Source organism: Mus musculus, chromosome Y, assembly GCF_000001635.26.
Source record: "Mus musculus strain C57BL/6J chromosome Y, GRCm38.p6 C57BL/6J".
Classification (NCBI taxonomy): domain Eukaryota; kingdom Metazoa; phylum Chordata; class Mammalia; order Rodentia; family Muridae; genus Mus; species Mus musculus.
The window spans coordinates 68,703,147-68,775,235 of NC_000087.7; the positions used below are offsets into that span (position 1 = coordinate 68,703,147).

The 72,089-nt window shown below is 39.0% G+C and overlaps 1 pseudogene; it reads left to right on the forward strand.

The window, feature by feature from the left end:
* Window positions 1-4,467: 4,467 nt before the first annotated feature.
* Window positions 4,468-28,246, forward strand: Gm29452 (annotated as a pseudogene).
* Window positions 28,247-72,089: the final 43,843 nt, after the last annotated feature.

The window sequence follows — 72,089 nt, forward strand, 5'->3', positions numbered from 1 at the left end:
TATCTTTTTGTGCCAGCTCTGTTTGAATTCACTATTCTCCGTTTGCAGTTGTAAATGCTCGTGAGAGCAACGAACTCCCTTTTTCAGATGGAAAAGGGTTACTGACAGACATGTCAGGAGAAACCGGCTGCCACCCTTTGGGACATCCCAGGAGTTCTGAGGGAGTTCCAGGGATACCTGGAGATCTCCTATCAGTGTGCCAAGTGAGAGTGTGCTCACTCGGCTGTCTGTTTCTGTTACTGGGTGCCAAGTGAGTGTGTGATCTCTCGGCCATCTTATTGGGGCCTGGTCTTGGTTATTGTAATCTTTTTTGTGTATATATTTTTTCCCTGTATGTGACTCTGATGATGGGACCGACTATTAACATGCCCCTTGGACTGACCCTTGATCACTCGACTGAAATTAAGACTAACACTCACATTCTCTCTGTGGATGTCTGAAATAGATTTTAGAGAACTTTCTGATCTACAGAATGGCCATCTTTGATGATAGTTGGCCACTAGAGGGCACTCTTTGTTTGGTTCTGTTTTCAGCTCTTAAAGTTGTTTTACAGAGGGGACCAGGGTCTCAGCCAGATTACGTGCCCTACATTCTCATCTAGAAAAATTTAGCACAGGATCCCCCCTCTCCCATCCTGTTTAAAGACTTGGGTTAAAAAGAATAATCCAGGCTCCCCAGTCCTGGCCCTCTGCCACCCAGAGGTGAAAAAAAAGTTAAAACTGGCACAGGTTGAACTGCAGCCCTCGGTTTCTCCCAAGATCTATCCAGAGTAAGAAGAACCTCAAAAATGGCATAGCACCCCACCCCCATATTCCCTACTGGTCCCCTCCAAGAACTCTCAACAGGGTGCCACTAGATATTTGGGGAGGGACCAGTTGCTAAAGCCCAAGGCCAGTGAGCTCGAAGCCCAGAGTGACCAGATTCAACCATTGCACTGCCTTTATGTACTTATGACCCTCTTCCAGCAGGCCCCAGACAACTGCTGACCCTTCAGTAATGGCCCTTTTTCTCCTCTGAACTCTATAACTGGAAGGCAAATCACACCTCCCTTCTTTGAAAACCCCTCTAGCCTCCTAATCTAATGGAATCTCTCATATTCTCTCTTCAGCCTACTTGGGATGACTGTCAGCAGCTACAGATTCTTTCACCACAGAAGAGAAGGAGAGGATTCTGAGAGGAAAGAAAGAGCATGCTGGGGGCCAATTGACTACCCATAAAACTTCTAAATGAAATGAATGCAGCCTTCCCTCTGACATGTCCTGACAGGACTGACCATATGGAGCAATTGACAATTTTCTGCTGGGCTCTGATAATAGGACTGAAAGGAGCTGGCAGGTGCCCCACCAATTTGGCCAAGGTAAGAGAGATCCTACAAGAGAAAAAGGAGCCCCCAGCAGTGTTTTTAGAATACCTCTGAAAGGTATAGAGGTGTTACACTACCTTTGACCCTACTTCGGCGTGCCAGCAGGTGACAGGTGTCATGGCTTCCATTGGGCAGTATCCTTCTGACATTAGGAAAGGGTTACAGCGTCTAGAGAGTCCGAAAATATTATCTTTACAACATCTGTTTAAGGAGTCAGAGAAAGTGTACCATAGAGAGAGAGTGACAAGCCAGCACCAGGGTATATTGTGCTCTGAGTCTGCAGACACGCTTAACGTCCCCAAAAGACCCTCAATAGGATCATAAGACCTCTGGTGAATGGAACACAACCTCTGCTCCAATCCAATCTCACAGGATCTGAGACTGCATTAATTAGGGAAGCAGAAAAACTGGCCTGACAATGGTCACAAGTCCCTCTGGTCTGTGCCAGCACCTGGGCAACTTGTTGGACGGAGTCTGAGGACAGCCCCAAGGTCCTCACAGAAACATCCACGAGATCTTAAGACCTTTGTGAATGGAAAACCACTTCTGCTCCAATCCTATCATGCAGGACCTGAGACTGCATTTATTAGGGAAGCAGATAAACCGGCCTGACCAGGGTCACAAGTCCCTTCCAATCCATTACAGCACCGGGCACCTTGGGGGCAGAGTCTGTGGACACCCCAAAGGTCCCCACAGGACTCTCCATGGGAACTTAGTACCTCTAGTGAGTGGATTACAACATCTGCCAGGAGAAAGGTTCGAACACCAGATATCTGGGACCCTTCTCTGCAAGAGGAGATCTTGCCTGCAGAGAGTACTCTGAACACTGAAACTCAGGAGAAAACTAGTCTCCGAGGTCTGCTGATAGAGGCTAACATAATCACCTGACCATTGTTATGGCAACTATTAGAAAACAAAGCATTTAATTGGAGGCTTTGTTACATTTTCAGAAGATTGGTCAATCATCACGTGAGGTACCCCATCACTGGAGCAATAGAGAACTATTGATCCTTAGGCAAAAAGAGAGATTCCGCCATTGTATTGGCTTCTTGAAAACTCAAACTCATCCTTGTTGACACACCTATCCTCCAATGAAGCCACACCTTCTCGTATTCCTTCTAATCTTTAAACTCACTGCCACTTCCTGGTAATGAAATATTCATATATATGTGTCTATAGGGGATTTATTATTCAAACCACCACTTTTCCCATGGCTCGATCAGCTATTTTTTTTAAATATAACCTAAAGGGCTCCCATTTATTAAGGACTACTTATGAGCTTAGCCACAGTGATGGGCCCTCCCACATCAATCATTAGACTAGAAAATAACCCATAGACTTACCTAATGACTAAGTGATTGGAGACACATGTTCAATTGTTCTCTCTTCTCAGGTAACTGTAGATTGTGAAGATTGGGAAAAAAATAATGTTCCATCACAGTAATGTTTAACTTACTCCATAACCTACACAATCATTACTCAACACCATCTATTGCATTCTGCCCCTGCATAGACACTTTCCATGTATGGCATAAGTGAAGGGTGACTACCTCCATCAGCAAGGATACTCAATAATATGTGCCATGAACTGAATATTTCCTATAGCCTCACAACCCCCACATTCTACTGTGTGTTACACTTATTGGGGGACTTGCTAATCTGTCCAATATCCTGCCACCAAAGCTATGACAAAAAAAAAATCCTCATCAGGAAATCCAATGAATTTTACCTGATTTCTTTCTCCTGAGGCAACTGAGAGTTATCCCTTAATGCTTATATTAGTGTCTGATTCATCTGTAATAAACCCACTACTATTAACAGCTACATCACAGGAGGTATGACAAATACCATCTCCCATGAGTTGGCCAAGCCTTTTCAGCAGCTTTTTTGAAGTATCCTTTCTATACTAAAATATCCATTGATTCCTTTATTTTTAAGTGTGTACTTTAATGATTTTAACACATTTTCACCTCCGTTCCATTTTCCCATCATTTTCTGCTACTTCATATGATATTGCAATCTGTTAAAATATAGTAGTGAATACAGTGAAAGGACCAGTGTGTGAAGCAGCAAATTTCTTTATTTCTCAGACAACAGATACACTGCCAGAATCTTCCAGGTACAACTGCTTTGTAACTTTGTGTCTAATGTTAGCATGATTCTTCCAGAAAAAAGCTTAAAGAATTAAACCATGGTTACTCTGGACCAGACAAGTCAGTATCACTAGTGAAAAACATTCATGTAAATCATTTTCATTACTGTTACAATGTGCCTTAGCAGCAAGGAAAACAGGTCCATGGTCACAAGAGTATGAAAGAGGCATCAAGGAGCACAGTTGTCCAACTTATTAGCAGCCAGTAAGCATCAACACAGGAAGCGACCAAAGACAATAAATACCTTCCAAGACATGTTCCCAATGACCATGTTCCTTTACAAGTGCCTCACCCCTTCCATGCACACCCATCAATCAATTAACTCATTGATTAAAGCCCTCAGGGTCCAATCACTTTTCAGATTGTGTATATTGTTCTACCTTTGAACATTGTACTTCGGAACAAAATCTTCATCAAAGACCCACGACTGACATTGCAAACCCATTTCACCACAGAATTCTTTATGTTACAAAATGTGATGGAATGTATCTGTCTCTTTAAGGGTATCTCTGTCTAGAAGTTACAAAAGCAGAACGTCCAGGCCAACAGAATCATCAACTCCATGAGCTTTTTTTTTTTTTTTTTTTTTAATATGAGTTCAAGAAGAAGGAAAATGCAATGCAAGTTAAGGGTCTTGATCCCCTATCCATCCAGCATAAAACCATAGGGTGGACCCAGAAGTTTAGGTCAAAAGTGTAAATTTCACCTATACTACAAACAACTGTGATGATTTCTAGCCATCTCCAGTTTCACTGTGTTATTTAGTCCCACCATCTACATCAAGGCATATTGCCTAATGTGAAATAATGCCAGCCGTTTATTGCAAAAACCACTATGTGTTGACTTGGATGTAAAAGGAGACATCTATAATATAGACACACTTGTACACACACACATACTCACAGAAAGAGGCAAGAAGTAGAGGAGCTGAGTCTTAGGATCATGTGAATCATGAAGGATTTGTTTTACATTACCTACAAGAAGGATCCAGCTCTCTATGCTTATCAGCTCCTGGATGACTACAAGGAAGGTAACCTCCACATGATTCCAGACACTCCTCCGGCTGAGGAGAGATCAGGAGATGACAGTGATGTGTTGATAGGTAACTGGATGCAGTACACCAGAAAAGATGGTTCCAAAAAGTTTGGAAAGGTTGTTTACCAATTTCTAGCCAATCCTTCCATGTACTTATCAAGTTTCATGGTGACATCCATATCTATGTCTATACTATGGTGCCAAAGATTCTTGAAGTTGAAAAATCATAAAGTACAGAAACGTAAACATATAGGACTGGAAGAAAAAAAAAGTTTTTTTTTTTACTGTGTTAGCTACATAAGGGTCTTTGACAATCCCAGTATCTTTGCCAATAAAATGTGTTTTGTTCTAAAAATGTAAATGTGTGACATGACATGCTGTAAGTGAACAATTTGCTGGAAGAGATGGCCTACAGTGGAAGGAACATCAAATGAAGATGAAAGTTTCATTTCAGGCGGTGAACAGTACATACATCTAAAATCATACATGCTAAAAGGAACAGCTTCTCTGGTCTGCATGCAGAATAAGGAATTGGAGATGGAACTTGGAGGAGCAGGGATGGCAGAAAAAGATGGATGTTTAGGAAGTAGGGGAGAAGGACAGGACATAGTTAGAACCTCTGATGTGAAGACTGAAGGAGAAACAAAAATTTGGGGAAAGTCGGAGATTTAAAAGAAATGTGGCCTTGTTGCACAAGGTGAAACCCAGAAAACTGATTGAAATAGACTCAGAAATAAGAGAAAATCAGGTTTTCTTTGAATAATGACACTTAAAGAAACCTGTCTCACATTTTAAGATTTATTATCTTTACTTATGTGGGTGGGGATATGGCATGTGCTTTTGAGTACAGGTGAACACAGAGACATGCGTGGTCAGGTCCTCTGGAGCTGCCATTAAAGGTGATTATTTGCCATTGGATACGAAATCAAGAAACCAAATCCATTTTTCTTGTGGTGCAAAAGTGCTTGTTACCATTGATTCATCTCTCTAATCCCACAAAGATATCTTTTTTAAGAAATCCAAAATTCACATGCATAAAACAGACCAGATTGAAGATAAGAAAGTTCTAATTGATGGTGACCATTAAAAGTAATAAGGGACACACAAGGAGTAGAGGACACTGAGAGACAAATGAATTCTAAGTTGGAGTTCTCAAAAAGTTAAGCTGGAGACACAGGAAGAAGAGAAATTTTAAGGAAATACTCAAACTTGGGCCATATCCACATTGGCTTCTTTGTTTTCTTAACAAATAGCCAGCCTGTCATTACAGATGGGTGTGTTTGTGTGTGTGTGTGTGTGTGTGGGTGTGTGTGTTTGTGAGTGTGCGTGTGTGTCCATTTTTACACAGGCAATCTAGACTAGTGAATGTTTATATTTATGAGACTCCCTAAATCATCACAGAAACCTTGATTTTGTGTAATCAGTTCCAAAAGTAAAGTAAAACAGAAAATGAATATGCTGTGAGATAATTTTGGGTTGGAATGGATCCTGAGTTCCTTCCGTGAGCACTCTTTCCCTGTGATGAATCCTGTGATCTTTTGCAGGTCTCCAATGAGATCCTCAGATAACCATAAAAAGCCCCACAGTGGCCTGTTCCACCTAGCTCTCCTCTAAACACATGACCCCCTACATACCTATGTATAACTTCAGCCTGTCTATAGCCTGAAAATTCTAGTCTTTTACTTATATGTGACCTCATTCTCAGAAAACACTGAAGGTGTAACCAATGCATATATGCTTACCTCTTTTCTACGCCAGTTGTCATGGGTTTCAAATGTTATGAGTTTGCCCACTTTGTGGGTCACTTCCTGAGGAGCCCATGTACTTCATGGATGTCTGCCTGGGTTCCATCTATACTCTGAGAGTTTTTTTTTTTTTTTTTTTTGAGGCAAGAATTCCATGGACTCAGTCATTACAATTTTCCTCTCTAGAATAAGTTTGTATGCTTCAACATTTGATAATAATCTCTATTGTTGATTAATTTTAATATCTGGGAGAGTTTCTGCAGTAACTGATTCTCTTAGGGATTAGTTGCTGTGAAAAGACACCATGTCAAAGGCCACTCATAAGAGACAACATTTCATTAGGGCTTTTCTATGTTTCATTACACGTTCAGAGATTTACTCCACAATCATCAAGGCAGAAAATATGGCTGTGTCTATGCAGACATGGTGGTGGAGAGGAAGTTTAGAATTATGCATCTTCATCCAAATGCTTCCAGGAAAAACTATGTATTCTGTATGCAGGGATGGTCTCTTCCACACTGGTAGAGCTTTAAAGCCCCAAAATGATATGCTTCCTCCAGCAAGGCCAGACCTATTCCTACAAGGCCACACCTCCTCATAGACATAATACATTTAGAATGCCACACTGGTTTCATAGCAATTGACAAGATCTAGCTTCTTCAAAGAGGAGGAGCCTCAGTTGAGAAGATGCCTACACAAGATCCAGCTGTTAGGAAATTTCATAATTGGTGGGAGAGCACCCACTCCATTGTGGGTGTTGACATCCTTGTATTAGTAGTCCTGGGTTCTTTAAGAAAGCAAGCTAAGCAAGACTAGAGGAGCAAGACAATAAGCATCACCACACCATAGCCTCTGAATAAGCTCCTGGCTCCAGGATCCTTTGTTGTTTCAGTTTCTGTCCCAACTTCTTTGATAATTAACAACAATGTGGAAGTATAAGCTGAATAAAACCTTTGCTATGGAATTTGCTCTTTGGACATGGTGGATCCTTACAACAATAAACATAGTAAGACTTTCATCGGAAAAATGTCTAACAGTGCCAATGCCACTTATCTTAAAACCACAAATAATAGTGTGTAGACATTTTATTTTTATTTAAAGGTAAGATATACTCGTGTACCTACCTGAGATGTAAATGTTCTAGTTTGCTACTTTCTCACTATGTAGAATACTACATTCAAAAATAACTTTGGAAATAGAAGGGTTATAGTCTATCACCGAGGAAGAATAAACAGGAAGTTGTATCAGTAACAGCAAAAAACTGCTTATTGGCTTGCCACTGTCTTAGTCACTCCTTTATTGATGTGAAGAGATACCATGGATAAGGCAACTATTAGAAAACAAAACATTTAACTAGAGGCTTGCTTACATATTCAGAAGTTTGGTCATTCACCAAGGGAGGGATCCCATCACTGGAGCAATAGAGAACTATTGATCCTTAAGCAAAGAGAGAGATTCTGCCATTGCTTTGGCTTCTTGAAAACTCAAACCCATCCTTGTTGACACACCCACATCCTCCAATGAAGCCCCACCTTCTCTTATTCCTTCTAATCTTTAAACTCACTGCCACTTCCCAGTGACTAAGTATTCATATATATGTGTCTATAGAGAACTTTCTTATTCAAACTACCAATTTTCTATGGCTTGATCAGCTTTTATTATTTTAGTACAGTCTAAAAGGCTCCCAATTAAAATGACTACTGTTGAGCTTAGCCACAGTGGTGGGCCCTCCCACATCAATCATTACCCAAGAAAATATCCTATAGACTTACCTAATAACCAAGTGAATAGAGACAGATCTTCAATTGCTCTCTCTTCTCAGGTATCCGTTGATTGTCAAGATTGGGAAAAAATAAAGTCCCATTACAGGAATATTTTACTGACTCCACAACCTACCCAAACATTACTGAACAGCATTTCCTCCTCTCTGCCCCTTCATAGACCCACTTCCATGCATGGCATAAGTGAAGGATAACTTCTTTCATCAGCATGGATACTCAATAATAGGTGAAATGATGTGAATATGTCCTATAGCCACACAACCCCTCACATTCTACTGTGTGTTACACTTACTGGGGTACAACCCAATCTGTCCAATTTCCTGCCAACTCAGCTATGAGAAAAAAAAATCTCCTCATCAATAGATCCAATGAATTTTACCTGATTTCTTTCTCCTGGGGCAACTCAGTGTTATCCCTTCATGCATATATTGGTGTCTTATTCATCTGTAATAAAACCACTACTGTTAATAAATACATCACAGGAGATATGACAAATACTAACTCCCATGAGCAGCTGCACAGTTGGCCAAGCCTTTTCAGTGCTTTTTTGAAGTTTCCTTTGTATACTAAAAAATCAATTGATTTCTTTAAGTGTATAATTTAATGATTCTAACACATTTTCACCTCCATTCCATTTTCCCCTCATTTTCTGCTTCTTCATATGATATTGCAATCTATTAAAATACAGTACTGAAGGCAGCGGGAGGATCAGTGTGGGAAGCTGCAAAGTTCTTTATTTCTAAAACAACAGATACACTGTCTAAATATTCCAGATACAACTTTTTGGTAACTTTGGGTCTACTCTTAGCATGAAATTTCTAGAAAAAAATAAAACTTAAAGAATTAAGCCATGGTTCCTCTGGACCAGAGAGTTCAGTATCACTAATGAGTCATATTCATGTCAATCATTTTCATCACTGTTACAAGATGCCTAGCAACAAGGAAAACAGGTCCATGGTCACAAGAGTATGAAAGGGGCATGAATGAGCACAATTGTCCAACTTATTGGCAGCCAGTAAACATCAACACAGGAAGCGACCAAATACAATAAACACCTTCCAAGACATGTTCCCAATGACCATGTTCCTTTACAAGTTTCTCACCCCTTCCATGCACACCCATCAATCAACGCATAGATTAAAGCCCTCAGTGTCCAATCACTTTTCAGATTGAGTATATTGTTCTACCTATGAACATTGTACTTCGGACCAAAACCTTCATCAAAGACCCAGGACAGACATTTCAAACCCATTTCACCACAGCATTCTTTATGCTACACAAAGTGATAGGATCTATCTGTCTCTTTAAGGGTATCTCTATCAAGCAGTTCCAAAAGGAAAATGTTCAGTTAAACAGCATCAGCACCTCCAGGAGCTTTTATAAATGTGAGTTCAAGAAGAGCGAAATTGCAATGCAATTTAAGGGTCTTTGTCCCCCATCTCTGCATCTTAAAACCATAGGGTGAACACAGAAATGTAGGTCAAAAGTGTAAATTGCACCTATACTACAACTAATTGGGATGATTTCTAGCCATCTCTAGGTTCTGTCTGTTATGGAGTCCACCAAGTCTGCCTCAAGGCATATTGCCTAGTGTGAAATAGTGCCAGCAGTTGATTGCAAACAACACTATGTGTTGACTTACATGTAAAATGAGACATGTATAATATAGACATATTTGTACATACACACATACTCACAGAAAGAGGCAAGCAGTAGAGGAGCTTTGTCTTAGGAACTCTCACGGAAGAGATGGTAGAAATCTTGTAAGGCAGAGAGGTCACTGAGACACTGTATGTCTCTACTGCACAAAATCAGGCCAGTCTGCCTTGCATCCCTAAGTGGTATGGTATCACCATCCATCATCCCCATCTGAGAATATATGGACTATTGATGAAGGATAGAGAATCAGTTTTCGTCAAAGGTAAGGCTTTTGTATGTGATAGGTTTGTCATGCTCTACTAGTAGCCCCATGTCCAAGAGTTTATGGGCAACACAATTGATTTGAATTGGGTTGTATCAAAGGGGAGAAAAGTAGACTTGAACTTGGGAGGAGGATTAAGGTGGGAATGGGTCTGGTTTTAGTCTGGGAGGAGTTATCAAGAGAATTGGAAAGTGAATTCCATCAAAAAATTGTATGAAGTTCTCAAGGAATTAATTAATGTAGTTCTTAATATACAATGTCTGTACTGAACATATACAGACCACTTATATTTCAATCTCCTAAATAGCAACTCATTTTATAGCACTTACATTACATTAAGTGCAAAAGTAATCCAGAGATTATTTAAAATAAAGAAGGATCAGGGGATATGGCCCAGAGACAATGCCAGGAGTGTGTTCAAACATTCACCTACAACACCAGTGCTTAAGATTTTGGGAGGGGCAGAGACAGGAAGATGATTGTGGCTTCCTGAAAGCCAGGCTCACTACCAGCTCAGCAAGAAACCCAGTCACAAGGGGATAAGTTATGGAGGAAAAGAGTAGATCACACTATACCCTTCCTTAGCCTCTGAACTTACCTGTACAGTTCTCTATGCAGACTCACATAAATACGATTAAAATATGCAAGAGGTTATTTTGCATAGCTTATGTTCAAAAGCAGTGTTGTTTTAGACTAGAATCCTGAGGACTTTATATCATTATAGTTCCTGGAGCAAACTCCCAAGATATAGATGATGGGTATATCTTCTTACTGTGCAAAGGAAACCTCAGTTAAGTGTGTGTGTCAGTGACTCCAAACAGCTTTCCTCCTCTATGTTCCTTTATATAGCATAGAATGATCTGTAAATAATGAAAATATGAAAACAAAGCTTTTTTTTTTGAGATTTTAGGCTTGTGTTAAAATCATATGTATAACATTGTATTAAATGGAAGTGAAATCTTCAGCTCTCAGGAACAATACAGTCAATGCTGTAGGCTTCTGTTTTGTCCCATTGTGAACAAAATTAATTGCACATCAACAGGTCCCACACTTTTAACTAAATCAGGGAGAAGGGCTATGTTTCCGTACAAATAAGTAATGTCAATGTGATTATTCAAGTAGAAATCTGGCAGGGTTAGGATGCGTTTGGCTTATGTGATAGTGATGACTGATTAGTCTCTTGTTATTCAAATAACCCTTACCTCTGAGAAAAGACAAGTAATGATATAAGATATACTAGGAAGTGACATGGACACTTACTAGATTTCATTTTCCTTTACAAACTTTAGTTGTTTGAAAAATTGTGGCCCACAGAAGCTCAAATATTCAAAGGTGTTAGTTTTCCAGGTGGTGAGATGTTAAGAAAGAATTAGGATTTGTATTTTTATTAAAGGAGATTTGTCACTATTCTTTGAAATATCAAAAATCCATCAGGCTCTCTCTCTCTCATTCTTACTCTCTCCTCATTCTCTCTCTGTCTCTGTCTCTTTGTCTCTGTCTCTGTCTCTATCTCTGTCTCTCTCTCTATCTCTCTCTTTCATTCTCTGTCTTTCTCTGTCTATGTTTGTTGTCTGTAGTATTGCTTGTGAGCTCTCAGCTACTGCTCTACACATGTGTGCCTGAGTGTTGCCATGGTGTTTACCATGATGTCCTGGAGTCGCCTTCTGAAACTTTAAGACCACAATTAAATATTTCATCTTATAATTTGGTGTGGTCATGATGTCTCACATCGTTAGAACAGTAACCAAGACATCCATATTCCAGTTAATTTTTTCAATCGTTCTGTATTTATTTCATTAAAGTTACCTTTTGTCCATTGAAAAGTTTTAAGAATACTATTAAAGATACTGAACAAATAGTGCCAATAGAAGTAGCACTGTTAGGAGGTGTGGCCTTGTTGAAGTATGTGTGACCCTGTTGGAGTAGATGTGGCCTTGTTGGAGGAAATGTAATACTGTGCTTGTGGACTTTGAGGTCGGGTATGCTTAAGCTGTCCCCAGTGTGACACACAGTCTCTATCTTCTACCTGTGTATCAAGATGTAAAACTCTCAGCTCCTTCTCTAGCATTGTGTCTGTCTGAATGCTTCCATATTTCCAGTCATGATAATAATGGATTAAACCTCTGAAAACAAGTTACAAAGTGTTCAAGAGTTACTGTGATCCTGTAGACTCTTCATGGCAAAAAAACCCAAAGTAACACAAACACAAACATTCAAAAACACATTTGATATTTTGACTATTCTTGGCCTAGGGAGTGGCACTACTGGGAGCTAATAACCTTGTTGCAGTAAGTTTGGCCTTGTTGAAAGAAATTTATCTTTGTGAACATGGACTTTAATGCCCTCTGCCTAGCTGCCTGAAAGCTAATCATTTCCTAGCACCCTTCAGATGAAGATGTAGAACTGTCAGCTCCAAATGCACATGCCTGCCAGGATCCTGCCATATTCCTACCTTGATGATAATGGACTGAATTTCTGAACCTGTAAGCCAGGGTAAATTGAAAAGTGTCTCTGCTGATAGTTGGTTGCTATTCCAGAAAGACCAAAAGTTATGACGTACCATCCAGAGTCTGAGAATACATTGGTTTAGCTTCTAGCATTTGACAGAAAACAGGATTAACAAGACAATGAGAATATAAAACTTCCTATTTCATATAGACACATGGGTTATAGATCTGCGGAACTCAAGGTTTCATGGGTGGTATGGTAGGGTGATTAGTGTCTGTATATGAGTGCAGTGTCTGTTCCCAAGTCTGATGTCACACATACACATATGTTCAGTAATGAGTAGAATATCTTCAACACTTGCTCTCTTAGAGTGAAACCCTCTCACCATTTTGACTAGTTTGACTGGCCAATACACTATTGGGATATCTACCTGTCTCCACCCCACAGTGTTGCAGATATGAATAGACATGCCTGGAATTTTACAGAGGTGCTGAGAATACATGAACTCCACTGAGCCATCTTCCCAGCCCCCAGCAGGGTATTGTTTATTGAAATCAATGATCATATCAGTAGAGAAATGAAAACCAACATGACCCTGATATTTTACCTTACCTCCACCTTACACCAACTAAATGAATTTTAAATATAAATTTAATTTATGTCCAAATGAATCCAGATTACATTCTAATGAAAGATAAATTTGGAGTGTATCCAGATGAAAGCTATGTTAGTATATTTTTGGCCTTTTATATTGAGAATAACCTATATTTTCGGTACACTAGGAGAGCAAATGCATGTAAATGAGTTCAACCAAAGAAAATCTTTGTTCCAGTGAATTTCTTTGTAAAATAAAGTTGAAAATCATGCATTTCAGTTATATATATTTAATTTTTTTGAGTATGTTATTATGGGTTCATGTGAGTTTTCTTGGATTCCGATTGCAGAATTAGAGTATAGGGGACCTGATTATGTGGCACTATTATTTTTTATTAATTAGTTCATTCATTGTCCACCTTCCTACTGTTCCACATCCCATATCTACTGCCCATCCCCTTTCTCCAAGGGAAAGTCCCCATCCTACCGGATCTCTAAACACCTTGATGTCTCTAGTTTGTTGAGAATTTGGTGCATCATTTCTGATTTAATAGAGATCAAGCAGATTTTTTTCTGTGTATGTTTTAGAGACCTTCTGATAGTTCATATATGCTGCCTGTTTGGTTGTCTAGCATTTGGGAGAATTCTAGGTCCATAGCATTTGAGACAACTGGTCCTGTCAGCCTCCTTCAGTCTTTCTCAAATTAAACCAATGGTTCTGCTGATTCTGTCCATTGGTTGTTTGCATACATCTGCATCTGACTGTTTCACCTGCTCATTATTTCTTCATAAGTACAGTCATCCTAGCATTCATATTACAAGTATCTGAATTCAGAAACATACAGAGGCTGTGTACTGCAAGCAGGTCTTCTGCAAAAGCAATATATAATATAAGTACTAAAATTGATATCAGTGCTCTACAATATTCTATTCTATGTGATGAAATCTCTCTCACTCTTTCTCTCTCTCTCTCTCTCTCAATATATATATTCCTCTAACACTTAGTATGAATAAAAATTCTCTTATATTCTCTCCTACAAAGGAGATGATATTGGCATGTCATCTGCAACATTCATTCACTTTCCTACACAGTTTGTGCTTTCTCTTAGCAATCAACTAATATCTAAATCACACATGCACTCAGATTACAAAGTAAGGTATCTGAGCTCATACAAACTGTTATTCTGAGTCAGAGTAGTTGGAGGACAATTCCAAACTGTAGTTACGTCCAAGAGCATGGACTTTAACAACTTGTGAATCAGTAGAAGAGACAATGTATAGATGCGTTTGTTTCTTTTGGTTTGGTTTGGTTTAGCTTATTGTGGTTACCCACAATCATTATAAGAAATACAGAGAAACACAAATTAATGCCTGTATCTTGAACTGAATGCAAACAGGGGCCTTAGAACCAACATTATATTTCTGTTACAATATACAATATACATTTTAGAGATTTTTTTTATTTATTAGCTATTATACCCACTGCAACAAGTTTAAGAAATATTCCTAGTGACCCAAATAGCAGCTTTATGATTCAGATGCAGATATTTTCACCCAATCAATGGATTGAAGCATCTGACCCCTGTTGTTGAATTAATGAGGTCAAAGATATTAAAGAAGAGGGCATCCCTGTGGTAGGATCCCTGTCTCAATTAAAGTGTTCCCCCAAGATGTCTGAAATTGTGGCCCAACAAAGAGACAGAATGCACCTGCTGATATGAGGCCTCCAACACATATACAGGAGAGGATTGCTGGGAGGAGAGCTCTACAATTCCACTCTCCCCACTGGAGGGCATTTCATCTAATGTTTTTTTTTTTTTTTTTTTTTTTTTTTTTAATTCCTTAGAGTCTCTCACATCCCAGGTCTCTGGTTTACTCTAGAGCGTTTTCTCATTTCCTCCTTCACAAAGTTGCCTGTTTCCATTCTTTTCGCTGGTCTTCATCAATTCAGTCCTGTTTCCCACAACCACAGTATCTGATAAAATTCCTCTATTCTCCTTCTTGTCCCATTTCCCACCCAGGTCTCTCCCTTCCCCTATCTGTATTGATTTTTTAACCTTCTTATCATTTCTAATTATGTTTATGACTAATAAAATAATTGAAGTTTATTTTTTTGATTCATTATCTTATTAGTTTCCAAAGGGATGATATACAAATACCAAAGGTACATTGGTTTAATTTTATTTCATTTCATTTGATTTTTGAGATAGGCAGTTAGTATGTTTTGTATTCTCCAGGAAGGTCTAGAGTGTTGAGGTTCAGCATTCCATGCTAGTACCATTACAGGTATGTAAAAACTTACCTGGCTTTAATTGCTTATAATAAAATAGTCCCAAAAAATCTATAAACACTATAAAATAAACACTTTCCAGTCTGAGAGATGAAAATATTTCCTGTTCATTTACAAACCTCATTGATAGAAAGTATATTTGTTTCTTGAAACAAACTAAACTGCTAACTGAGTGCCATGATTAGCCCCCTCTCTGGTTTCCAGGCTCTGCCGCTTCTCTCTGTTCCCATTATTATTGATGCTCTCGAACAGGGGAATGCCAGGCCTACGACAGGAGAGTGAGTGGGTAAGGGGAAGGGTTGGGGGAACATACAGGGGAATTTTGGGATAGCATTTGAAATCTAAATGAAGAAAACATCTAATTGAAAAAAAAAACTTAAGTGTATTCACATATGTACACAGGGACATGTGGCACATATGTACATAATTTAAAATTATCATTCCTTTTCAATACTCTGTTTTTCATTTATTTTATTATTATTAATATATATGGCAATTCTGAAACTTACTTTGTAGACTAGAATGTCCTCAAACTGAGATTTGCCTACCTCTGCCTTCCAAAAACTGAGATAAAAGGTGTGTGCCACCACCACCTGGCTTCCGAAATATTTTTTACTTAGTGGGAGATGTCCATTATTTTTTTCCTGTTAGGATATATCAAAATCATCAAGATGTCATATTTCCTTAATCAATTTATGAGATTAAATCAATCCCTGTAAAAATATGTCAGGTACTTTTGGAGACAGGTAAGTTTACAAGAAACATCATTTAAAAAATATTTTATTTCTGGAGCCAAAACCTTGAGTAGACCTTGCATGCAAACTCTGTAGCTAGCCTTATAACACCCGGAGGCAACTCCACTGCCAGGCATCTAACATTCATAGGATCCGATGATCAGACAAGAGGAAGACACAACATCTTTCCCCAACACCTTGAGTAGAGGGTAACAGAAAGACACAGGCATGCAGGAACTCCACCAGACCAGTGGTATGGATTGCATCCATTCTGTCTGGGACAGGGCCCTGAGCAGTCCTTGGATGCAAACTCAGCAGCCAGCCCCATAACACCCAGAGGAAGCTCCACTACCTGAAGATCTAACATGGCCAGGGTCAGAGGATCCCAGGAACCTAGGAGCTTAGTCACACCAGGATCTCAAGGTTCCAAGGGCAGCTTGACTCCCAGGATGTCAGACCCACCCAGCATCTCAAAATCACAGTATACCGTAATAACAGGATCACAGAGAAAGCTAGACTTTGAAGAGTTATGACACAACCAATATCACAGGAAGGACAGTCTGATGTAGCCAGGGCATGTAGCACTTGAGATATCCAGATGGTGAGAGGCAAGGATAAGTTAATAAGCAGGAGAAACCAAAGTTATTTGGAATAATCAGAACCCAACACTTGCACCATATCAAGTGGATAACCCAACACACCCTAAAAGTAAGACATGGATCTAAAGTCACTTCTCATAGTGATGATGAAGGACTTTAAGAAGGACATTAGTAACTCTCTTAACAAAATGCAGGAGAACACAGATAAACATGTAGAAGTCCTTAAAGAGGAAACACAAAAATCTGTTAAATAGATTCAGGAAAACACAATCAAACAGGTGAAGGAGCAGAACAAAACCATCCATGATCTAAAAATGGAAATAGAAACAATTGACAATTCTCACTTAGGCCATGAAGCTATGGAACATTCCCATTTACTGAGATCCAGAGGAGTAGCCATTTGGAAGATTGTGTCCCTAAATGTGAAGGTTGTGCTGAAACTCTTATGAAAATTGAGAACAATTTTAAATATGAAAGAAAAAAAACACACAGTAAAAATTCATGTAGGCAAAATTGACAGCCTTCTATGTGTCACAAAACACACAAGCAGAGATTACAATTACAATAATTATTTTTATATCAAGGGGTCAAAACTCCTGATACAATCAATGTCCAAGAAGAGATATTTAGAGCACACACTCACCGGGGACAAACTGTCATGACTGGGACAGCATGGCAGGAAACAAAATGTTGATCTGTTTCATTGAGGGCCAGCATGGGGCCTTCTTACACTTTTGTGGAATAAGCAGCCAAGAGTTAGGTCAGAAATAGCCAGCTCCCTCAATTATGCCAAAGTAACCTATTTCTGCTAGGGAACAGTCCCAAATGTTCCACAAACTTGCTAGACTGTTCCACTAGTTTGAGACACCTGAGACTGTGGGAAAATTTCACACCCAATCTTAATGAAACTGAACCAGGCATGTCTAAAATACTTTTTGAAAATAGTTTCATTTCAATTCAGGAAAAAGGACAGAGAGCCCTGCTTTGTAATGGATGGAGTTAGTCTTTAGCTTCCATTGTGCACTCTAAATGAAACATAGTGTAAAAGAAGCAGTTTTCTATGTAGCAAGTAAGGAGTGAAAACAACACACTAATGGAGATAAAATGCAAAGAACCGGGATATATAGTAACAATTCCAATTATAAGTGTGAAAAAACAAATATACATATATGTGAGTTGTGCTTGTTATTTCCCTAATGGTTTGATTGTACAGGATAAAAAACAATAGTCTGTCCCTATTGGCCACAGTTTCATTCATCATTGTGTTAGTGGATCCAATCTAGGAATTAATTATCAGGGTTTGACAGCAAAATCCATCGGCTCAATACACCAGACATTAGCTGGAAAGTGAGGTACAAGTAGGTAATGTCCTTTGGTTTCTTCTCTCTGAGTCTGTTATATGGGCGTCCTGTCATTGTTTGTTATTATTGTTGGTTGTTGTTTTAAAATTTGAAATATTGAATGCAAAAGCTAGTGGCAGGAGCCCAACAGGTCTTTGCATTCTTACTTTCTCCTTTCCATCACTCTCCAATTCTTCCAATCCCCAGCTTTCATTCAAGAAACAATCATCAGAAACAATTGAAAATAAGACTCCTTCATCATCTTTACTTTGTGCTTGCATGTTGGCTGTAATCATCTTGAAAACATTAAAAATCAGGCTAAGATTCTGCCTATGTTTGATAGGGTTTCATTGCTGTGAAGAGACACCATGACTCAGGCAACTCTTATAAAGGAAAATTTAATAGAGGTTGTCTTACAGTTTTAGAGGGTCAGGTCAGTACATTATTATCATGGTGGGAAGCATGGCAACATCCAGGTAGAAGGGGCGATGTAGAAGGAAAGAAGTTTTCTATATCTTAATCTGAAAGCAAACAGGAGGAAGCTTGTGGCCAAAGCAGCAAGGAAAAGCATCTCTCTTCATCACTGGGCAGAGTTTGAGCACTAGATAAAAGCCAGCCTACACAATGATCAAGGCCACATCTGCTAATAGTGCCACTTCCCATGGGCCAAGGATATTCTAATCATCAAACTGCTACATACCTGCAAACACTCCTGTATGCATGTATGCACACACACACAAAGACACACACACACACACACACACACACACACACACACACACACTTTCATGTCTATTGCACGTGAGATTGCATAAAAATATATTTGTCTATTTACACATATATTTATTTTTACTTACTTGCTTGCTTGCTTATTGCTTACTTATTTACTTATTTACTTACTTACTTAGTTTTAAATGTTTTGCTGAAGAACTTTGTACATAAACATAATGAGTTTGAGTAAATCCATCACCATCTTGTCCTCCTTGAATTGCTCTCCATTTCTCCTGTATCACTTTTAGCCTTAATTCCATGCACATTTTAATAAAGACCACTGAGTGAATTTAGTGCTGACTACATATGTGGGGTTAGGGAAACACATCCACTGGAACATGGGCAGCCTCTGAGGAGCCAAATCTATGTAGAAAACTGGCCCTCACACCTGCAGCCACTAATTGCCAATTTTTTGGGGTGAAATTTTCTCTGCTCCCCCATCTATTCTTCAAGAACTGTGAGACAGAAAATTTTAAAAAAAGGTGTTGAGATCTGCTTAGAAAGGACTTTAATCTCAGGATATGGGAATCAAAACCAGGTAGAGATGAATTCTCTGCCGATCTGCACAGGAAAGCACAGAAATCTAGGACTATACAGAAATATCCAGTTCCAGAGAAGAAAAACAAAAGAAACAGGGGAAATTGGGAAGTACAAATAAGAATTTGAATGTACAGATTGTAAATCCTGTCTCTGGGAATAATAATCAAGATACTTTGAAAGGAACAATCAAGCCATGTTTAAAAGACTGGACACACCATTTGGCATATGTTATATAAATCAGTAAAAATAATTAAAAATGTCTCATTAAAATTCACAACAGTCCCCTTAAGTTTTTTCTTCTGGTTTTCTTCTTTAAATATCTTATTGAATCTGAAGTGATGGCTCAGCATTTCTGAACACTGGCAGCTCATGCACAGCATACACTTGGACTTGCCACATTTCCATTGGCTGTTTACAACTTCTTCTATTTTAGTAACCACAGGGAATCCACACTCCCCCTTCCCATGAGACAATGTATCCATACCTATACAGAGAATTCAAAACAAACAAAATCTCTTCAATCTGTCTCACCAATCATACATTAGGTCCAATGCTTGGGTGCTTTCTGTTTCAGGCTCACAATGATCAATGGTATATACTTTCTAGGTTGTATAACTGCACTTCATTTCTCTACCAGGAACCTTTCCTCAGATTCTGTCCTCATCAAGAATCCCATCTAATACCATCAGACACTTCTATGCATCAGAGGGAACAAGGTCTAGCTGTGTGCCTTGCAGGTTGGGTAGAGCACTGTCAATATCCCTTCTCCTCCAGCAAACCCTCTCAAGGCTCACAACGGTTGTCTTCCAGGATAAAATCTGATTGCCTAAGAGAAGGAGCAAATCATCTCTGCTTGCTCTAATGTCTAAATGACATTGCAGATTAAGAAAAAACCTAGAGCTTCCCCAAGATTCTCAGTCCGGGAGCATTTGGACAATCCATTACTTTCATAGGGTCCAAAATTGTTTGAATTCTACAGACCAATGAATTGTCCCATTAGAAGCCACCTTTCCAGCAGGTAGCAGCAGCTCCAACTGCTGTCTCCAAAGGCAGTTAAACAAAAGCAACCTGAAGAGGCAGGTGAACTGCTCCTGGTCCCACCAAGGTGACTTTGGTTTCTGGTGGGAGGGGGCAATTACATGCTGTGAGAATTCTTTTCTGTTGATGTGCTCACCCACCAAAACACTCCTCTTGGAAAGACCAGGAATGAGTTCCTCTTCCAAAATCCCTCCTCTTGCATGTGGTGTTCATTCCATGGGTGTGGGGAGTAGGCTCTATTCCTTGGGTACTCTGTTTCTAAATGAGGTGACACACAGTGATCACTCTCTCCTACCTTTCACAGATGATTGAGACTCCTAATCTAGACATTATTTTTTTATTTATTTTTTCAATCTGCGAAGGCAGATATGGTTGTTTGTGAACATTACAGTTTGCATGGACACTTCTTATATGTAATACATCAGAGGACAGAAGAGGATACAGCAGCATATGCTGCTGGAATTACAGGGAGGATGAGAAAGAAAGGGGGGGCAGGGAGTGAGAGGGAAAGAGAGAAACACAGACTGAGACTGAGATACAGAGAGATAGCAATACAGAGAGTGGGGAAGTTAGAAGGAAAGAGAGAGAGGCAGAGAGACAGAGAGACAGAGAGACAGAGAGACAGATAGAGAGACAGAGAAACAGTCACAATGTAATTGCTGGAAATTGAAGCCACGACCTGTGTGATAGCAGCAAGTCTGTCAACACATACATTGTCTCTTGAGATTTTGGCTCCAATTTTGAATTGGCCAAGAAAGACCTGATGCTATGTATTCTGGAGTTGACCTTGTGTATACCATCGTATTCCTGGAAACAGTTTCACATCTAGGGAACATGACCTTTAATCAGTCTTGATGCATCTCACATATCCTATGCCCAGACACCAAAGGAGACATATGGAAGGTTTCCTGTTGTGGTCTGGTAAAAGGACGCCATTCCTGACAAGAATCTCCAGAAGAATAAAGCCAATACAGTCGAAACAACCTTAGCCCTGGTCAGAGTGAGATACCTGCCTTCTTAAGGCTTCTCAGTACAGCTTTATATAGTGTATTAGCTTACTCTTGGTTAGAATTCACCACAGATCACAAACATCCTATTCAGATTTCTCTCTCTTTATCTATTTTTTTCTTGTTGTAGTGGTGGTGATTTTTTAAGAAAGACTTATAAGAATTAATTTACTCTTAGATGAATTTGGACCTTTTGAGAAAGATTGTGTTCCTACACCATTTTTCGCTCATGAGAAAATGGGGAGGTGGTACATGGCTTAGAGTATAAGATCATTGGCCCCTGTGCACAGGTTACAGGATTCAATTACCAGGGCCCATCTTGTTTGTCACAGCCACAGGTAAGTGCTCTTTCAGGGGATCTGATACTATCTAACTTCTGATCTCTACACGGTCCAGTTTAGTGCACAGGCAGCAGACACACCCCTTCAGGTAAAATATTCATAAAATAGAAATAATGAAAATTCTACAGTTTACCAATTGCCATATAAAACTTGATTTCCAAATGATCACACATACTATTAGGAGAGGACCTCAAAATGTGGATGTAGGTAAAAAATTTTGATATATTTGATACTTATTTTTTCATTCTTTTCTGTGGACCACCTAGGACCCCACATCCCAATGACCTGGAGGAGAGTAAGCCAGAGTTCTTCCATAGTCTTTGCTTCAGTTCCTGTCTCCACTTACCAGCTCTGATTAAGGTGTTGTCCAGACTTCTATAGATAACACAGTTTAAAACCTGAAAGTTGAAAACAGATAGAATCCATTACATCATTTGGTAGTTTTGGGTCCCAATTTTTATCTCATTGAAATCAAGACAGGACTGTATGCTTGCAATAATGTTATCTGCCTGTGCTTAAACTTCTGACTAAAAAACTCTTTGTTCAAAACAGTGGAGTGACCGATGAGCATCAGACACTTACATAGCAATTGTTGCCCTATAAATTTGGATACATCTCTGATTATATTGAAGACTGAAAATCAATTAAATGGTTTTAGTAGTAGGTAGACAGGCATCTAGTGTTGATGTAAAACAAATTCCACAGTAGATCAGTTCTAAAACTACATTATTCTGCATGATATCTCAGCACTAATGAATAGGCAGCTGCACAAGCAAAAGAAGAGGAAAAGGAAGAAACACAGGCAGACACAGATGCAGAGGTTGAGAAACAGGCTGAGATAGAGAATGAAGAAGGAGAAAAGGAAGGACAGGCAGAGTCACAGGGACAGTCAAAGGGAGATTCAGAATCAGAGACAGAGTCAGAATGTGTGGTGTGCATGTACCTAGTGTGTGTCTTTCTAATTTTTAGACCTTTTAGGAAGTTACATTTACTCAAGTGTCCTCAGAGATGGGGTGATTGGTTGCAACAAATTTCTCAGATTACAACCAGTATACCAAGACATGGTTTCTGTCTAATTGACCACCCAGACCCAAGGAATACTTATAATAGGAGAGATCCCAGGCTAATGGTTTTCTTTCTTATAATAAGTCTGTCTCTCCCATTCACAGAATAAAAGGAAATTATGATTCATTGGAAAATAACACATAAATGGCTCCAGAAACTCAGCCAAGTCTATTAAGATATATAAATATATATATATAAATATATAATAATATATATATTATTATATATAGATATATATTATATATATATATATATATATAGATATATAAATATATATATATTATCACAAAGCTCTCACACAACTTTTTAAAAATCCTAATCCTGTACTGGATTCATCTTCTAAGTATACATTGTATGTTATATATAGTATATCATAAAATACTAAATAGGAATATCTAGCTATGTACACTGAATGTATACTGTGAGGAGCTGCCCTTTCAATCTCCATTACAAGATGGCGCTGACATCCTTTGTTCTAACTGGTAAAGAAATAGTCTGTGTATGTGCTGGGGTATTTTTCCATTCTTTGTGCCCTTCCTGTTCTGTGGCGTCATATGGGCTGATAGTGAGCAGCCCTTAGGGTGAAATATGTCTCTAACACTTCTTGTGGTCTATTTAAGGACTGAGTTTCCTGTGTTCTAAGCCTCCTCGCCCAAAAGCTAATCATCTTTCTCTTGAGATGGATTAAAGCTATGCTGCAGAAGGATCTGAGTGTGTCCTGTGTGTGTGTGTTCTCGCCGGTGAGACTCTTTATCATCACAGACACAGTATACTGCATGCACAGACCATTAGTACTGTAACTCCATGGATAAATCATGTTCATGAAGCAACACTAACAGAGATTTACACACAATATTTGCATTTCATTTGTGTTCCCGAGATGAAAATTATTTTCATCAACACACATGGCACTGCATAGAACAGGTATGACTAATATTAAAATAGTAAACAGCTGACTTCAAGAAGTATAGAAATCAGAGTTAGTAAGTCTTTGGTGGAATACTATATTTACATACTCACAACATCCATTAGTGAAGAACTCCTGCTGCATTAACTTTGCACAAGATTTATTGTCAAAACTTGTACTTTTAGTCTGGTGGTTGGTGGTTGGTTACACAAGTTGGTTGTGGTTTGTTAGTAGCCATAATTAAAGGAGAAGAACAAGGAAAGAAATTAAATTCAGAGATTTTCTAATTCCTCTCTCTAATATACCCTGATTTTTGTCCTATCTAGCGTTAGGGGTTATAAAAAGAAGATCCTAGAAAATATCAAACACCAACTATAAAAATGAATCCTTAATTACTGTCCACCAGAAACCACCAATTGTGAAGAAATACACTTTATCTTCTTTATCATAAGTTTTAAAGGACTCTCTTCAATAGCTTCCTGACTGGACTGTTCTTTTTTCTTCTGTGTTCTTTTTCCTTGTGTGTGTGTGTGTGTGTGCATGAGGGTGAGTGTGTGTGACTTCCTTTGCATAATACCTTCCTGTGTTGTTAACCATTCATATTTGCTGTGGATTTACTCACAACAAACAGATAAACTGAATTGTGAGTATCTTCTTTTTTTGGTGTCTGTTTTGTTTTTCTTTTCTGGTGGTGGGTTTAGCATGTATGCAAATCAAACACTACCATCGAGTCACATCTCTAGCTTAGACAGGGATTTGAATTCTTTAACACTAGTTATTTCTCTCCATATTACTGTAACATTATAATGTTTTTATTGTACTCCTGATCTGTTACTGAAATTTTATTTCCATTTATTCCAAATTTATGTAGGTGCTAAGCAACGTCAACCCATTGCTGATATTTTTTGTTAATAAGGCAACTTGATCAATAAATGACTTCTTTTTCTGACTAGTGCCATATTGTGTTTTCTTGAAGACTTGTATCTTAAGCCGGAGCAGAAACTTGTAATGTACACTTGAGGAGGGTTTTTTTTTGGGATTTGGTGGTTATTTCAATGTATTAAATGAATGTCAGGTGCCTGATGTTCTATCAGAGTAATGGTGCTCCTTAAGCTACATGTTCATCTTTATGTTCTCATACACTTTTCAGAACAATATTTTTCAGTACCACAGAGCAAATGTTACAGGTTTTTAGCTTTTAAACTCTCAGTAAACACCAAAGTCTCAATTTTGGACTTCAGTGCAGCCTCTTCTCTAAAAGCTAGTCAGAGGATGCTTAGTCCTGTGAGCCCAATCCTTTCTTTTTATTCCAAGCATGGAGGGAAAATGGCATGCCCTGTAAGGGTTTTGCAATTAGAGATTCTGAAGTCAGCAGATCATACTTGTCACCCTATTGAGTTTGCTCATCTGTAATAGCAAGTGAAAGAGTGGTAATCAGTACCATGATGGCTCAAAAGAAGTCTAGAAAACCACTGCATTCTGCCCCCTTGTGGGTGCCATCCCTGTCACAATTTGAAGAGAAACAGTGCTCCTTCCAGGAAGCTGCAGGGAATTGAACTGCACTCCTCTGCATGCTGTCAGACCCAGCCTCTAGGTCTGGACTGACTCTCCTTAAGGATAGTCACTTACCCTCCGGCCCCAGTCCCTAATTCTCTCTCAGTTCTCCACAAAACAGGAGACTCTCTTTATTTTTTGTGCCAAATGTTGTCAGCTTCATTTCAAATATCCTGATAAACTAAACTGGTTGGGTCTTAAAATAATTTCTTTCTCTCAACCACCTATTTACCAGGAAAACTGTCGGTGAGAATGGCTGAGACATCTAGTCTGGGCGAGTTTCCCATGATTAAGGGCAGGGAATATGAAGATAAGGCCAACTTATTAATATACTTCCAAAGTCTAGTTTTAATTGGCATCTCTAATGCTGTGCAGAAGAAATGTGAGATTGTGAGGTGACTTCACAGATTAATATAAGAGGTGAGTCTAGAAAATCAGGAGCTGTCTATTGAGAACAGCACTGGACCATGGCCCTCCTTTGAGGATTTACACTTTAAAGCTGAGATAAACTGTAAAAAAATTATGTCTTTCTGAAGTTTATGCCATGGAACGTCCACATAATATCTTAGTTCATTGGTGTGATGTTTTTATACATGGCTGTAAATGCTTTTATGTTAACCTGTGTGTGCTAGTAAGTGTTTGCCTTCTTGACATGAAGCTAAAGTCACCTGGGAAGAGGGAACCTCAAATTGGATCTGTCTACATTAGATGAGGCTATAGCCATGTTTATTTGTTTTCTTAGAAAATTTTCTTTAAATTTTCCATCTTATATGACCTGAAAGTATCCATCTCCCTGTTTATCCTCCTACCATCGAACTCAGAGACACAGTGAAACTAACAGAAGTTATGGGCCGAATGAATTTAACAGATACTTATAGAACATCACCCAAAAACAAGAACACACATAATATGCACTCATTCTTAAGTGTATATTAGGCAAAAAAAAAAACATGGAATACCCATGATACAATTCATTGATACTATCCATTATCTCTACCTCTGGTCAGGATTATTTTTCTGACTTTTCTTTGCATAGATTCCTGATTCTTGAAGGAGAGAGCTCGATAAAGGCATCCTCTTTAATCTTTAATTCTCTGAGTCTCTCACTCTCTGTGCATTGTCCAGTTGTGTCTTTCTGTGATTATTACCAGTTTTGTAGGAAACTCACCTCTGATGAAGGCTGAGGCATATATACTAACATATGGGTGGAGCCATTAGGATTCATGAGAAGTCATTTTACTGCTGTGGTTATTTAACAAAATTTATGATGGCAGATTTTCACTTAGTGTTTTATGACCTTTCTAGTCTCAGATGCTTGGCCTGATATTTCCCTCCACATTTAACCCTCCTATTTTAGTGTCTTCTTCATTCCTTTATACCACTATATTCTACTTCCCCTTCCTTGGAAGAACTCCTCCTTCTTTATGGTTCCTTACTAGATAGCTCATCTCTGTTACCCTAAATGAAAAACAAACATATATAAACCTTACAAGCTAACTCCATACATAGGTGAAAACATGCAATTTGTGTCGTTCTGGGTCTGATTTGACTGTTGGATATTTCCCCCCCCCTTTTTTTTTAGATACTTCAGTCCTTCTTTTTTAAAAAATATTTTTATTACGTGTTTTCCTCAATTACATTTCCAATGCTACACCAAAGGTTCCCCATACCCTCCTCCCCACTTCCCTACCCACCAATTCCCATTTATTTTTTGGCTCTAGCATTGCCCTGTACTGGGGCATATAAAGTTTGGTTGTCCAATGGGCCTCTCTTTCCAGTGATGGCTGACTAGGTCATCTTTTGATACAAATGTAGCTAGAGTCCAGAGCTCAGGGGTACTGATAAGTTAATAATGTGGTTCCATCTGTAGGGTTGCAGATTCCTTTAGCTTCTTGTGTACTTTCTCTATCTCCTCCATTGGGAACCCTGTGATCCATATAATAGCTGACTGTGAGTATCCACGTCTGTGTTTGCTAGGCCCTGGCATAGTCTCACATGAGACAGCTGATTAACAGTTGATGGGAGAGGATCCATTACTCAGTGAGTGGTGCTATCTCTGCAAAGATGGTGATAAAATATATAAGAAAGCAACCTGAGGGTAGTGTTTGAAAAATGAGTCAGTGTTTAAGAGAACTGGCTGCTCTCTTAGAAGGTTAGGATTTGAATCACAGAACTCAGGTGGCAGCTCACAGCCTCATGAAGCTCCAATATCAAGGGACCAAGCTCCCTCTTATGGACTCTGTGAACCCTGGACAAAAAAGGCCCACAGACATTCACGCAAACAAAACATTTTTATATATACATATATGTTATTAAAATAAAAGTTAAAAGGCATTTTTAAATTTTGTAAGTAGAAAAGCTGAGAAAACTGTGTTGAGAAACAAGCCAATAAGCAGCCTTGCTCCATGTACCCTGCCTATAATCCTACATGGGTTCCTGCCCTGATTTCACTCAGTGATGGAGTGTGATGTGGAAGAATAACACAAACTAATCTTTTTCAAAAGAGAAGGGAGGAGAGGGGGATTGGAATGGGGATTTGTTGATGGGAAACTGTGAAGGAAGTTATCATTTAAATTGTAAATAGATAACTAAATTAATGATGAAAAAAATAAGTCCTGTCAAGAAGTCCAATGTGACAGTGTGAAACTGCTAATCTACAACCTGCTAAACTCACATGTGCGGGGTGTGGGCATGCAAGTGTTCTGTCTGAGCCTGCAGGCCACTTAAATCCTCAAAAACCCTGTGGAGTTCAACCCTGACTTCCTGGCACAGATGATCCCCAAAGTGTATTGGGAAGTGCTTGTGCAGGTAGCAGACACCTCAATCTTGGCCCAGGTACACAAAATAGCCAACTAGCTGCTATGAACAGGACAAGATACTTTTGAGGAAGATGTACCCACGTGTGGCTTGAGATTGATGTACTGGATGGTACTCTGCAATGGTCAGAATCCAGTGTTCTTTTCCCCATCATCCACAGGATCACCAATATGCTGTAGAATGATGAGGAGACAGAGAGGTAACCTTGCTAGCCACCACAATGCGATGTGGGAATGGGTATCCAGATGGAGGAAGACCCTCATTAAAGCAGTGGGGAGGGGATGGGATAGAGGGTTTCTGGAAGGGTGGGAAACTGAAAACGGACATCATTTGAAATGTATATAAAGAAAATATACAATTAAAAAAAGACCAACCAAAGAGCACATAGGGCGGGGCCCATGGCTGCAGCTTCATATGTAGCAGAGAATGGCCTATTTGGACACCAGTGAGAGGTGAAGCTCCTGTTCAGGAGAAGGCTCTATACCCCAGTGTAAGGGAATGTCAGGACTAGGAAGTAGGAGTGGGTATTTTGTTGATTACTGAGAGGAGGGATGGCATAGTGGGTTTTCAGAGGGGAAACCAGGGAAGGGGATAACATTTGAAATGAAAATAAAGAAAATGCCTCATAAAATAAAATAAAATAAAACAAAATAGATTGAAAACAACCACCTAGACACAATAAGTTAATAGCAGAATGATAAATAAAAGAAGACAGTGTAGTGGTGCATACCTTTTATCCCTGCTCTTGGTAGGCAGAGGCAGGGGCAGGCAAATTTATGAGTTCAAGGCCAGCCTGAACTCCAGATTGAATTCCATGACAACCAGGGCTAAACAGAGAATCCCTGCCTCGAAAAAACAAAAAACAATAAACAAATAAAGAGAAAATGAATGACACACAGGCATACAGAAGAGGACTGGTCCCAAAGACAGCTCTGTCCTAAATATACTAGAGCACATTGCTTCACAAAATGAATTCTGAACATGCTCTCACATAGGGCATTTGAATATACTTTCTAGGTTAACCCCATATGATCACAAGAAACAAAAGGTAACAAGAAGATCAGAGTCAGAAGTATATCTCAGACTCATGTCAAAGACAGTCTGGGAGGCACACCATGCTTCAGTTTTCAAAGTTCCAGAGAGTGGTTCTCCACCTTTTTAATACTGCGGTTCCTTCATATATATACTTCCTTATGCTGTGTGGTGCCCCAACCGTAAAAATATTTTTTGCTGCTTCATAACTGAAATGTCCTACTGATATGAATTATAACATACATTTCTGACATACAGATAGTCTAGGACAACTCCTGTGAAATTTGTCACAAGGACTAGCAACCTACAGGTTGCCAACCACAGTGCCAGCAAATAGGAAAACTAGCCAGCCCCTTGATTTTTACAATGTTGCCTTCTGTAACTGTGGTAGAATAGATGTGCTCTATTTTAGTGGTCTAAGCATGTGAGGATCTGTAACACTACCTGGAAACACACATACCAAATTGGATGAGGGAGTCTATTTTTTCTGTCCTGGACCTTGCAGGTTTGAGTCAGCTCTAACCAAATAGAAGAGAAAGGATACTGGATGAATTCCTACTCAAAGTCTTTGGAGACAACAGGGATTTTATTGGGTTCTCATGGAGAATGGGAGAGTGTTTGTGCTCCATTAAAAAGGTACTCACATTCACTATTTTGATGCCTTTCTTTCTATTTGAGTGTGCTTTGTACTTTTGTCTGCTATGTGTTGTGTTCTATGTTCTTTGTTACTAACTCTAGGGTTCTTACCATACTTGGAAAATGAAAGTCAGTTTGAAAACCTTTCATATTTGTTCTCTGTATAGAAACTCTCTCTCTCTCTCTCTCTCTCTCTCTCTCTCTCTCTCTCTCTCTCTCCCTCCCTCCCTCCCTCCCTCCCTCCCTCCCTCCCTCCCTCCCTCCCTCCCTCCCTCTCTCTCTCTCTCTCTCTCTCTCTCTCTCTCTCTCTCTCTCTCTCTCTCTCTCTCTCTTTGTGTTTTCAAGACAGTGTTTCTCTGTGTAGCCATGGTTGTTCTGGAAATCACCCTGTAGACCAGGTTGGCCTCGAACTTAGAAATTCACCTGTCTCTGCTTTTTGAGTGCTGGGATTAAAGGTGTTTGCCACCACCACTTGGAAATATGATTCTTTTAAAAAATTAGATTATGAGTCCTTTGTACCAAAAATAAGATCAAAATTTCAAGGAAGGTACTTTTAATTGAAAATGCATCTTTCTGATAAAAAAAAAATGGGGTATTCCATGGAGATACAGAAGTTTGAAAATGACCCAAAAGGTATTGTTCTTCAACTAATTCCTTATCAGCTTGTATTTTCTGAGGATATTGGCCACTGAGGCTTGAAGTATCAAAAACCCATCAGGCTATCTCTCTCTCATTCTTTCTCTCTCTTTCTCATTCTTTCATCTCATTTTCCTCTCTCCTCATTCTCTCTCTTTCTCTCTCTCTCTTTCTCTCTCTTTCTCTCTCTATCACCCTCTCTCTCTCTCTCACTCTCTCTCTCTCTCTCACCCTCTCTCTCTCTCCCTCTCTGTCTCGCTCTCGTTTTAAGCCATTCATCCAGTGGTTGACATCTAATGTTAATCCATTTCTTGTCTATTTCACACAGTGAGGCAATCAATATTGATGATATGAGTGTGAAATGGTCCTTCTTACTTTTTTTTCTTTTTCTTTTTTGAGAGAGTCATGCCATAGACTCATTCATAACAGTTTTTCTCTCTAGAATAAGTTTGCATGCTTTAGCACTTGATAATAATCTCGATTGTTGATTTATTTTAATATCTGTGAGTTTCTGCAGTAACTGATTCTATTAGTTAGAGATTAGTTGCTGTGAAAAGACACCATGACCAAGGCCACTCATAAGAGACTCATTTCATTAGGGCTTTTCTACATTTCATTACACGTTCAGAGGTTCACTCCATGATCATCAAGGCAGAAAATATGGCACTGTCTAGGCAGACATGGTGGTGGAGAGGAAGTTTAGAATTATGCACCTTCATCCAAATGCTTCGAGGAAAAACTATGTATTTTGCATACAGGTAGGGTCTCTTCCACACTGGTAGAGCTTTAAAGCCCCAGAGTGATATGCTTCCTCCAGCAAGGCCAGACCTATTCCTACAAGGACATACCTCCTCATAGGCCAACTATATTTAGAATGCCACACTGGTTTCATAGCAACTTGACAAGATCTAGAGTCTTCAAAGAGAAGGAGCCTCAGTTGAGAAGATGCCTCCATAAGATCCAGCTGTTAGGAATTTTCTTAATTGATGGGAGAGCACCCACTCCATTGTGGGTGTTGACATCCTTGTGGTGGTAGTCCTGGGTTCTTTAAGAAAGCAAGCTAACCAAGATTAGAGGAGCAAGACAATAAGCATCACCACTCCATAGCCTATGAATGAGCCTCTGATTCCAGGATCCTGTGTTGTTTCAGTTTCTGTCCCAACTTCTTTGGTGATAAACAGCAATGTGGAAGTATAAGCTGAATAAAACCTTTGCTATGGAATTTGCTCTTTGACATGGTGAATCCTTACAACAATAAAAAACAGTAAGGTATTCTTAGGGAAAAAATGTCTAACAGTGCCAATGTCAATGTGTAGACATTTTATTTTTACTTAGAGATAAGCTATACTCATGTACGTACCTGAGATGTAATTGTTCTAGTTTTCTTCTTTCTCACCATGTAGAATACTACAATAAAAAATAACTTGGAAATAAAAAGAATACAGATTGTCACTGAGGAAGACAAAACAGAAAGTTGAGTCAGTAACAGCAAACACTGCTTATTGGCTTGCCACTGTCTTAGCCACTGTTCTATTGCTATGAAGAGACACATATGGTGACGGCAACTATTAGAAAACAAGGCATTCTTTGTGTAGAGAAAGGCCATTGACTTGTTTGAGTTAATTTTATATCCAGCTACTTCACCAAAGCTGTTTATCAGGTTTTGGTGTTCTCTGGAGGAATTTTTAGGGTCACTTATATATACTATCATATCATCTGCAAAAAGTGATATTTTTACTTCCTCTTTTCCAATTTATATCCACTTGATCTCCTTTTGTTGTCGAATTGCTCTGGCTCATTCTTCAAGTACTATGTAATAAACAGGATGAGAAAGAAATTAGGGAAACAACACCCTTCTCAATAGTCACAAATATTAATAAATATCTCGGCGTGACTCTAACTAAAGAAGTGAAAGATCTGTGCGATAAAAACTTCAAGTCTCCGTAGAAAGAAATTAAAGAAGATCTCAGAAGATGGAAAGATCTGCCATGCTCATGGATTGGCATGATCAACATTGTAAAAATGGCTATCTTGCCAAAATCAATCTACAGATTCAATGCAATCCCCATCAAAATTCCAACTCAATTCTTCAACGAATTAGAAGGAGCAATTTGGAAATTCTTCTGGAATAACAAAAAACCTAGGATAACAAAAACTCTTCTCAAGGATAAAAGAACCTCTGGTAGAATCACCATGCCTGATCTAAAGCTACAGAGCATTTGTGATAAAAACTGCATGATACTGGTATAGAGACAGACAAGTAGACCAATGGAACAGAATTGAAGACCCAGAAATGAACCCACACACCTATGGTCACTTGATCTTCGACAAGAGAGCTAAAACCATCCAGTGGAAGAAAGACAGCATTTTCAACAATTGGTGCTGGCACAACTGGTTGTTATCATGTAGAAGAATGTGAATCGATCCATACATATCTCCTTGTAGTAAGGTCAAATCTAAGTGGATCAAGGAACTTCACATAAAACCAGAGACACTGAAACTTATAGAGGAAAAAGTGGGGAAAAGCCTTGAAGATATGGGCACAGGGGATAAATTCCTGAACGGAACAGCAATGGCTTGTGCTGTAAGATCGAAAATTGACAAACGGGACCTAGTGAAACTCCAAAGTTTCTGCAAGGTAAAAGGCACCGTCAATAAGACAAAAAGACCACCAACAGATTGGGAAAGGATCTTTACCTATCCTAAATCAGATAGGGGACTAATATCCTACATATATAAAGAACTCAAGAAGGTGGACTTCAGAAAATCAAATAACCCCATTAAAAAATGGGGCTCAGAACTGAACAAAGAATTCTCACCTGAGGAATACCGAATGGCAGAGAAGCACCTGAAAAAATGTTCAACATCCTTAATCAGCAGGGAAATGCAAATCAAAACAACCCTGAGATTCCACCTCACACCAGTCAGAATGGCTAAGATCAAAAATTCAGGTGACAGCAGATGCTGGCATGGATGTGGAGAAAGAGGAACACTCCTCCATTGTTGGTGGGATTGCAGGCTTGTACAACCACTCTGGAAATCAGTCTGGTGGTTCCTCAGAAAATTGGTCATAGTACTACCGGAGGATCCAGCAATACCTCTCCTGGGCATATATCCAGAAGATGTCCCAACTGCTAAGAAGGACTCATGCTCCACTATGTTCATCGCCGCCTTATTTATAATAGTCAGAAGCTGGAAAGAATTCAGATACCCCTCAACAGAGGAATGGATACAGAAAATGTGGTACATCTACACAATGGAGTATTACTCAGCTATTAAAAAGAACGAATTTATGAAATTCCTAGCCAAATGGATGGACCTAGAGGGCATCATCCTGAGTGAGGTAACACATTCACAAAGGAACTCACACAATATGTACTCACTGATAAGTGGATATTAGCCCAAAACCTAGGATACCCAAGATATAAGATACAATTTCCTAAACACATGAAACTCAAGAAAAATGAAGACTGAAGTGTGGACACTATGCCTCTCCTTAGAAGTGGGAACAAAACACCCATGGAAGGAGTTGCAGAGACAAAGTTTGGAGCTGAGATGAAAGGATGGACCATGTAGAGACTGCCATATTCAGGGATCTACCCCATAATCAGCATCCAAAAGCTGACACCATTGCATACACTAGCAAGATTTTATCGAAAGGACCCAGATGTAGCTGTCTCTTGTGAGACTATGTGGAGCCTAGCAAACACAGAAGTGGATGCTCACAGTCAGCTAATGGATGGATCACAGTGCTCCCAATGGAGGAGCTAGATAAAGTACCCAGGGAGCTAAAGGGATCTGAAACCCTATAGGTGAAACAACATTATGAACTAACCAGTACACCAGAGCTCTTGATTCTAGCTGCATATGTATCAAAAGATGGCCTAGTCGGCCATCACTGGAAAGAGAGGCCCATTGGACAAGCAAACTTTATATGCCCCAGTACAGGGGAATGCCAGGGCCAAAAATGGGGAGTGGGCGGGTAGGGGAGTGGGGGTGGGTGGGTATGGGAGACTTTTGGTATAGCATTGGAAATGTAAATGAGCTAAATACCTAATAAAAAATGGGAAAAAAAAGAAAAAGAAGAAAACAGGGCATTTAACTGGAGGCTTGCTTACATTTTCAGATGATTGGACAATCATCACGAGAGGGACCCCATCACTGGAGCAATAGAGAACTATTGATCCTTAGGCAAAGAGATAGATTCTGCCATTGCATTGGCTTCTTGAAAACTCATACCCATCCTTGTTGATACGCCCACTTTCTCCAATGAAGCCACACCTTCTCTTATTCCTTCTAAATTTAAACTCACTGCCACTTTCTGGTGACTAAATATTCATATATATGTGTCTATAGGTGACTTTATTATTCAAACCACCACTTTTCCCATGGCTCGTTCAGCTATTTTTTTAAAATACAGCCTAAAAGGCTCCCATTTATTAAGGACTACTGATGAGCTTAGCCACAGTGATGGGCCTTCCCACATCAATCATTACCCAAGAGAATATCCCATAGACTTACCTAATGAACAAGTAAGTGAATAGAGACTGATCTTCAATTGTTCTCTCTTCTCAGGTAACTGTGGATTGTCAAAATTGAAAAAAAAAAATAATATCCCATCACAGTAATGTTTAACTTACACCATAACCTACAAAAACTTTACTCAACACCATCTATTGCATTCTGCCCCTGCATAGACACACTTCCATGTATGGCATAAGTGAAGGGTGACTACCTCCATCAGCAAGGATACTCAATAATAGGTGACATGAGCTGAATATTTCCTATAGCCTCACAACCCCGAAATTCTACTGTGTGTTACACTTACTGGGAGACTTGCCAATCTGTCCAATTTTATGCCACCAAAGCTATGACAAAAAAACTCCCCATAAAGAAATCTAATGAATTTTACTTGATTTCTTTCTCCTGAGGCAACTGAGTATTATCCCTTCATGCTTATATTGGTGTCTGATTCATCTGTAATAAACCCACTACTATTTACAGCTACATCACAGGAGGTATGACAAATACCATCTCCCATAAGTTGGTCAAACCTTTTCAGCAGCTTTTTTTGTAGTATCCTTTCTATAATAAAAAATACATTGATTTCTTTATTTTTAAGTGTGTAATTTAATGATTCTAACACATTTTTATCTCCCTTCCATTTTCCCCTCATTTTCTGCTACTTCATATGATATTGCAATCTATTAAAATACAGTAGTGAATACAGCGGAAAAAACAGTGTGGGAAGAATCAAAGTTCTTTATTACTAAGACAACAGATACACTGGCAGAATCTTCCAGGTACAACTACTTAGTAACTTTCGGTGTAATGTTAGCATGATTCTTCTAGAAAAAAAGCTTAAAGAATTAAGGCATGGTTACAATGGACCAGAAAAGTCAGTATCACTAGTGAGACACATTCATGTAAATAAGTTTCATCACTGTTCCGATATGCCTAGCAACAAGGAAAACAGGTCCATAGTCACAAGAGTATGAAAGGGGCATGAAGGAGAACAGTTGTCCAACTTATTATTACCCAGTAAGCATCAACACAGGAAGCGACCAAAGACAATAAATAACTTCCAAGACATGTCCCAAATGACCAAGTTCCTTTACAAGTTTCTCACCCCTTCAATGCACACCCATCAATCAATTAACTCATTGATTAAACCCCTCAGGGTCCAATCACTTTTCAGATTGTGTATAGTGTTCTATCTTTGAACATTGTACTTGGGGCCAAAACCTTCATCAAAACCCACGACTGACATTGCAAACCCATTTCACCACACAATTCTTTATGTTACAAAAAGTGATAGGATCTATCTGTCTCTTTAAGGATATCTCTGTATAGCAGTTACAAAAGCAAAACGTCCAGGCCAACAGAATCATCACCTCCATGAGGTATTTTAAAATATGAGTTCAAGAAGAAGGAAAATGCAATGCAAGTTAATGTTCTTGATCCCACATCCCTCCATCTTAAAGCCATAGGGTGGACCCAGAAGTTTAGGACAAAAGTGTAAATTTCACCTATACTACAACCAACTGTGATGATTTCTAGCCATCTCCAGTTTCAGTGTGGTATTTAGTCCCACCATCTGCATCACAGCATATTGCCTAGTGTGAAATAGTGCCAGCAGTTGATTGCAAACCCCACTATGCGTTGACTTGGATGTAAAATGAGACATCTATAATATAGACACACTTGTACACACACACATACTCACAGAAAGAGGCAAGAAGTAGAGGAGCTGAGTCTTAGGATCCCTCAATGAAGAGATAGTGGAAATCTTGTAAGGCAGAGAGGTCATTGAGAAACTGTATGTCTCTATCTGCACAAAATCAGGCCAGTCTGCCTTCCATCAATGAGTGGTAGGTTCTCACTATCCATCATCCCCATCTGAGAAGGTATGGACAGTTAATGAAAGATGGAGAGTCAGTTTACATCAAAGGTATGCCCTTTGAAGGTTATAGGTTGGCCAGGCACTACTGGTAGCTCCATGTCCAAGAGTTTATGGGCAACACAATTGATTTGAATGGGTTGTATCAAAGGGGAGAAAAGGAGACATGAAGTTGGGAGGAGGATTAAGGTGGGAATGGATCTGGTTTTGGTCCGGGAGTAGTTATTAAGAGAACTGAAAAATAAATTCCATCAAAATACATTGTATGAATTTCTCAAGGAATTAATGAATGTAGTTCTTAATATATAATGTCTGTACTGAACATATACAGACGACTTATATTTCCATTTCCTAAATAACAAACCCTTGTGTAGCAGTTTCATTACATTAAGGGCAAAAGTAATCCAGAGATTATTTAAAATAAAGAAGGATCAGAGGTGATGGCAAAGGGGCAAATTCATGCCTGTGTTTATTTACTTACAACACCAGTGCTTAGGATTTTGGGAGGGGAAGAGACAGGAAGATGACTGTGGCTTCCTGAAAGCCAGCCTCAATATTAGCTCAGCAAGAAACCCTGTAGAAAGGGGATAAATTAGGGAGTGAAGGAGCAAATCACACTATACCCTTCGCTACCTTTGAACTTACCTGTACAGATCTGTGTGCAGACACACATGAATATAAATAAAATATACAAGAGCTTATCTTGCATAGCTTATAAGCAGTGTTCTGTTATCTTAGCCTAGAGTCCTGAGGACTTTATATCATTAGAGTTCCTGAAGCAAACTCCCCAGATATAGCGGATGGGTATATCTTGTTACTATGCAAAGAGACCTCAGTTAAGTGTGTGTGTCAGTGATTCCAAAACAGCTTTCCTTCTCTACCTTCCTTTATATGGCAGAGAACGACCTGTAAATAATTAAAATATGAAAAAAAAGCTTTTTCACGAATTTAGGCTTGTGTTAAAATAATATTTATAACATTTTACTAAATGGAAGGGAAATCTTCAGCTCCCAGGAACAATCCTGTAGGCTTCTGTTTTGTCCCATTATGAACAAAATTAATTGCACATCAACAGTTCCCACGCTTTTAACTAAATCAGGATGAAGGGATATGTTTCCATACAAATAAGTAATGCCAATGTGATTAATCAAGTAGAAATGTGGCAGGGTTAGGATGCCTTTGGCTGATGTGACAATGATGACTGATTAGTCTCTTGTTATGCAAATAACCCTAACCTCTAAGAAAAGAAAAGTAATGATATAAAATATTCCAAGAAGTGGCATGGACAATTATTACTTGATTTCAATTTCTTTTACATACTTTATTAGTTTGAATAATTGTGGCTCACAGAAGATCAAATATTCAAAGGAGTTATTTTTCCAGGTGGTGGGATGTTTAGAAAGAATTAGGATTTGTGTTTTCATTAAAAGTGATTTGGCACTGGGCTTGAAATATCAAACACCCTATGACATATCAAAAACTCTCTCTCATTCTTTCTTTCTTTCTTTCTCTCTCTCTCTCTCTCTCTCTCTCTCTCTCTCTCTCTCTCTCTCTCTCTCTCTCTCTCTCTCTCTCTCTCTCTCCTCTTTCTCTCTCTCTGTCACTCTCTCTCTCTCTCTCATGTTTTAAGCCATCCATCCAGTGGTTGACATCTAGTATTAATCTATCGCATGTTTATTGCACACAGTAAGGCAATCAACGTTTATGATATGGATGTGAAATGGTCCTTCTTGCATTTTTTTTTTTTTTAGTTAACTCAACCTGGGAATATAGAACCGCAGATAAAGAACTGCCTCCATCACATTGGTCAGTTGCCACACCAGTAAGGAATGATCTTTTTTGGATGGCTGATGTTGAAGGGTCTAGCCCACTATGGGTAGTGTCAACATCTATGAAAAAAATATACAAAGTGTGATGGTTACCGTGTAAGGGCCTGAAATTAATTTTTCTGGAAGAACTTACGATCTATATGGCATGAAAAATTAAAGTGCCTGATAATTTGTAAGTAAATTCCATACTTACCAGCATTCAATATTTTGTTTACCCATATTTCAAAAGTAAAATTATCAAATCTATTTCACCCTGTTTTACTGCATTTAATCTACTAAATTACTTGTAACCAGAAATACTAATAAATTTTAAAGGCCTTTAAAACATGACTGGTTGATATTGGGTTTAACTTCATCACAACTTTGTAAGCAGGAACAAGAGCTAGATTGCCTTCTCATTTTGCAAAGAATCAATGATTCACGGTTGCAAATAACTTCAATACAAGGTACTTAACCCTGTAAAATTCCTGCTTTGTTTGAATAAAATATTTATTGCTCTAACTTTGGGTTTTCATAAACAGAATTTTGATGTGCTATCCAATGTGCTGCCTCAAAGAGTCTGGCACAATTTCTGACACTAAGAACAGTTTAAAGATAACCAGGGAAAGGTTGGAACAGGGAAAATAACCACCAAGGATGTTGGTGAGTCAGAAACTGAAGGCTTTCACAGGAGGAAAATAAAAACAAAAACAAAACAAACAATCAACAAATGAATAAACAGAAACCCAACCACCAAAATGATAAAAACAATATAGGTGTGAATTACTTGGGCAGAATGTGACTCAAGTCATCAGGACATTTCAGTAGGGATTATATTTTGTATTTCGAGAATGCCATATGAAAACGTAAAGCCTAGATGGTTAATGTCTCTGGTGTAATTAGGGAAGGAACCAGCATGAGTGGGGTTCTATGATGCAAGCTGAAATAGGTGATGTCACAGAGCACTGGCCATAGATTGCACATCTATTCCACTTGGAGGCACTAGAATCCCTAGAAGGTGTGTCCACTATTTTCCCAGTGGTGTATGAAAGGCAGGCCAGCTCCTGAAGCCCAACGTTGTTCCTCAAGTTTTTTTTTGCCTGGTCTGTATCAAAAGACAGAATCTTGATGACTAAGACATTTTCTTTGGGTAAGTACATTTATGAAGTGAATGGGACCCTCATAGCTATAGAAAGCTGAAAGTTTTCCCTCCCACACTGAGTAACTGTACATTCTAAATTCTCCCATGTTTGGGGCCAGGGGCATGGTTGATACAGTTTAGTTGATCTCCTGAATTTATTATCCTTGCTAACAATATCTCCTTCACAATTCCATTAAAATGTCAAAGCACTTCTTTGTCCGTATGTATTTTAGAAAATGTTAGTTCTAAATGGCTGATATTGCCTGGATTTGTTGAGGCCAGAGTTGCAGTGGCAAATAATCACCAAATAATCCTGAGGCTGGGTCAGGTGACATATTACAGAAGGCCAGTGGTGTGCTGTGTCCCTGGGATATTTGTGAATATTGCCACCTAATTCAGAGCTTGCAGGTACAAGAGAGGGTAGGTAACAACTCTGGCTCATTTTCTTTATTCTGTTCTCTCCTTGATCATTTGGGTAAAAGGCATACCAACTTCCACATTGACATAGACATGCAAGGAGATGTTCCTCAGAAAAGGAAAATTAGCTCAGGGCTGAAGACATATCCATCTGAGTATGTTATTCTGAGCTGTGGAGAATTACTTGTTAATTTCCCTTCGATAATTTCCTTGTTTCCCTTATTTATTTGTTTTGTTGTTGTTGTTGTTGTTGTTTTGTTTGTTCGTTTTTTCTTTGGATGGGTGTTTAATTTTACTTTGAGTGTGTTTGTGTGTAGCGTTGGCTGTTAGGAGAATCACTCTGTAGAATAGACTAGCCTTTATCTCACTAAGGTTTGCCTCCCTCTGCCTCTTGAGTACTAGGATTTAAGACTTGGGTCACTAACACCTCCTATTAACTTCTGATTTGATTGTTTGTTTTGTTTTTTGTTTGTTTTTCATTTTTGTTTTTTTGTTTTGTTTGTTTGTTTGTTTTGTTTTGTTTTTGTTGTTTTTTTTTTGTTTTAGTTGTTAATATTGTTGCTGATTTGGAGACATGGTTCCTTTGTCTACCACTGGCTGCCCTGGAACTCACTTTGTAGACCAGGCTGGTCTCTAAGTCAGAAATCTGCCTTATCCTGCCTTCTGAATGCTGAGTTTAAATGCTTGCGCCACCATAGCTGGATTATGAACTTCTTATTTGGATCAAATTAAGTTTAGAAGCCCAAACATGTTTAGCATAGCCTTCTTGACCTACTCAAAAATTCCATTAGAGAAGAGCATTTCTCCCGCATTCTGTCCCATCCTACACTCATTGCCTTTCAGTAACTCATATATATGACAGTAGCAACAGCATTGTGTCTGGTGTAAACAGGCAATATCTTCAATCCAAGGCAATGGGCAAGTATGATATTTGAACACAGAATGTTACCCACAAGACATCTGCCCAGGGTTGGTGTGGTCTACCACACCAGGGCTACAGCCATGTAGAAGACAATACCTCTGAAGAGTCTTAGCATGACATCCCTCATGAAGAAGAGGAGGAGGATGTCTTCTTCCAACGTCTTGAGGAATATTGTTGGCTGCAGAATTTCTCAAGGTTGGAAGGAAGGTAATGAGCCTGTCACTCAATGGAAGACCATAGTTCTAGGTCAACTGCCAACAAACCCTTCTCTTTATTTGGTGAAGTATGATGGAAATGACAGCGTCTATGGACAGGAGCTCTACAATAATGACAGGATTTTAAACCTTAAGGTTTTGCCTCCCAAAGTAAGATTTCCTCAGGTAAGGGATTCCCACCTCGCCAGAGACCTGGTTGGCAGAGCAGTACAACACAAATTTAAGGGTAAAGATGGCTCTGAGGACAACTGAAGGGGGGTTGTGCTAGCCCAGGTTCCAATCATGAAGGATTTGTTTTACATTACCTACAAGAAGGATCCAGCTCTCTACTTCTATCAGCTCCTGGATGACTACAAGAAAGGGAACCTCCACATCATTCCAGACACTCCTCTGGCTGAGGAGAGATCAGGAGATGACAGTGATGTGTTGATAGGTAACTGGGTGCAGTACACCAAAAAAGGTGGTTCCAAATAGTTCAGAAAGGTTGTTTACCAAATTCTAGCCAATCCTTCTGTGTACTTTATCAAGTTTCATGGTGACATCCATATCTATGTCTATACTCTGGTGCCAACGATTCTTGAAGTTGTAAAATCATAAAGTACAGAAACGTAAATGTATAGGACTGGAAGAAAAAACAGTTTTTTGTTTTTTTTTTCCTGTGTTGGCTACATAAGGGTCTTTGACAATCCCAGTATCTTTGCCAATAAAATGTGTTTTGCTCTAAAAATTTAAAAGTGTGACATGATATTCTGTGAGTTAACAATTTGCTGGAAGAGATGGCCTACAGTGGAAGGAATATCAAATGAAGATGAAAGTTTCATTTCAGGTGGTGAACACTACGTACACCTAAAATCATACATGCTAAAAGGAACAGCTTCTCTGGTCTGCATGTAGAATAAGGAATTGGAGATGGAACTTGGAGGAGCAGAGATAGCAGCAAAAGATGGATGTTTAGGAAGTAGGGGAGAAGGACAGAGCATAGGTAGAAACTCTGATGTGAACACTGAAGGAGAAACAAAAAGTTGGGGAAAGAGGGACATTTAAAAGAAATGTGGCCTTGTTACACAAGGTGAAACGCAGAAAACTGATTGAAATAGACTCAGAAATCAGAGAAAATCAGGTTTCATTTGAATAATGAAACTTAGTGAAATCTGTCTCACATTTTAAGATTTATTATCTTTACTTATGTGGGTGGGGATATGGCATGTCCTTTTGAGTACAGGTGAGCACAGAGACATGAGTTGTCAGGTCCTCTGGAGCTGCCATTAAAGGTGATTACTGGCCAGTGGATATGAAATCAAGAAACCAGATCTATTCTTGTGGTGCAAAAGTGCTTGTTACCATTGATTCATCTCTCTAATCCCATAAAGATATCTTTTTAAAGAAATCCAAAATTCACATGCAGAAAACAGACCAGGATGAAGATAAGAAAGTTCTAATTGATGGTGACCATTAAAAGCAATAAGGAACACAAAGAGTAGAGTGCACTGAGAGACAAATGAATTCTAAGTTGGAGTTCTCGAAAAGTTAGGCAGGAGTCACAGGAAGAAGAGAAAGTTTCTGGGAATATTCAAACTTTGGCCCTATCCACATTGGCCTCTTTGTTTTCTTAACAAATATCCAGTCAATCATTACAGATTCGTGTGTTTGTGTTTGTCTCTCTCTCTCTCTCACTCTCTCTGTGTGTGTGTGTGTGTGTGTGTGTGTGTGTGTGTGTGTGTGTGTTTGTATGTGTGTGTGTGGTACTTAGAGTCCATTTTTATCCAGACAATCCAGAAGTGAATGTTTAAATATATGTGACTCCCTAAATCATCACAGAAATCTTGATTTTGTGTAATCAGTTTCAAAAGTAAAGTAAAAGACAAAATGAATATGCTGTGAGATAATGTCGGGTTGGAATGGATCCTGAGTTCCTTCTGTGAGCACTCTTTGCTTCTGATGAATCCTGCGATCTTTTGGAGGTCTCTAATGAGAGGCCCAGATGACCATAAAAAGCTCCCACACTGGCCTGTTCCACCTAACTCTCCTCTAAACATGTGACTCCCTACATACCTTCAGCCTGTCTATAGCCTGGATATTCTAATCTTTTCCTTATGTGTGACCTCATTCTTAGAAAACACTGAAGGTGTAACCAATGCATATATGCTGACCTTTTTTCTATGCCAGTTGTCATGGGTTTCAAATGTTATGAGGTTGCCCACAGTGTTGGTCACTTCCTGAGGAGCCCGTGTACTTCATGGAGGTCTGCCTGGGTTCCATCTATACGCAGAGACTTTTTTTTTTGAGGCTGAAATGCCATGGATTCATTCATTACAATTTTTCTCTCTAGAATAAGTTTGTATGCTGCAGCACTTGAAAATACTTTCTATTGTTGATTAATTTTAATATCTGGGAGAGTTTCTGCAGTAACTGATTCTCTTAGTTAGGGATTTGTTTCTGTGAAAAGACACCATGACCAAGGCCACTCATAAGAGACAACATTTCATTAGGGCTTTTCTACATTTAATTACACGTTCAGAGGTTCACTTCATGATCATCAAGGCAGAAAATATGGCAGAGTCTAGGCAGACATAATGGTGGAGAGGAAGTTTAGAATTATGCAACTCCATCCAAATGCTTCCAAGAAAAAATATGTATTTTGCATGCAGGTATGGTCTGATTCACACTGGGCAGAGCTTTAAAGACCCAGAATGATATGTTTCCTCCAGCAAGGCCAGACCTATTCCTACAAGGCCACACCTCCTCATAGGCCAACTATATTTAGAATGCCACACTGGTTTAATAGCAACTCAACAAGATCTAGAGTCTTCAAAGAGGAGGAGCTTCAGTTGAGAAGATGCCTCCATAAGATCCAGCTGTTCAGAATTTTTTTAATTGGTGAGAGAGCACCAACTCCATTGTGGGTGTTGAAATTCTTGTGGTGGTACTCCTGGGTTTTTTTAGAATACAAGCTAAGCAAGACTAGAGGAGCAAGACAATAAGCATCACTACAACATAGCCTATGAATGAGCCTCTAATTCCAAGATCCTGTGTTGTTTCAGTTTCTGTCCCAACTTTTTTGATGATTAACAACAATGTGGAAGTATAAGCTGAAAAAAACCTTTGCTATGGAATTTGCTCTTTGGACATGGTGGAACCTTTCAACAATAAAAATAGTAAGACATTCTTAAGGAAAAATGTCTAATAAAGCCAATGTCACTTATCTTAAAACCACAAATAATAATGTGCAGACATTTTATTTTTATTTAAACATAAGATATACTCATGTACCTACCTGAGATGTAATTTTTCTAGTTTGCTTCTTTCTCACAATGTAGAATATTACAATCAAAAATAACTTGGAAATAGAAGGGTTACAGACTATCACCAAGGAAGACAAAACAGGAAGTTGAATCAGTAACAGCAAACACTGCTTATTGGCTTGCCACTGACTTAGTCACTGTTCTATTGCTGTGAAGAGACACCATGGTTAAGGCTACTATTAGAAAACAAAGCATTTAACTGGAGGCTTGCTTACATTTTTAGAAGTTTGGACAATCATCAAGTGAGGGACCCCATTATTGGAGCAATAGAGAACTATTGATCCTTAGGCAAAGAGAGAGATTCTGCCATTGCAATGCCTTCTTTAAAACTCAAACCCATCCTTTTTGACACACCCACTTCCTCCAATGAAGCCACACCTTATCTTATTCCATCTAATCTTTAAACTCACTGTCACTTCCCAGTGACTAAATATTCATATATATGAGTCAATAGAGAACGTTCTTATTCTACCACCAATTTTCTATGGCTTGATCAGCCATTTTTTTAAATACAATCTAGAATGCTCCCATCTATAAATGACTATTGATGAGCTTAGCCACAGGGATGGGCCCTCCCACATCACTAATTAGCCAAGAAAATATACTATAGATTTACCAAATAACCAAGTGAATAGAGACAGATCTTCAATTGTTCTCTCTTCTTAGGTAACTGTAGATTGTCAAGATTGAGAAAAAATAAAGTCCCATCACAGGAATGTTTCACAGACTCAACAACCTACCCAAACATTACTCAACAGCATTTCCTCCCCTTTGCCCCTGCATAGACCCAATTCCATGCATTGCATAAGTGAAGGATAACTATGTTTATCAGCAATGATACTCAATAAGAGGTGACATGAACAAATATTTCCTATAGCCACACAACCCCCACATTCTAATATGTGTTACACTTACTGTCAGACTTGCCAATCTGTCCAATTTTCTGCCAACTCATTTAGACAAAAAAAAGAAAAAAAAATTCCTCATAACGGAATCCAATGAATTTTACCTGATTTGTTTCTCCTGAGGCAACTCGGTGTTATCTCTTCATGCTCATATTCGTGTCTGATTCATCTGTAATAAACCCACTACTATTATCAGCTACATCACATGAGGTATGATGAATACCAACTCCCATGAACAGCATCACAGTAGGCTAAGCCTTTTCTGCAATTTTGAAGTTTCCTTTGTATACAAAAAATCAATTGATTTCATTAAGTGTGTAATTTAATGATTCTAACACATTTTCACCTCCCTTCCATTTTTCCCTCATTTTCTGATACTTCATATGATATTGCAATCTATTAAAATACAGTAGTGAATGCAGAGGAAGGACCAGTGTGGGAAGCAGCAAAGTTCTTTATTTCTAAGACAACAGATACACTGCCAGAATCTTCCAGGTACAACTGTTTGGTAACTTTGGGTTTAATGTTAGCATGAAATTTCTAGAAAAACGCTTAAAGAATTAAACCATGGTTAACCTGGACCAGACAAGTCAGTATCTCTAGTGAGAAACATTCATGTAAATCATTTTCATCACTGTTACAAGATGCCTAGCAACAAGGAAAACAGGTCCATGGTCACAAGAATATGAAAGGGGCATGAAGGAACACAGTTGTCCAACTTATTAGCAGCCAGTAAGCATCAACACAGGAAGAGACCAAAGATAATAAATAACTTCCAAGACATGTCCCAAATGACCAAGTTCCTTTACAAGTTTCTCACCCCTTCCATGCACACCCATCAATCAATTAACTCATAGATTAAAGCCCTCAGGGTCCAATCACATTTCAGATTGTGTATATTGTTCTACCTTTGAGCATTGTACTTCAGACCAAAACCTTCATCAAAGTCCCAGGACAGACATTTCAAACCCATTTCACCACAGCATTCTTTGTGTTACACAAAGTGATAGGAACTATCTGTCTCTTTAATGGTATCTCTGTCTAGCAGTTCCAAAAGGAAAATGTCCAGGTTAACAGCCTCAGCACTTCCAGGAGCTTTTATAAATGTGAGTTCAAGAAGAAGGAAATTGCAATGCAAGTTAAGGGTCTTGATCCCCCATCCCTGCATCTTAAAACCATAGGGTGGACCCAGAAATGTAGGTCAAAAGTGTAAATTTCACCTATACTACAACCAAATGTGATGATTTCTAGCTATCCCCAGTTTCTGTCTGTTACGTAGTCCCAACAAGTCTGCATCAAGGAATATTGCCTAGTGTGAAATAGTGCCAGCAGTTGATTGCAAACCCCACTATGTGTTGACTTGGATGTAAAATGAAACATCTATAATATAGACACACTTGTACATATACGCATACTAACAGAAAGAGGCAAGCAGTAGAGGTGCTTTGTCTTAGGAACCCTCAAGGAAGAGAAAGTGGAAATCTCATAAGGCAGAGAGGTCATTGAGACACTGTATGTCTCTACTGCATAAAATCAGACCAGTCTGCCTTCCATCCCTGAGTGGTACGGTATCACTATCCATCATCCCCATCTAAAAATGTATGGACTGTTGATGAAGGATGGAGAGACAGTATTCATCAAAGGTAAGGCCTTTGAAGGTGATATAGGCTTGCCATGCTCTACTGGTAGCCCCATGTCCAAGAGTTTATGGGCAACAAAATTGATTTGAATGGGTTGTATCAAAGGGGAGAAAAGGAGACTTGAACTTGGGAGGAGGATTAAGGTGGGAATGGGTCTGGTTTTGGTCTGGAGGTATCAAGAGAATTAGAAAGTGAATTCCATCAAAATATATTGCATGAAGTTCTCAAGGAATTAATTAATGTAGTTCTTAATACTGTACTGAACATATACAGACCACTTATATTTCAATTTCCTAAATAACATCTCCTTTTATAGCACTTACATTACATTAAGGGCAAAAGTAATCCAGAGATTATTTAAAATAAAGAAGGATCAGGGGATATGGCCCAGAGGCAATGCCATGTGTGTTTTCAAACATTCACCTACAACACCAGTGCTTAGGATTTTGGGAGGGGCAGAGACAGGAAGATGACTGTGGCTTCCTGAAAGCCAGCCTCACTACCAGCTCAGCAACAAACCCTGTCACAAGGGGATAAATTAGGGAGTAAAGTAGCAGAACACACTACACCCTTCCCTAGCCTCTGAACTTACCTGTACAGTTCTCTATGCAGACACACATAAATATGATTAGAATATACAAGAGGTTACTTTGAATAGCTTATATGCAAATGCAATGTTGTTTTAGACTTGAAACCTGAGACTTTATATCATTAGGGTTCCAGAAGCAAACACCCCAAATATAGACAATAGATAAATCTTCTTACTCTGCAAAGGAGACCTCAGTTAAGTGTGTGTGTCAGTGACACCAAAAGGTTTCCTCCTCTATGTTCATTTATATAGCATAGAATGATCTGTAAATAATGAAAATATGAAAACAAAGCTTTTTCACAATTTTAGGCTTGTGTTAAAATCATATTTATAACATTTTATTAAATGGAAGTGAAATCTTCAGCTCTCTGGAACAGTACAGTCAATCCTCCAGGCTTCTGTTTTGTCCCATTATCAACAAAATTAATTGCACATCAACTGGTCCCACACTTTTAACTAAGTCAGGGAGAAGGGCTATGTTTCAGTACAAATAAATAATGCCAATGTGATTATTCATGCAGAAATCTGGCAGGGTTAGGATGCCTTTGGGTTATGTGATAGTGATGACTGATTAGTCTCTTTTTGTGCAAATAACCCTAACCTCTGAGAAAAGAAAAGTAATGATATAAAATATACTACGAAGTGACATGGACACTTATTACTAGATTTCATTTTCTTTTACATGCTTTCGTTCTTTTAAAAATTGTGGCCCACTGAAGCTCAAACATTCAAAGTTGTTAGTTTTCCAGGTGGTGAGATGTTAAGAAAGATTTAGGATTTGTATTTTTATTAAAGGATATTTGTCACTATTTTTTGAACTATCAAAAAAAAAACAAAAAAAACAAAAAACAAACAAACAAAAAAAAACAACAGGCTCTCTCTCTTTCAATCTTTCACTCTCCTCATTCTCTCTCTCTCTCTGTCTCTGCCTCTGTCTGTCTCTGTCACTCTGTCTCTTTCTCTGTCTCTGTCTCTGTCTCTGTCTCTCTCTCTCTCTCTCTCTCATTCTCTGTCTCTCTCTATTTGTGTTTGTTGTCTGGAGTATTGTTTGTGAGCTCTCAGCTACTGCTCTATACATGTGTGCATGCCTGTCGCCATGGTGTTTACCATGATGTCCTGGAGTCGCCATCTGAAACTGTAAGACCACAATTAAATATTTCATCTTATAATTTGGTGTGGTCATGATGTCTCACATCAATAGAAGAGTAATCAAGACATCCATATTCCAGTTTATTTTTTCAATCGTTCTGTACTTATTTCATTAAAGTTACCTTTTGTCCATTGAACAGTTTTAAGAATACTTTTAAAGGTCCTGAACAAATAGTGCCAGTAGGAGTGGCACTGTTAGGAGGTGTGGCCTTGTTGAAGTATGTGTGACCCTGTTGGAGTAGATGTGGCCTTGTTGGAGGAAATGTAATACTGTGCTTGTGGACTTTGAGATCGGCTATGCTTAAGCTGTCCCCAGTGTGACACACAGTCTCCATCATCTACCTGTGTATCAAGATGTAAAACTCTCAGCTCCTTCTCTAGCATTGTGTCTGTCTGAATGCTTCCATATTTCCAGTCATGATAATAATGGATTAAACCTCTGAAAATAAGTTACAAAGTGTTCAAGAGTTACTGTGATCCTGGAGACTCTTCACTCTGTCTCTGTCTCTGTCTCTGTCTCTGTCTCTGTCTCAGTCTCTGTTTCTGTCTCTGTCACTGTCTCTGTCTCTGTCTCTGTTTATGTCTCTGTCTCTGTATCTCTCTCTCTCACTTATTCTCTGTCTCTCTTTGTTTGTGTTTGTTGTCTGGTGTGGTCATGATGGCAATAAAACCCAAAGTAACACAAACACAAACATTCAAAAACACATTTGATATTTTGACTATTCTTGGCCCAGGGAGTGGCACTACTTGGAGCTAATAACCTTGTTGCAGTAAGTTTGGCCTTGTTGAAAGAAATTTATCATTGTGAACATGGACTTTAATGCCCTCTGCCCAGCTGCCTGAAAGCTACACATTTCCTAGCACCCTTCAGATGAAGATGTAGAACTCTCAGCTGCAAATGCACATGCCTACCAGGATCCTGCCATATTCCCACCTTGATGAAAATGGACTGAATTTCTGAACCTGTACGCCAGGTTAAATTGAAAAGTGTCTCTGCTGATAGTTGGTTGCTATTCCAGAAAGTCCAAAAGTTATGACGTATCATCCTGAGTCTGAGAATACACTGGTTTAGCTTCTAGCATTTGACAGAAAACAGGATTATCAAGACAATGAGAGTATAAATCTTCCTATTTCATAGAGACACATAGGTTATAGATCTGTGGAACTCAAGGTTTCATGGGTGGTATGGTAGGGTGATTAGTGTCTGTATATGAGTGCAGTTTCTGTTCCCAAGTCTGATGTCACACATACACATATGTTAAGTAATGTGTAGAATGTCTTCAACACTTGCTCTCTTAGAGTGAAACCCTCTCACCATTTTGACTAGTTTGACTGGCCAATACACTATTGGGATATCTACCTGTCTCCACCCCACAATGTTGCAGATATGAATAGACATGCCTGGAATTTTACGGAGTTGCCGAGAATACATGAACTCCACTGAGCCATCTTTCTAGCCCCCAGCAGGGTATTGTTTATTGAAATCAATGATCATATCAGTAGAGAAATGAAAACCAACATGACCCTGATATTCTACCTTACCTCCACCTAACACCAATAAGTGAATGTTAAATATAAATTTAATTCGTGTCCAAATAAATCCAGATTACAATCTAATGAATGATAAAATTGGAGTGGATCCAGATGAAAGCTACGTTAGTAGATTTTTGGCCTTTTATATGAAGAATAACCAATATTTTGGGTACACTAGGAGAGCAAATGTGTGTAAATGATTCGAATGAAAGAAAATCTGTGTTCCAGTGAATTTTATTTTAAAATAAATTTCAAAATCATGAAATTTCATATATATATATATATATATATATATATATATATTTGTGTATGTTATTATGGGTTCATGTGAGTTTTCTTGGATTCCGATTGCAGAATTAGAGTATAGGGGACCTGGTTACGTGGCACTATTATTTTTTATTAATTAATTCATTCATTGTCCACCTTCCTACTGTTCCACATCCCATATCTACTGCCCATTCCCTGTCTCCAAGGGCAAGTCTCCACCCTACCGGATCTCTAAACACCTTGGTGTCTCTAGTTTGTTGAGAATTTGGTGCATCATTTCTGATTGAATAGAGATCAAGCAGATTTTTTTCTGTGTATGTTTTAGAGACCTTCTGATAGTTCGCATATGCTGCCTGTTTGGTTGTCTAGCATTTGGGAGAACTCTGGGTCCATAGTAGTTGAGACAGCTGGTCTTCCTCAGCCTCCTTCAGTCTTTCTCAAATTAAACCAATGGTTCAGCAGATTCTGTCCATTTTTTGTTTCCATACATTTGCATCTGATTGTTTCACCTGCTCATTATTTCTTCATAAGTACAGTCATCCTAGCATTCATACTACAAGTATCTGAATTCAGAAACCTACAGAGGCTATTTATTGCATGCAGGTCTTCTGCAAAAGCAATATACAATATAAGTACTAAAATTTCTATCAGTGCTCAACAATATTCTATTCTTTGTGATGAAATCCCTCTCTCTCTCTCTCTCTCTCAATATACATATACTTCTCTAACACTTAGTATGAATAAAGATTCTCTTAAATTCTCTCCTACAAAGGGGATGATATTGGAATGTCATCTGCAACATTCATTCACTTTCCTACACAGTTTGTGCTTTTTCTTAGCAATCAACTAATATCTAAATCACACATGCACTCAGATTACAAAATAAGGTATCTGAGCTAATGCAATCTGTTATTATGAGTCAGAGTAGGGGCAGGACAATTCCAAACTGTAGTTACATCCAAGAGCATGGACTTTAACAACTTGTGAATCAGTAGAAGACAAGACAATGTATAGACGCGGTTGTTTCTTTTGGTTTGGTTTGGTTTAGCTTTGCTTATTTCAGTTACCCACAATCATTATAAGAAACACAGAGAAACACTGATTAATGCCTGTATCTTGAACTGAATGCAAATCGGGGCCCTAGAACCAACATTATATTTCTGTTACAATATACAGTATATATTTTTTAGAGATTTTCTTTTCATTAGCTATCATACACACACACATACAACAAGTTTAAGAAATGTTCCTAAATAAATGACCCAAATAGCAGCTTAATGATTCAGATGCAGATATTTTCACCCAATCAATAGACTGAAGCATCTGACCCCTGTTGTTGAATTAATGAGGTTGAAAGATATTAAAGAAAAAGGCATTCCTGTAGTAGGATCCCTGTCTCAATTAAACTGTTCCCCCAAGATGTCTGAAACTCTGGCCCAACAAAGAGACAGAATGCACCTGCTGATATGAGGCCTCCAACACACATACCCATCCTTATAAAAGGTGAAAAGCTTGAATCTTTCTTATACATTTGATATACTTCAAAGTCATAAGAGAATGCTTGAGGATTCAACAGAGCATATCTAATTTCACTTTTAGTATAAAGAAAATTGTCACCTTCCTTTGGTCAAATACAGTAGTTAATGTTCTCCCTTGTAGATATCACCAAGATCTAAGGCCATATTTGGGGAAAGGAAAAGACTGAAGCTCACTGAGCCTCACACAGGATAATTTTCTTGGCCACTTCAAAAAGCAAGGAGTGCGAGAGGCATCTTGGGAATAGAAGACTTCTGAGAACCTCTTCTCAGAATGAGACATTCTAAGACCACAGTCAACAGAGGGGAAATCGTGAAAATGTTGGATCCTAAAGTAGAGGTCCCAAGTCTTATTTTCCAGGTTAGAAATGTCCAGTTCAGCTATGGTCATCATGGGAATTTCCTAGGCTCCACTGAGAACTGTAAGACGATTCAGACTCTTCCTCACTAGCTTCCAAGAATTTTCCCCATATACATACCCTGTGTAACAACTTTGAGTGTCCAGGCAATGGTCACAACAATCTCCCAACATGATAAATAGTTATGCATGAATTGATGTTTCCGCAAGGCTGTTTTCAGCTGCACACATCTGTGAATAAAAGATATGAATGGGGCATTTTGATGACCAATTTTGAGGCACAGGATATGGGAGACAATTTCAGTTTTCTATTTTCTGCCCTATCATCTAAAAGGGGAGAAATGTGAGGTGACATTGTTCACATATGTGTTGTGTGGATATCTTGGACAAATGGGATATGTTTAAAGAAAACTTAGTTGATCGGGGTATTTGTGAGGCAAATGCAGTAGAGAATCTATGCTGGTTCTTTAATTGCAGAGGTGGATCTGAAGTGTCCTAGTACAGAGGGTGGAGGTCTGAAACTCCCCTTCTACACAGAAGCTACTTCTGAGAGTCCTTTCAATAGATTTTGATTTCCAAAGGCCCCTTTTGCTGAAACTGAATGTTTAAAATCCACTTGGTAAATGGAAGTAGACAATAGACCCATACTCCTACTGGGAAGACAGGGATTGTTAGATGCCCTTTTATGTAGAATAAGTGGTATAAGTCTCCCATGGTCTAAAAGCCTTTTAAGGAAATAAAGGCTCAAAACTACATGGTTGGAATAGGAATATTCAATGTAAGGTATAATAATACATGTTTTGGGCCACACTTTGCTAATAGGTTCTAGGGCCTTGTTAGTCCTAGGAGAGTTGTGACATTATATTCAGTTTAGTGAGAAAAAGTAAGTTATCATTGGAAAATATGAGCCCCATGTAGGAAAGGAAATCTCTGAATCCCTACTGCAAGAGGAGGACAGAAACTTCTTGGGGCAGACTGTGAAGTTGCCATATAAACTTCTGTCCAAGGTAAAGGTCTCTGGTACCTTATACAGTGGAGTATGTTTCCAGCAATGATTATCAATTTTCAATTCTTATTCAGAGTTTTTTTATTTTTTTTTTATTTTCATAGTTTGTGTTCATTGAGGAGATACACGGAAGCAACATATTCCTTCTTCCAAAGGCTTTTGAGGACTGTTGCTGGCTAGGATACTTCTTTGACTTTATTCATTATCCAGGTCTAAGCAGAATTAATGAAGTTATTTCATTTCTATTGACTTGTGTGGAAACAGATGGCACAGGTACTTTGATCCAGTTTGAAATATCACTATGGGACTTCACACCAGAGTGAACTAGGGTACCTGTTTACAGAAGGAGTCACTTTTGGAAATTTTCCTGATAAGTTAGGGATAAAACTACTTTGACCATATATAGGAATATCATTTTTGAGAAAGAGAATATGTTGGGAGGATAAATAAGATAAGAAAGATCACAGAATCCCTCAGGCAAATGTTTATCTTTGGAATTTGAAGAAGATGTCGAAAACAGCTTATCAAGTGCAAATGAACTCACAATTCAGAATACACATGTGTTCTGAGAAATTAAGGTGTGTTTGCCAACAATCAGAGCATTTTTCTTACGAATTGTTTGGTAACCTCTTGCTCTATGTTCTCTGTAAAGCAGCATGCCAGGCATAGCCAACAAAGAGGGCACTGCTCTATTTCAAGTGACAGGCTTAAAAATAGAAGTTAGGTTAGGGCTTATATATTTACTGTCATGTCTCAGGACATCATTTCAGAGTTGCTTGACATCCCTTCTTTATTTGAGCATGCCTGGCCACCCAGGAAACATTGGAAATTTTAGGAACTCCTAGACTAATAGTCCTGAGGATTCTATTAAGACAAGTAAATTTTCTGAGATATGCATGGTCAAGAGATGTTGATTTAAATTTTCCACAAGCGAAAATAAACATCAACTTTAGTTTTCATGTTAGTGGCTTTTCAGTAGGCTCCCTAAGCAACAAAATTTGTATTAAGACCTTTTCAAACTGAAGGGTGTGTCTATATTTCCCCAATTCAAAGATAAAATGTAAATTTGTTCCTTGTCAGAGTATTTACGTCAAAGATTCTTCATTGAAAAGTTTTTGAACCTAGACTTTACCTTGAACTGAAGGGAAAATCTGGGAAACATTAGTATATATATTTAAGGTTCAGTTCATAATATCAGTAAGTTGTGTGGGATTCCTCGACCTAAAAGTATGTCCAAAACTCCTTTGGACAAACTGGTATAATCAGAGACTCGCTTTGCTTCAGGGTAAGATCTGATGACTCCTTAATCTAAGACAGATGGAGTAAGTATTACTTGGGGAGAAAGGAGGTGGTGTTGTCCTTGTAACAAGAGAGATGATCAGAGTATGAAAATCTCCATAATAGTTTGTACAAAAAATTGCTTACCTTAACTCATAAGGTCCTCCTTTGCCACACCTAATGGTTCTTCACATTCTGGAGTATCCATATCTTTAGCAGAATTAGCAAGACACCAAATATTGATACCATGATTCATGAAAAGCTTGAGCTACTGTCTTCAGCATGATTGCCTCCTAAGAATTATGTTCAACCACCAGAACTGTGTTAGAATGATGATTTCACACCATGTCATGTGACTGAAGTCAAGGAAGTGGCATAAGGTCCCAGGATTGGCCTCCTCGACTTGATTTATCTGAAATGTGACCAGAGGGAGAAAAATGCTCCTTGTCAGAGGTAAAATAACCCATGGGTTCCCGAACAGAAATTATTTTTTATGAGAGCCCATTGACTCAAAGGGGTGATTTTTAAGACCTCAATCATCACAGGAAGGGAAACACCATAACTGTGGAATCAAGTAAGCCCCTTGATCCTGTTGGACAGTAGGGGAGTATAACTGTTTACCTTCTGTAGAGGAGGTTGGACCAGGCACTCCTTAAATCCACATTTTCAGAGAACTCTAGAAAATTCTTATCCCTGAGGACTCTACTGCACAGTTGACAGCACTCTGAGGTTTGTTCTGACAAGACTGCTCAAAGTTCCTGGATCTGTTCCCTATTTATACTTACAATAGGCCACAGAAGTATGGGTGTTGACGACAATTACCTTTATGATGAGCAACTTAAAGAGAGATGACCTTGGATCTAGGCTGAAGTTTTTATTCATTGGCCATGGGACTTGAAACCAGACTTCTCTGAGTTTATTGGTATTGAAAGGTGTATCCCCTAAACAATAATTTCTGAGAGAGAATCTCTGGTCTATATTAGTTGAATGGTAGACCTGAGTAAGCCATGAACAAAGAGTGAAACTCCTGTGAATTCTTGGTACCAACGGTTTAGTTTTAAGCACACCAGATCTGTACTTGAATGTATGAGACACACTCCTTACTCTCAAATGTCAGTTCTATACTTTCTTCATCAGAGGGACATGCCTCAGACCCCTCCAGCGCAGACAGAGAAAGAACAAAGTGTTTTTATTCAAGGTCAGCAGACCCCTTTGTCATATCCTTAATGTCAGGGACTACTATGTTTAGAGGAAGTAAGGCTAAGGCCTTCTTCAAAAGATAATCCAACTGGGGGTCAGCCCCCTTGAAATCATGGGATACTTTACTTCTAAGGTTGTGTGACTTGACGGAGTTGCTATTTATGCTTGAAATATAAATTATCCCGGTTCTGGTGGGGTACATCTGAAGCCCCATTGTGAATTCATCAATGCTATTGCATGGTGATATTAAAGAGCCATATTTGTGGCCAAATTAAGATGTTGTTGAAGTCTGAAGTCTTGCTTCTCATGTCATATGTCTCCGGATATCTTCATTCATTGAGGACCTATATGACACCTTTGTTCTGAAGTGATAATTCTGAGGGCAATTAAAGAATGTCTGAAAATTTTGGTTCTCATGAGTCAATGCAGCCTTCAACACTGGTGAGTTTCTAACATATTTAATGTAGAATGGGTATGTCTGAACCACTGTTAGGTTATTGAAGGAAGTTGTGAGGCACATATATTCAATTTCATGTATATGTTTGTACTGTCACTGCCTTCAAACACACCATAAGGTGGCATCAGGTCCCATTTTAGATTGTTGTGAGCCACCATGTGTTTTCTGGGTTTTCAACTCAGGACCTATGGAAAAGCATTCTGTGCTCTTAACTGCTGAGCCATTTTTGCAGCTCCAGCACATTGGTTCTAGACAGCTTAGTTTAAGGTCACTTAGGGAATTGGGTAAAATCTGAGAATACCTATTTCAGCATGGGCAGATCAGAAGACCCTTTGGTATACAGTATTTTGGATGATCTGTGGTTCTTAAGCTGTAAGTCTAAAAATTAATAGAGAAAAATATCTGTATTTGGATTACTGGTTTAGAGCAATTGCACCTCACATATCCTTGAGTCATGGAGAGTGCATTACACCCCACTTCAAGCATAGGGGAATACATCTTAGGGTTCTCTCAAAGAAACACAATTTGGAGGACCCTTTGAAAGGAGGAAAATGTTGATTTATCCACAAATAACCTATTAAAAATAGCATCCATTAGAGGTAGAAAGTCTCATACCACATTTGGGAAAGCAGAAGTATCAAACACTCTTGTATCATTTCAAGATAAAAGGTCAATTTTGGGAGGAATATTTGGAATATTTCATTATCGAGGCTTCCTGGGAACCCAGAATATGAATATCATGCAGGCCATGCAACAGCATAATCAATCGTCAGTATGCTAGGAGGAACTTCCCAGCTATTTCTCCTGGTAAATCAGCTGCCTACTTCTGAACATGGCAAGGCTTACTTGTTTCTACTGGACAACATATAAGTATATGTCCTGGGTTTATGAAATTGCTGGCTACTCTTAGACTCCAGCCATTGAAGCAAATGGGTCCAGATCCTTGGACTGAGGTAATGAGGTCAGAGGATCAGAAAAAGGAGCACTCATTGCACCGTATATCAAGGAAATCGATTTGTCATGGATTACATCAGATCTAGTTAGTCTAGGTCCTCAATGATCAGAAGAAGCACATACTATTCTACATACTATTCTACATTAGCTGGAAATTATATAGCTTATGGCTACAAATTGTTAGATACTCTTAATCAGAAGGGAGGTTTGTTTGTACTTTTAGTCCAAGGGACATATGTGATGTTTCAATGTGCATCTGAAGAAGCTAGGAGTAGAAATTGTAAGATGTAGAGATGGTTGATGAGAAGTAAAAGTTCTAAACTCATGTTGCTCATAAGGGGCAAAGAAAGGGAAAAACAGGGCACCCTGTGGGTCAAAAAAAGAACTGAAAATGCCAGGGTAAAAGAGAGAAGGGCACTGGCCACCCTCTTGAGAAGGACTGCCTTACAGGATCCATTTGGCAAGCTGTAAAGTTCTGGTGTGTCCTTGGGTCAAAGGAGTAATTCGGGAGTGAGGATTAAGTCATAAGCTTCCTAGAGCATTTATGATATCTCTTTTTTCATAGAAAGCATCTGTGAAGCACATTTTTTTTTAGATTGGGCATTTGAGAGCCTGCCTCTTTCAGGCTAAAGCATTCTGAGCCTTACTGAAAGAGGACACATAGCCAATGTCCCTTTGGTGAGAACTGAAAAGTCTGAGTTCACAATGCTCAGACTGATATGGTCTGACTTTCCCTTTTAGGGGAGAAGAAAGAACTACAGCTCCCCTTTTGCTCCGTGATCCTTTTGAAATTGATTTTGATATGATGTACATATTTGTGGCCTCCTAGGACAGAAGGGTCACAAAGGGACACCCAAATTCACATTGTAATGATTGTTTTCTCCCTGGGCAAGAGAGAGCAAGTATCATGTCCTGTGTTTGAGATGTTACGTGTAATTACTTTGCATAACAGGGAATGAAGTGGCACCTCCATTTGGAATTCATGGATGTATGAATCCCACTAGGAAAATAGCCAATGCTGTGGGCTCCCATTTTTGTATTAATGGAAGTTATGTGTTTCTCTCTCTTTGGCAGTAGAAACATGTTTTGAGCACTACTTAGTAAAAACAGGGTGGTTGATATCCTCTTGGGGTGATGACAAGAATTTGACACCTCTATGGGGACTTTCTCCATCTGGAGATAACTCAATGCCTTCTTGTTCTGCAGGAGAAGTTTACAGGGCTATTTGGGTATTAGAGGCACTACTCTCTCTCCTCCTATTAAAAGTAGCATTTCAGAGAATCTCATGAGGAGACATGAAATGTCTGAGGCTCTCTTCATGAGGAATAGAGTGGTTTATGTGCACTTTTCTCTAGGCATGGATCATGGTTTGCCACTCTCATGTTCTGAATGGGAAGCTTGACTGTCCCATTGTTCAGAACGGTCCTTTTCTGGTAAGATAAAATAGATTTGGATGGTCTGTATTCACCTTGGTATGGTGGAGGACTTCTGAGGCCCTCCTCATGAGATGGTGACCATCCAAAGGCTCCTTTAGCAGTATCAGAAGTAGTGAGGGTTATGGTAGTCACAGTTTTAAGATTTGCAACTTTTTTTCTTAGAAGTGCAAGATCTTACCAGCATTTTGGTATAGTGGCAGTGTTTCCACCTAGCATCTTTTTAGAGGACAGGTTTCAGGCCTGCTTGATCTACAGAGGAAAACATTAGTCTTATTTTTTGCAGTATAGGATTTTTGGGACAACCCCTTGGATGAGGAGAATAACTGAGATCTTTCTTATAAGGAATGCTAGATGTGAAACTCAATTGTGAAGATTAAAAGGGGGAGATGCTTCTTGGAGGAGTAGAGGTAGGACTGGATTCCTTTCAGCATACTTGGAAGATGTGAGGCTACCTTTGGCAGAAGAGATGCATTTTAAAACATCAAGTTCTGAGAGGCAGTATCTGATATCTCCTTCTGAAAATGAGACATGTTTCAATGTCCTTTGGTTAGAATTGGAAGTACTCGGGCTCTTCCTCTGATAAGAGTAACTATCTGGCCATCTTCATGAGAAGGGGTTGGAATTAAGTCCCTGTCTGTACAAAGTGACAGTCTGGGAAATTCTGTTGAAAAAGAAAGAACCCACAGTGTCTTTTCTAGATGGCATAGGTTCTAGAATCCCCTTAGCTAGTTGAGAAAGTTCTAGATATTCCTGGGCTAATGTTGGTGTTCCAAGGATCCCTTGATCAGATACTAAAGGGCTCAGCCCATCTACATTGTGTTTCATAAGACACAGAGACCCTGGAACAGATAGCAAAGATTCTAGAGACCCTGCCACAGATTCTGAACTCTTAGAAACAGATTGGTTACATGGCAGAGATTCTTCCAACTCTGGACTAAGTGTTGAAGAAACTGGTAATCTGGGAGAATTTTATGTGGCTGACAAAGATTCTATGATCTCTTGGGTGACAGATGGTATTTCCTCACGGTTTTGCATACTTGGCATTGTTTCTAGTTTTTCCTTCGCAGAATTAGAAAGTCCAAGATCTTAGGATCAGATGGTGAATATCCTAAAGCCGCATTTTTCTAACAAGGTCCTGGAGACTCTTGGGATAACAAGGAAGTTTCTGAAGGCCGTTGGGCAGATGTTGATGTTCCTACTACACCATGACAAGACAGGGAAGGTCTCTGACTCAATACGACAGGTTGTGACACTCTCAAATATAATTGGACAGATAAAGGTGATCCTAGATCCACTATGGTAGATGCTGAAAATTCCAAAGCTCCTGGTGTAATATTTGCTATTCCTGGCTTGTGTTTTGTACAGGTGCAACCTTTCATATTCTCCTCTAAAGGACAGGCAAGGGCCTCCAGCTTTTTGAACAGATAACAAAGGTCCTGGATTCACGTGAACAGATAGGGACATTGTCAAAAGCTCTAGGGTAGATGATAGAGATCCTAGGGTTCCCTGTCCAGATAAAGAAATTGCCATGGATCCTTTGGAAGAACCTGACATATCTGAAGCAGTTGGATCTGTTTTTTGTACCCTTTGTGGAGTATTCAAATACTCATTTGGTCCCTGGTATGAAGTCAAAGGCCCCTCTGTAGGTTTAGAGAGATCTAAAGGTTCTTCTGTGTAAGGAAAGGAATCAAAAGGATTAGGGAAGAAAGTAATGAAATAAGTTGGGCAAAAATTGCAAGTGCCAGAAGTGAGTCATTGTATATCACATATCCTGAGATAGCTGTTGAATTTTTTTTGTGCACCTGATGCAAATGAGGAATATTCTAGAGTCCCCTAGGAAGATGGCAAAGGTTCTACAGAGCCTTGTGCAGTTGCCAAAATACTCAGAGATTCTTGGTCAGATCTCAAAATCCTTGCAATATTTTGAGTAGGGTGGGTATATCACTGACACACTGAGGAATATGGTGAGTCTGCTACTGTGTAGTGTGTAGATGTGGACTGAGTTCCTATACATTGTTTATGTAAAGAAGGATTTGAGAGCTTTTGGGAAGTTGTAGATTGTTGTATATACCTTTGTGGACATGTGGACAGATATAAGGTCCTCTTTGCAGAGAGAAAGGGACTCAAACTTTCATGAGAATAATCAGAAGATGCTGGAGTCACTTGTTAAGTGGAAAAAAGCCCCAGAGGATTATGAGAACATTCAGAACATTGTGATGTATTCATCATTGCCTATGCTGAGATAGAAAGTTTCAGAGGTCCCTGGGCAGATTACAAAGGTACTGGATTCCCTTGGCCAAATGGGAAGGTCTCTGCATCTCCTTGGTACAATGTTATTGTCTATTAAGTTTTGGAGGTCATGGTGGCAAAGTTCCTAGAGCTGATGAAGTAGTCTGAGAAGATGTTACATCTTCTCTCACTCTTTGAAAATGTCCTAAAATACTCTGTGATTCTTTATATTGTGACAATATCCCTGTGAAACCTGTTGAATTTTCTAGATTTCTTTGGTTGAAGAAAAAATAACTTTATATGCATAAAGTTCCCTCTTTTGCCCTGGAAATTTTTGGGGGCTTTTGAAAAGATGGAAAAGCTTCTAGAACCACTGTAGGAGGTACAAGATGCTCCTGAGAACCCAGTAGAGGTGGGCAATGTCCTACATCTGATGGTTAAGGACAAAAGTATTCTTGAGATTTCTGGAAAGGTAGGAAATGTCCAGTTTCCCTTGGGAAAGCTGGGGATTTTTGTGCAAAATTTTGGACAGTTGGCGAAAATTCATAACTGTCTGCAAAGAAGTTGGAGCATTCAAACTATCTTGAGCTTATGAAACATTTTGTGCAGTCCACTGTTTAGATGTGGGCAGTTTAGGAGACCCTTAGGCAGAACAGAAATGTCCAAAAAACTCTTGGGAAGATGAAGAACCTACAGTTCCTTGTGAAGATGAAGAAATTTCCAGAGGCCTTTGATCAATTGACATAGATTCTGGTAGCACTTGAGTATTTTGCATATACCCCAATCATCTTGGGGTGGGAGGCAAAGTTCCCACAGTCTGCTTTACAGATATGTACTTTCCTACTGTGGCTTGTGCAGATAAACAATGCCCCCTCAGTGCCCTGAGAATACAAGGAAGACCCTAGAATCATGTCTTTAGTTTTAGTCACTTTCAGACTTCTTTCTTGCGATAGACAAGAATCCCACAGTTCCTTGCTCAGATCTCAAAGATGATGGTGGCACATGTAGTGATATAGTAAGATTCAGATGCAGTCCAGCACATCTGGAGCTGTCTGAAGTCCCTCAGAAAGATGAAAAATATTCATTTGCTTCTGATTCTGCTGGAGAAAAAGCTGAATGCATTAGAGCCCCTTCAGCAGGTCCTGAGTGATGTGTCATTGCCTGGGCTAAGATGGAATGTGTCAGGCCCCCTGGATTGATTGCGAATATACTTGATTCCCTGGAACAGATGGGAATATTTCTACACCTCCTTGAGTAAAAAAATGAATGTATGCCAGGGTCTTGAGGTGATGATGGCAAACTTCCTAGAGTAAGCAAAACAGATTTAGAAGATCTGACATCCTCTTTCACTCTAGGCAAAGGGCCCATGGTAGTCTCTTTGTGTTTACATTGTCCCAATCCCAATATACCTGTTGAATCAGTCGAAGGTTCTGGATACCTTTGGATGGATGACACAGAACTTTGCACATGCAAATTTCCAATTGCAACTGTGCAATTTTTCTTTTACCCTTAAGAAGTTAGCAAATGTTCTACATTTACAGTGATAGATAGTGGATATCCCTGACCACCTGGTGCAGATAGGTAGTGTTCTGGATAACTTGGGAAATACAAAAAACTTCTCCTGATTTTCCTGGCTAGAGAGAACATATTCATTAGTCTGTGGCTAACATGATGAGCATTGTAAGTTGAGCAGATGGAGAAAATGTGAGAGCCCTCTAGTAATTAGATGGATGTTTGAACGAATTTGGTAGAGAAGACAGAGTACCTAAAGGTTCTTGTTTGGGTGTGTACAGAGACCCTTAGGCAGATAGAGAAGTTCCCAGAACCCTTTGTGCAGATGAAAAAGATCCTAACCTTCCTTCTGCAGGTCAAAAATTCCCAGAAGTACTTGAACAGACTGGAAATGTCCTTGTTCCTGCTTATCACTTTCTTTGTAACCTAGAGTCTCCGGGCTACATGGGAAAATTTCTTCAACTCCCTGGGCAGCTATGTGATGTCCCTACATGGATTCTGAATTCAGGTAAGATTGTCCAGACACCTGAGTAGATGATGAGTGTAATGAAGAAATTTGTGCAGATACATTCAGCTCAAGAGTTGCTTATGGATATAGGGAAGTTGTGACAAGTTTCCGCAAAGATATGGAGGGGCTCGACTAGCTTGTGTTGGTGAGAAATGGCCATGGGGCTTTGGGACATGTTGCAATGTTTCTGTTGCCCTTAGCATACATGAAGACATTCCCCAAGAACCTGAGAATGAAGACAAATGTTTATGAGTACACTGGGCAGAATCTGATATTCCCAGAATCTCTTGGGACGATGATGACTGATCAAAAGACTGTTGAGTATATGGTGAAAGGCCTATAGAAGCCTCAACATATATGCTAGGTTTGGTAGATAGCAAATGTGCTAGATCCTTGGGACTACAAAATAAGACTCCTGAGATCATTGGTCATATTGTGAATGTCCTATATGACTTGAAGGATGTGGCAAAAGGCCTGTAGTCCCTTGAACAGATGGTGAGTTTTCCTGAGATTCTACCATGTGTGTTGAGTTCCGTAGCTTCTTTTGGAAAGATGCCGAATGTTCTAAAAAACCCTGGGAAAGATGGCAAAGCACCCATAGTTTCTTGGACAGGTCTCAAGTGTTCTAGAGTTGTTTTCTTACATCTCACAGTTATTGAATTGCCTGATATAGTTTGCTAGTTTGTGGAAGTTTCTGAGAACATCATAGAGAAGTTGAGGATTTCACTTTCACTTGGGAATATGACAATGTTGTTGAGATTTTTTGGTTTTTGGGGTTTGTGTGTGTGTGTGTGTGTGTGTGTGTGTGTGTGTGTGTGTGTGTGTGTGTGTGTGTGTGTGTGTGTGTTTGTTTGTTTTTATGTCCTGGTGGATGAAGAAGATCTTTTTTCAGATGGAAATTTTTCTGACTTCCTATTTTCAAATTTGGGAGTTAGCATAACCCCTGTAGGAGGCAAAGGATCTGTAGTTCCTTGGAAACATGGCAAGGTATACAGATATTCTACTATGTATGATGAGTGCCCTAGCTTCTTCTGGAAAGATGCTGAACGCTCTAATTTCCCTGTGGTATAACTAAAAAACCCTAAGTCCCCTGGACAGTACAGATTGTTCTAGAGGTCTTTGTTTACAACTGACAATTGTTAGATTTCCTGTTGTAGTGTGAGGAGATGATGGTGGTGCAGATGATGAAGGTTTCACATTCCCTTTGGAAGATAACAATGTTTCCTTAGTTCCCTGGGTAGAGGGAGAAGATATCATAGCCTCTGTTTCAGATGGTGGATGTCATCGGGTATCTTGCATAGATAGAGAAAATGTATAAGGCTTCTGAAAAGAACTGAAATTTTTCACAGGTCCTGGTTCAGATGGTGAAATTTTAGAGTCCTAGTTTCAGATTAGGGTAGTCCCATAGTCCTTCTAAGAGATAAAGAATGTTTCTCAGCCCCTTTATTAGATGGAAATATTTGAGCCATCCTATGAGCACCTTGAGTAGATCCTAAAGGCCCTGTTTTACGTCTTGATGGTTCTACAGTCCCCGGTGGTATATAGACTGTCTCAGAATGTCTTTTTCTTATTTGTATTTTGTCCCTTCCTTTTGGGATGATATAAAAGACTCTAGGGTCCCTTGTGCCAGTGATGACATTTGAAGAGTTCTTTGCAAATGGAAATACCTAGTGTAGATGGTGAAGAATGCAGAGTCTGTTTAGAAGGTGTGTAAGTGGGCAGTGGTCCTTGGATATTTACCAAAGTTTCTAAGGCCTGGGAAGAAAATGAGTAAATTTTCTGAGCATTTGGTGCAGTAAGTGAGTCTTTTCCACCATCCTAGGTAGATAGCAAAGAACCTTGATGCCCTTGGCATGATGATGATGATGATGATGATGATGATGATGATGATACCAAAGCCTCAGTAGCAATAGCAGGTAAGGAAATTGCTACAGGATCCTAGCCAGAGAGCATGTTTTTTGGAAAAACAGAGACATTTTTCAAATGTCCTGGAGATTTCTGAGGATATATATATGTCCACATATCCACATCCACAGATGGCAAATGTCCTTTATAAACCTTAGAAGATGAGGAAGTTGCCATATCACCTGGTCAAGAAAGAAAATGAGAGTTCCCTGTTTAGATGTGGTGAGTTCTGGAGTCTGTTGTGCAGTTAAGGATATTCCCACACTCCCTTGAACAGAAGACAAAAGTGCTACACTTCATTCTGAGGATGAGGGTGTTCCCTGTTGCCATTGGGTGAGTGACATTACATTTAGGGGAGAATCTGAGTCATACTGAGATAAATCTAGAACTCCATGAATGTGGGGAAAATTTGATGGCATATCATGATATAATGGTTAAAGGCTCACAGGCTCTGAAGCCACCTGTTTGGGTCCAGGAGCTACAATGGCTGAAGGGGAAATTGGCAGGGATCCTGGTCTAAGTGGCAAAGTTCTTACCATCTCTTGGGCAGGTTGGCAGGTTCTGAGTTTACTTTGGAGAGATAACAATGGTAATAAATTCTCTTGAGTACTTGGTGAAGTAGCAGCTGTACTCTGGGTAGTTGTGGAACAATCCACAGGCCTTTGCAAGGACATCAAAATTCCTGAAAACTCATGAGTTGAGATTCCATGTCCTGAAACTCATTGTGCTGATGAGGAAAGATCCAGATCTCCTGGAAGGTGGAGTGAATGTCTTGAATAACTTTTTGAAGATGGAATATTTTTCTAAACACCTTGGCCAGATGACAAAGTTCTGTAGTTCCATGGGCACCCAGATATACTGGGAAAAATCCTGAAAAACCAAAACACCTTTGCATAGGTGACAAAGTTTCTAGATGCCCATGGTTAAATAATGATGGTCTCACATATCCTAGAGCAGATGGTAAATATCCTACAACAATAATGTTTTAGTCAGAAGCGTTTTTAGATACTTTAGAAGATATGAAAATTTTCTGGTGTGTTTGGGCTAAAGACAAGTTCTAGATGATTTTTTTAGATGTGGACTTTCCCTCAGGCCCTTGATTTCACAAAGGAGATTGTGTAGTCCTGAAGTCTGATTTGCAAAAGGACAAATTACCTTAAGCATGGTCAAAATGTTCTGCATCATTTGAGAAAGATGAAGAAATTTCCTGGGCCAGATAGTAAACACATAAGAGCCTTTTGGTTAGATAATCTTGAGCCTTTTTGGGGAAATATGGATTGTCCAACATGCCCTTTGGTAGACTGAAGATGTGAGACTCACCTGAGGAGAAATTGTAGCTTTTGATGTTTCTTTGGCATCAGGGATTTTTCAAGTCTCCCCCCCCCTTTTTTTTTTTTTTTAGAAAATGTTCTGTAGTCTCCTTTGTTAGAAAGATCAAATCTTAACCTGTTTTTTTTTCTTCTTCTATAAACTGGATGACTGTATTATTTTGGTAGAGGGAAAATGTCTACTACTTCCTACCAGAGAAGGCATGGAAAAGAAACACTCTTGGGTAGATGGAGATAATTGTAAAGCACCTTGTTCAAATATCACAAATCCTATGACCTTCTGCACAGATGGGGAAGGTCTTAATATGTCTTTTGTAAGTGTGCAAGTCTTAACCTTGGCTTTAAAATGAGGGGAAGGCCCTAGAGATACCTGTGTAGATATGGTTTCTTCTAGAGCATCATGGACAAGTGTAAAAGATCTAAGAGCCTCATAGGCAGGTAGTGAAATTTCACTACCTCCCTGTCTACTAATGAAAGTGGCATCTCCTTAGAGCATCATGGATAGGTGTATAAGGTATAAAATCCCCATGGGTAGGTAGTCGAATTTCTTGACCTCCTTGTGTACTAGTGGAAGTTCCAAGAAACTTTTCTTCAGATGGAAAAGTGGATAACAACTTCTGTATAGAATTTTCAGGTGTCATAGACAGCTTGATGGGCAAAACAGCTTCCATGGGGCCTTTTGAATATGAATTAGAACCCAGAGGATTTTTGGCATTTGAAAATTTCTAGAGACTTATGCTGGCATGATGAAGGACCAACAGGCTTTTGTGTAGGGGGGTAAGAATCTATAGTATCTTGTTTAGTTGGGGAAGAAGGCTGATCCTCCTGAGGTGATAGGGAAGATCTAATAGTCTCCTATAAAGTTTGGGGCAGCTCAAATTTTCTGAATTTGGAGGGATGCTGAGGACCCTCTTCTTTAGAGTTCAGAGTGTTAACTGGTATGGTGTCCACTCTAAGTCGCGCTTTGAAAGATTGAGAAGGTCTCAGACTGCCTGTGGAAGATGCTGATGGTTCTAGTTCACTTCCTGTATGTGCAGAAGCGAAAGGCCTTTTGGAAGACTCAGGAATTTCTACCACGTCTTGAGTATGTATGGAACTCACAAGATCCTATTCTTGGAATGGCAAATATCCTTGAGCTCCTGGTGTAGGTGTGGACATTTTTCTCTTTCCTTGAGCATTTATTAGAGGTGTGAGGCTCACTTGGGACATTGTGATTGCATGTATTTCCCTTTGGACTGAAATAGATGATGTGAGCACATTTCTTATTGGTAGAGGACTTTGAAAGGCCTCTTGGTTTCATGGAGAATGACTGAAATTCCCTTGGTCAGGAGGTTCAGGTCTCAAAATAACTCTAGTAGGAACAGATTGCATAGGACACTTTGGGGGGAAAGAGAAACATCTTTGGATGTCTTTCAGAGAAGACTTTGCTCTCTGCCCTGTTTTGGCAGCTGGCAAACATTTTCAACTCTGTTAGGGAAAGGATGTGGGACATGATACTTTTGGGACAAATCACTGACATTACCCTTGGGGGAAAAGGTTTAGAGCCCCCTTTATGTGACTTACACTCCTGTTGTAGGTCCTCTTGACCAGAGGGTTCTTCTCCAAAATGCTTTGGAAGAAAATTGGAAAGAAGAGAGTCATGTAGTGTAATGGATAACCTTTAGGAAAGCCTTCTGGAAGAGCAGGCATTATGATTTTACTGTCAGCACAAGTGAGTAGTCTTTGAGATGCCTGTGCAGATGTTCAATGTCCCATAGAGTATTGGAAAAATTTGGATAGTTCCATTACCTCTTGGCTGGATAAGGAAAGACCCTGAGCATTTTGAAGAGAATTAGGAGATCCCAGATATCCTTGGCTAGATCGGGAAGTGTGTAAGGAACCTTGAATGTTTGGAGAAATTTCCTGTCCATGTTGGCCAGCAGAAGAGTAGGCAGAAGATGCCCCAGGCACTGTGTGATCTTCTTTGAACTTTTTAATGGCATCTCCAGTACCGTGTTTGGAAGATATTACAGGCATTCAGGCATCCAACTTGTGAAAATCCATAGGTTCTTCACCCAGTGGACATAGGCTGGCTTCTTTTCACCTGTCTATGCATGGGCACAGCAGATGAGGCCACTCATTTTCTAGTGGAAGGCTGTAAAACAGATTGTCTGGTATCCCTGGTTAGAGGATTACTCGTGAACTCAGGAAACCTCAGAGGAAGTGTAACTGTCCATTTTATGTTCTCTTTTAGATCCTTCAGAGGGTCCAGGGTCCTGTTATTGGATGAATGCTTTATAAGAGCTTTGGGTTTCTGTAACTTTTCTGTAACATGAGATCAGGTTTTTTTTTTTTTTTTTTTTTTGAATCTCTCGTCTTCATAGGGTTTTGGGCACCTGAACTTGTGACGATTCTGTATATGGAGCCCTGGAGTCACAAAATCCCTCGAGTCTCTGCTGGCCAACTGCTTCCCCTGTTAGTTTAAGGTGTAAAATCCAGTTGTGGGACAGTGAAGGGAGTCCAAGGCTATGGAGGCTGTGAAATCAGTTGCGGTAGGGTATCACTATTCTTTGGACTACACTTAAGGGTGTTCCAGGCACTGGAGGATGTGAAACCTGTGGTATGTGGTCATAGTGTCAAGTCTGGGCTGAGGCTCACTGCTATTTCTCCACATGTCTTGCTATTTGATCATTAAGGAAATTGTTCAAGAAACATTAAATAGATGACTGCCCCTTAAAGGGACAGTGAATGTACTTGGCAAAAGTGACTTGTAACAAGAAACGCTTATGCAGCATCCCTCCTGAGAATTGTGGACATATAAGAAGGCACATCACAAAGAATATAAGTTACAGTGGCCAAGTAAAGTTTGAGAAAGGCTGTCCTCAAGCCTTCTCAGGCCATTCCCGAGCCTAGATGATTGCTGTTCTCTTGCCTGCACAGGCCAATCTGGAGCGTGCAGTTTGGCTGTCCTCCTGTTTGCACTGGCCAGTCCTGAGCTACCTCATATTAGCAGGGCAATCATCCAAAATTTCTGAATGAGGAGGGACCCAGAGGACCCTCATCTTTAGGGTTCAGAGTGCTACCTGGTTTGGTGCCCACTCTAAGGGTTCATGACAAGGAATTGTTGAAGGCAAAGCATGGTTGGAAATTAAGGACATGGTGTTCTTAGGAGACTATGCTCTGAAGTCCATCTTAATCCAGGATAGATCCCTCTAACCTAAGGTCATCAGTGAGTGTTGCAGTGATGTTTGTTTCTGTCTCATAACTGAATGGGAAAGGCTTATCCATACCCTTGCTCCTCACAAGCTATGGGGCTAAACAAACACTGGCATATTTGCTAGGGAAAGAACAGGTGTTAATATTTGAATAGAACATAGAATGCATGGAATAGATATCACAGATATTATTTCGAATTTTAAATCTACCTCTCCTAGATAAATCTGTGATAACTGGATGCTGAAAGACATCTCTAAATTACTAAATAATACTTACTGCAATATCATTATTGTGCAATTAATATGCTATTGTTCAGAGAATAAGGGCAGAACTTTAGTAATCTCTTTATAGTACAAATGAAAGTTTTATTTCAAATACTTATATCTGTGTTTGACTAGATTCAGAACACAGACAAAGTTGGAATCCTGAAAAAAGCACTTGTGGCCTTAAACAATTGCTTTGTCTGTCACAGTTAGTGAGTTAGGTTCCTATTACTTTTTCATATTTGGATTGCTTGTTGAAGGTCATATAATTCTCCTGAAGGACAACAGGCAAATGGCTCACATCAGTGGCAACACATAGACCATTCAGTTTGAGTCCAATGATGCAGCCGGTATATAGTTGCACAGAATGATTTATTAAACCCTTAGTTAAACTGATTCTTTGAGAGGTCATGTTTTATAGAAATTGATACACTAAGAAAGTGTAAAATTGAGGCTATAAGTGAAGATCCTTCTTTACTGACACAGAAACTTTGTTTGCCTGTTGCATACCTTGCCAGTTTTCTAAGAGCAGTTTTTGATCTTGCTGGATGAAAGGTGTTTATTTGGCTCCTCTCTTTGATTTTTATGAAGGATTTCGGTTTCCCTTTGGCTACACAGCAATAAAGTCTTGCATCATTCAGAAACACAGGGGCACTTTCTAATATCTAATTATTTCCTTGTGTCATTGCCTCAATGCTATGCCATAAGTTCTTTCTTCTTGGAATTCCTGAATGCTTTAGCACCCCTTTTCTTTGTTTAACTCTAATTTATCTCAGTAGTTTATATTTAAAAGCCATTTACTGTCAGAATATCCACTCATTTCCTACAATAGGGGGTAACTTGTATTCTGGATAATTCTGTATTCACTGTGCTTTTCTGAATTTCCAGTTGGTCTTTTTACATCTTTGAAAACATTAAATTTAAGTACCAGAATAATCCTGCTAGGCATGAAGAACTTGCTGCATGGTAAAATGGGTAGGAAATTATAAGTATCAATTCAGATAATATATACCTTTTGAGAATTAGCTTCACATTTCTAATGTCCGAACAAAATAGCTTTCTTAATTTAAGTTACAGTTGCTATGTTTCACTCAGATAATCGATAAAGGCAAAATGAGTAGTGGTTTATAAATGAAGAAATGTCTGCATTAAGCATGATAATATTGAAAAGAAATTACAATTTTTCACTTTGAAATTAAATCTCTGAAGATGATAACTTAACTTGTGTTTGGAAAAGATTTCTGTGAATTTTTAAAAATATCATTATTAATATCAGCAGTATAAAGTTGTTCAAACAAAATGACTTTTATTCATTGTAAATTTAATAACGAAAATAACTGAATAGTAGGTTTGTAGCATTTGACACAGTAATTAATATTCTTTAATAAAGCTTTTAAATTCTGTTCATTTTCTTTGTCAGAGTACAAAGCAATAAGATTCCTTAGAGCATTTTCACAAATATGCTTTTATTGGTTTAACTTATTACAATGTGTAATAGAAAAATCCACTGTTGTCTTGGTGATTTCCAAATTTATTCTGTCTGTCTCTGTCTCCATCTCTGTCCAAGTCTCCATGTCCCTCTCTCTCTCTCTCTCTCTCTCTCTCTCTCTCTCTCTCTCTCTCTCTCTCTCTCTCTCTCTCTCTCTCTCTCTCCCTCTGTGTGTGTATGTGTGTGTGTGAGTGTTTGTGTGTGTGTAGAATGGCTGAAACAGAATGGGGGTGGATCTCAATGGCATGTATGTATAATGTTTTTTCATGTATGAAGCTGTACATATATATCATATGTACACACACACAAACACACACACATATATATATGTGTATATGTATGTGTGTATATGTGTATAATGTATATATATGTATATGTATTGATGTATATGTGTATGTATATACATATACACAAACACATACACATACACATACACATAAACACACACACACACACACACACACACACACACACACACACACACACACACACATATATATATATATATATATATATATATATATATATATATATATGATGTAATTTTAGTAAAAGGAAAAGTAGCTTGCCACAGACAAACCTCACTTAGGTCCTCGATCCATTGGCATAACTTGGGTTCTGGGTACCGGTAGGCAAGAATTAGCCAAGAAGAGGGGCTGAGAAACTGACACGACCAAACAGAGGGTTGATCTGAATGTAATTTGTCTCAAAGCGAGCACTAGTCTTATAAGTGACTTTTACACAAAATAGAGGAATGCCTACAAAGGACTGGGAGGGACCAATTGGGATAGAATTCAATGT